Raw genomic sequence first — 72,089 nt, 5'->3', positions numbered from 1 at the left:
ATGGCATATATTCAGCAGGCTGACTCTGTGGAAATGTTAAAAGTAAATGTCAAAGAATAAAACCACACTAAGGATATAAAAACCTGTGTTGTAAAACATACGTTAAGAAGAAACCTACCTTTCATGCCTCTGGAGAATCCACTTTCTTGATATCCCTTATGCTGACTGCACAGGAACTCAGAAATGTAACGTCAGATAGTTTAACATATTTGAAATGTCAGGCTATACTTGCATCAGCCATATAACTTATAGGTAACACAATGGATGGGTTTTCTCTCAGAGATGTACCATTGATTATTAATACCTCACCCTAACCTGCTCAGATTTTGCTTACAGATTTCCTACCCAGATATCAATTTAAATCCTCTCCTGATACTTTGGAAACACTTTGATAACGTCTCTTTTCCACGCAATTTGTCCATCACTCTTAACCACTTGTTTAGTAGTTCCAAAAAGTTGTCTTCTGCCTATACTGCATAGATACATGCCAGCAAATACTGTCTTCCAGACCACTGTAATCTATGTCAGCAATTACTGTCTTCCAGACCATTGTAATCTATACCAGCAATTACTATCTTTCTGGGCACTGTAATCTATGCCAGCAATTACTTTCTCCAAGGCTACTGCAATTTATGCCAGCAATTACTATCTTCCAGGCCACTTTAGTATATCTCAGCAATATACATCTTCCAGTCACTGTAGTCTATGCCAGTGATTACTGTCTTCCAGGCCAGTGTAATCTGTGTGAGCAATTACTGTCTTCTAGGCCACTATAATCTATGCCAGCAACTACCATCTTCTAGGCCACTGTAATCTATGTCAGCAATTACTGTCTTCTAGACCACTGTAGTCTGCCAGCAATTACCATCTTCTAGGCCATTGTAATCTAAGCCAGCAATTACTGTTTCTCAGGTCACTGTAATCTATGCCAGTAGTTACTGTCTTCCAGACAATTGTAATGTATGCCAGCAATTACTATCTTCCAGGCCAGTATTATCTGTGTGAGCAATTATTGTCTTCCAGACCACTATAATCTATGCCAGCAACAACCATCTTCCAGGCCACTGCAATCTATGTCAGCAATTACTATCGTCCAGGCCACTATAGTCTATGTCAGCAATTAGCATCCTCTAGGCCACTGCAATATATGCCAGCAATTACTGTTTCTCAGGCCACTCTAATCTATGCTAGCAATTTCTATCTTCCAGGACACTGTAATCTATGTCAATAATTACTGTCTTTGAGGCCACTGTAATCTATGTTAGCAATTACTGTCTTCCAGGCCACAGTAATCTATGCCAGTAATAACTGTCTTCCAGACCATTGTAATCTATGCCAGCAATTACTATCTTATATGCCCAGTGGCACATAGATACATTACAGAATCTATGCCAGCAATTACTATCTTCTATGCCACTGTAATCTATGCCAGCAATTACAGTCTTGCAGGAAGCTGTAATCTATACTAGCAATTACGATCTTTCAGGCCACTGAGCAATATCACTATTTATCTTAATATACTTAAATGCCAAGATAAATCATTTCAGAGAAGAACTGGCCCTGTGGATGGATCAGGAACACACCATAGCAGTGAATTCCTAACACAATCCATTACTGTGCTGGTTTAAAGTCAAAGTAAAAGTCCAAGTGAACTGAGCACACTGAGCTAATCAAAGGAAGGACACTCCCCCGGATTCATGAAGCTCGGCGCAAGGCCGGTGTAAGGCCTGCACCGGCTGTGCAGCGTATATATGGTGTAGTAGCGCCATATGCATATTAATGAAGGTGCGCTGCCACCACATCCACGTGCATAGGACATGTGTGCGAGTGCATGGGGCGTTACTAAGCTGCGCCCAGAGGCGTGTCAATGTTGGCTGTCGATGAGCAACCTAAACTGCTGAATATTATAGTCTGCCTGCAATAGTAATCACACCTATCAGTGTCCGTGGATAATGAAATGTATGCAAAGCATGCAAGACAGTTCCCGGCCACACAAAATTGAGAACCAAACAGAAATGCACGCAACACAATATGAGTTTCCGTCCATGGAACAAATGATATTTAAAATCGTGTGTCCGTAATGTACTGAACTGTAAGTAGTTATACCCAGTGGAAGTGAAGCGCATCATGTCAGCGCGCCACCAATACATACGTCTAGCCCCATGGGCAGGGTCACCAGCAGTCCCACAGTGGTAATGATAGTACACAGCTGGGCAGTTGTGGCCATATAACAACCGTAAAGAAACCTGACAGTCCATATTGTATACCAAACTCACACAAACATATGAATATTAAAATGTGCTATACTAATGAACAGGAACGTAACCTGCACATACACATAGGATGGTATATGCAGAACCGGGACATCCAAATGCAGAACCCATGCATGCAAATGCAATACACAACATCCGCTGTATAGCACATAACCCGCACCCATGTCCGAATGTCCGCCAAATCCAGCTACCAGCCTTGCGCAGCCGTACACCTACACATAGCGAGTATTACCCATATGTAGTAGGAAGTATCGTCCAAGGCAGTGTCAGGATTGCAAATATGTATCCCACATTTGGAAACATCCCATCATAGTTACGTAAATCCAAATGCCCGTGCGTTCATGTTTTGGCAAAATGTGTGTACATCCCACGTGGGATAAGTAACCTGTTGAAACATCAGAGTTGTTTACACACCACGGTGTCTAGTACTGTATACATCTGGACAAAACATGTATGTGTAGTCACGGTACTGTTCAGTTTCTAGACAGACATACAAAACATACTACGCAGGATGGAACACCTGTCCACCATGCAGGTCTCCCCACTAGGGTTGCCACCTGTTCAGATGCCCAAGGTGGGACATCTTTTGTAGAAATGTGAGAATTTGCAGGATAAAACATACCCCCGGCCAGTGCAAAGGACAGAATCACACTTGTTTGCCAAAATAAAAGCTTATTTCATAGCATTTTAATTGCTTATGCTATTTCAAATAATAGTTATGTGTTTCCGATACAAAATACCTGTATCATGCAACTATTAAAGAAAATAAGAAATATATTTTTGTCTTAAAATCACAGGACATTTGCCATGTCTTAGGTTTCATTGCAGGGCACAACTGTCCAAAGTGGGACTTCCCCTCGCAAAGAGGAACAGGTGGTAACCCTACTCCCCACTGAATTATCGGCAGTATATATTCTACTCAATCACATACCGACACCACCTCTCAACCTATTACAGCAACAAAATCTGTACAATGCCTAAAATGTTGGGTGGAAAAATAGGGACAGATGTAAATACTGCTCTCACAAACTTCGAAAGTTCACAGAATAATAGTATGTACATTAGCATGAAATGTTGTGAAGGATGTGGGGTAGTCCCCGAGTATTACAGAGGAACGTACATTTTTACAGTAACAAACCTTCACATTTGTTTACTCTACTATTGCATACCTGTAGTTAATTCATAGTTAATTCATGTCCAAAATAATAATCCTTGTATGAATGAATACAGGAAATAGTCAAATGTGAATGGGAACACCACTCACTGTGGATTATGTATTGTAACCACCCCCACCCATATTATGTATTGCCAACATTATAAGCTGCTGACAGGTGCCCAAACACCTGTGTCTGTAAACACAGGTAAAATTTTTAAAATGGACAAACTCTGTCCATGTGCTTTGTCTGACATTTGAACACGGTCAGGGCAGTTCCGTTCACCAGGCAGACAAGCCTAAACCCAGATCACCACATGAACACCCTGACAATTAAAGACTTGTATGTGTCAGGACTATAAGCCTTGCGGTTCTGAATATCCCTGCAGTGATTAAATATGCAGCTTGGGTCCAGAGCAGTAGGAAATAGGGAATGTGTAATATGTAGTACCGCATTTTTCCCAGCAGGAGAATGGATGCCTGTGTCGTAAGTGAAGAGCTGAGGCATATGTTAATGTAGCTATGTACTATGTGTATGCATACAAATGAGTCAGGGCACCAAAAGTATAGTGGTTACAGCATCCGGCCAACATGAATGCAGTCCCGGTTCAACTACGACTACAGCACATATAATGTTAAAGTGTAATGAATGCGTCTGTGCTGTACAGACATTTAAATATGTAAAGGTGAACGTGTGTTTCGCATATGTCCATTAACCGGATTACAGATATTTTACTGGTACTGTCACAAGTAATAAAGCCCACGTAAGCACAAAGACTTAGTAAACATATGTAACCCACAATAAGGATATGCATGTGCGCCTGCGCGTAACCCACAATAAGGAAATGCAAGTGCGCCTGAGCGTGTGTAATCCGCTCACGGCATAGCAAATGAATGCTGGTTTCTACACATAATGTCTATATATGGATATATACATTTGTGTATAGATGTATATCCACAGACTTAAACTAAATAAATATATGAAATAAAGACTGTGCAGACATATATATATATATATATATATATATATATATATATATATATATATATATATATATATATACATACACAAACACATACAACATTAATTGATATATACATAACAAACATATAAACAAATGTCCTCGTAGATATAACACATGTACATAATATGTTACATCATAGCTAGTATGGATAGACATACAAACATGCAATTAAGGTAAATACACTGCTGCTCTCAAAACTATTGCCCGGAAAGTATCAGTGTGCCAGATCTGCAAGTCCTACTCTTTAAACATGGATATAGGTGTCCTTTGCATGACCCCAAAAATTGTGAATCTATACACGCACTGTCCTGTAATGATTGCTGCAAAGAAGGGTCATCCACAACTACAATATAGCTGTACATGCAACAGTAGCTTGTGCAAGTGTAATAACACATGGGTTGACAGAATGTATGACATATGTCCCGATATGCAGAGAGTGGATAGTGCTTAGAAGTGTCTTCATACTTTATTATCACTCACATTAAATATGTGTTATGACTACTGTGGAGGGGTGTCAGGTCTGGGAATCATGGGTATGCAATAATGGGCCTAGGTGCCTAGGTGTTGGTTGGCACAGATTTATGAGGTCCGCCCCATGGGAGTGATTAATATTCCTATGTGGGTATAGCAGACGCCTATATCTTCCAGAAATGAAGAACCCATCTACTGGATATTGTGTAAACTATTGGGGGAAGACGTAGGGACTTATATTAGTGTCTTTTAAGTGATTATGATGGATGTACATGCGTACGATTAAGATGGTAACCATACCTCTTAACCCATCAGAATAAGACATCTGTACAAAGGCATTTTAAAATAAGTACAGATAGGGAATATTTCAAATATTCCTCTTACAAAGTCAGAACATTGATAGAATAATGGATCATTCATTAGTATGAATGTTTTGAGGGTTATTAATTATAAACTACTAATGTCTGTCATTATTGTCTAACCCCACAGTCCCTAATGACTTGCCACTAAATTACCAGAAAGGCACAATATTATTAAAAAAGGAACAAAATTATAAGTCTAAGTTCGGGACATTTACCCAAAATGTGTACAGCTGAGAGGTATGAAGGTAACCCTGACCTAAATAAATGTACAGAACTAGTGAGATTAGGTGGACAGGTGTGAAGAAAGACGTGATGACAAATGACAAAACATGTATAAGTCAAAAGCATGTACCTTGATAACTCTGATGAATACTTATGCCCTGTGATAGTCAATGTGGAAGGTTAATAGAAACAACATAAATGTGTCCCTCAGGGTGCTATGCAGTGTCCCCGATACAGTGTTCAGTCTCCCACACTTGCATGTGAGTTCTGCCACTGAAGTAAAGCGCAAATACCGGCGAACACATAAGGTAGATGATAGCAGAATATGTTTTGATTAGCACCTGTTGGCTTTTGTGAGGAACACAACACTCTGGGCGGGTGTGTCCTACAAAAGGAATATAATGGCATCTGGCCTGTGATTTCTTCATATATTGTGTGTAGTGGTGTAATAAAATGACATATCTTGTATCAGAAACAGATACATGTTATAGGAAACAGTATTATCGACTATACTACTACAAGACAAATCTGAAGGTATGAAAAGCGCTGAAGTAGTCAGTTTAGTATTGACCGCAGGTATGTGTTGACTTGTCAAATGTCACAGCTGTACATATAGTTCCTATAGGGCTGTCACCTCTACAAATGATGAAAGTGGGAGCTGCTCTGTAGAAATGACAGATGTAGCAGGTCAAGACATACCTACAGCCATGCTTACTCCACAAATAGACATATTAGCAAACAGCAAAGCTTAGGCCAGGATTCACGAAGCCTTGGTCGGTGTGTACAAGTAGAGTAAGAGTAGAGCAAGGCAAGATGTCTGCTGAGCTGTTCAGCAATATCCTGTAAGGGCGTGTAACACAGCCCCTAAAATGAACGTTGCACGGACAATGTTAGGATATGCAAATTACCCCATTTGTAGGTGAAAGCTATGCAAATGATGTAAAATATGTGATACATGAAACAGTAAGCTGTCCGTGCAAGAGTAGAGTTATGTGCAGAAATGTACACGGATGTTAACCAAGTAACGTTCTGCAAGTAGCTAAATGGAGCAATGTCATCTGCAAATAAAGGATGGATTTAGTTGAAGAAGCATGCCAATGGACAAATATAAGGCCAGTGGCATGTTTTTCCATTGGAAATTAATAAAACTCTGGTTGTCCTCCCCCGATCTCCGGTGTTTAAGCATAGCGCAGCGGCACAAATATGTGCTGTGCATACAAAACAAGACAAATATGTAAAATATACATACAAATTGTAATGTCAGTTAAAAGTTAGTTCGTCATGCAGGTGAATGGCAAGCTGAAGACAACATGGCTACTGAGTAGTGGTTGCTATGTGTGGAAGCGCACTCTCAGAGATGTAACCAAGCATTAGTAGGCAATCCTATGCAACTGAGGCTGAGGATAGTGAAGCACAATTTGTCATGCCATATAGGCCAAGCCTCTACAGTGTAAGAGTAGGTTAAGGGGAGTATCAGCGTAGAAGATAGGTGACATCATGAGTGTGTATGTATAAAACACTGTAATCTTATTGGAGCAGTGTGTCACATGTTTGCTGTCAGTGACTCATCAGTGGAAGAGGCGTGTTATGATTTATTCTAGGTAAAGTCAGGAAACTGATGGTGTACGCCATGGATATCACTGAAGTTTCTTGCAAACCTGCTGAAGTGTGCTTGCGCCCGTGCAAGCCTGTAAGCCCGAGTAAGTATGTGTGCATGTGTGTCTGCCTGTGTGCGCGAGTTGAAGAATGAGTAAGCTACTGTAAGATCGTTGAAGCCTGTGTAATGTTGTGTAAGCCAGTGTAAGTGTTTGTACATATGTATAAGCCTGTGTGCATGCGTGGAAGCGGATGTGCACTTCACTGTGCTCCTATGCGCGGTGCCGCTCACTGTGAACACAAACAGTGAAAAGGAAGGTAAATAAATAGCAGTAAGTAAACCAAGGAGAACTACCACAGCTAGCAGGTGAAAACAATCAGACTGAGTATATTACACAGCCAGTACAGTAGGCCAGCACAGCACAGCACGTACAACTCTACAAACAGCATTCCACCATGTTTTTCTCAGACACACTGCAACACTGTAGTATACTAAGAGAAGTGAAAACTGTAAAAATTTAACTGAGACAACATAATGTTAGGGGCTGCCATTGCTATTATACGTCAACATATGCAACATGTGGAGGGTTGTGCCAAAGTGAATGCTGCTCAGCATCACACAGTGAGTAGACGGAGAAGGGTGTGCAGGCACAGGGTAACCTACCAGGGGCTACATGAGCTGGAGATAGTAGAGCGCTATAGAGTGGACAGAGACCTCCTGCAGAAAATTGTGGAGCTGTGCAGGCCATGTCTCACACACAGAACCAACAGAGGGAAACCTATCCCAGTGGAAACAAAGGTATGTGTTGCCCTAAGGATACCAGCAACAGGTACCTTCCAGAGATCAACTGGTGATATGATGTGGATTTTACAAACATCAGCATCCAGGGTACTGCACCAGTTCATGAATTCCATGTCAGCACATGTCAGTGATGATGTATATATCCCCAATTCCCTTGAGGTATTGGGCAGCAATATGTGTCTTTTCCACATAATAGTGGAATACACTTAAGTACTGTGTGCAATACACTGCACGCACATATGCATCAAAGCACCAGCCAGTGAGTGTGGTAGGGCCTACATCATCCGCAAGGGCTTCCCCTCCATGAAGTGGCAGTTTGTGTGTGATGGCCAGCCCATAATAATGAATGTGTGTGCTGGATGCCCTGGAAGCTGCAATGCTTCCGATATGTGGCATCTGACGCAGCTGTACAAAACATTTGGCAATGGGGACAACCCTCATGGTCACCTAGTGGGGGATGCTGGATGTGCAGTTCAACTGTGGCTGATGACACACATCAGAAATGCACACACACATGAACAGGAATACCATAATGAGGCACATGCACAAACAGAAACTTTACTCTAGCATGTGTTTGTGTCGCTCAAGTCACAGTTCAGGTGCCTGGACACATCTGGTGGAGCATTAAAGCAGTTGTCAACTACATGTACCAGAATTGTCTGTGGCCTAGGTTATCTGAGTCACTCACACACACACACACACACACACACACACACACACACACACACACACACACATGACAGTTTATATACATAGTGTGAGTGACTGTTCATGTATTACTGCAGAACAGTTCAAACACAGCAAAGTATGTGAATAATGGACATTCATCATAGTTGTACAACCACCTTGGAGGATGTGCATGCAGAACTCTCGTTGCTTATGTGATACAGTGATGTACTTCAAAATACCATTGTAAATGCAAATATTAAATGACAAATGACATAGCACTTATCTATATGTACACATTGTTACCCATTATACATATTGGGGTGTAATACCTATGTGTTACTGTTGGTAAAGTATGTGTAGTAAATGTGGATAACTAACTCTTTTTAGCCTTATAGGTTTACAGCATGGGTTGGATAACACGTATCTGTCTGTATGATACCCTTGTGTAGAATAACTGTGTCATGTGCAGAATGCATTCTAGGCCACAGTATGAATTCCCAGATGTAGACAGGAATATCCCTATTGTCTTTGCTTGTAACTAACATGGCTATATGTCAAACAGTAATGGTCCCAGCAATGTGTGGTCAATACCAGTGTGTACTGGTATAGTATAGTACATGTAGGATCCACATGCTACTGTGTGTCCTACATGTGTGGGTCAGTTGTGAAGATATCATATAACAATTGGTTATTCAGACTGTCGAGGTTGTGTCTACTACCATAATGCAAAACAATCACAGATAGTAACAGTATCACCCACAGCACCGTGTAAAACCATAGCAATCACACATGTGTAGACAAGTACAACAATATGTGTAGTATAATGCATACTGGCCACCGATAGAAACTATGAAGTGTTAACAGTGTGTAATACAGGGCATGTCACCATTCCAATGTGTCCACTATACATGTACATGCAGACAGTGCACCTTCACCATGTTCACATATAAATACATGAAGATCTGTTCTACACACATCACACACGTACTGCACACTCTGAAACACATGCTGCCAATACTACACATGTCAGTCAAATGGCACATGGATGGATAATACATCTTCAGAATTAACAGTGCTGTACACTATACTACATTGATGATCATAGCTGTAATGTATCATGCCTGCTTACATACACCTAGAAGGAAATCACACTTTGTGTTAACAACATTGTAATATTATTACAGTGCGATGAAGCCACCCTGTGCATCAGCACCATGTTAGTCTGTACCTGCATCAATGTTACACATTACAAGAGGTGGCACAGGTGTCATCATATGCACAAGGTATGTAGTTTATTTTCCAGAGCCTGTCAGTGAACCATCCAGTCAACATGTATGCATTTGTGTGTGTGTGAGGGACAACAGGTTTTGCATGGCCCAATGTTGATGCAATGTGTGTGTGTATGTATTATCACTAGCTGTTTGTTTTATGTGTGTCTCTGCATGTACACTGTTTCAGCATGTGTCAGCCATATACTGGAGGTTGTGGGACAGTCACAGACTGTACCTGCCAGGCTGTACAGATCGCCATTTCTGGCCATGGACACCCCTCCATGCATTCAACAATATTCCAGACCTGCACCTGGCAATGTATACACATACATTCTTGGGATCTGTATCACAACCTGTGGATAAATGGGTGTCAGTAATGTTAACCTGATTTGCATAGTATTGTCATTTAATACATAGTTATATGCGCCATACTCATCCTCCAAAGTAATAACCGCTGCTGACTGCTGCTGAGATGTGCACATGACCATTTAAAGGTGCTGTACTATCATTGTTTTCAATGTCCCTTGTAATACCCAGCAACAAAATAACTGGTCACTACACAACTATAACCCAGGATCACTACAGCACACAGTATGTGCACTATCACAGAGCCATAGCACATTCAGATACATCCAAGGTGATCACGTACAGATAATGCAGCACATTCAATAGTGCTAATATCCACATACATATTACAAATATACACACACACACACACACACACACACACACACACACACACACACACACACACACACACTTGGCAGGGCTGGGAGTTGAACATACACCTAACTACCTTATCACGCTACAGCATTACGCATTTACAGAATGTGCTACCGAGATTACTGAACACAGCACTCCCAGAGGCATACTTCTAGGTGGGTGAAATCATCCGCAAAGGCAAAGACGCCGATGGGGAATGTATGTGTTGTGAGGCATCTAAAAGCATTACTGTGTCCCCAGGCAGCTGGAAACACACACACACACACACACACACACACACACACACACACTTGGCAGGACTGGGAGTTGAACATACACCTAACTACCTTACCACACTACAGCATTACGCATTTACAGAACACGCTACCGAGATTACTGAACACAGCACTCCCAGAGGCATACTTCTAGGTGGGTGACATCATCTGCAAAGGCAATGACGCTGATAGGGAATGTATGTGTTGTGAGGCATCTAAAAGCATTACTGTGTCCCCAGGCAGCTGGAAACACATACACACACTTGGCAGGACTGGGAGTTGAACATACACCTAACTACCTCAACAAAGAAGGCAGCCACACCAGTCCAGTAGTAGGCAAATACAGCTCACAATCAGGCAATATAATCCAAAAAGATTTTATTTAACGTGTCAAAAAAGACTCCAGCAGTAAACTCCACACACGTTTTCGTCTAATGGAAAGACTTCATCAGATACAATATCCAACTTTCAACCAGTTTAAATACTTTAGCAAAACCACTAATTGATTAATTAATGAATCAGTTTTAAAATATTTAAAGTCAAAGGGACTTAATAAAAAAGCATTTCCCAACAAATGAATATGCCAAAATGAATTGGAATATAACAGGTACATCCTAAACCACTTAAACCACAAGTACAGAATATTAAAATAAAAAACTAACTAAAAAAATTTTTTAAAATATAACTTGTGAAATTCATAAAACACGTAACAATGTTCATTTACTTGTAAAATCAACAAGAGAATAATACAAGTAATAAAAACAAAAACAACTTGGGCACAATTTACCTAAATATATTGTGCCTTAATTTTTAAATACGGAACAATCGAAATAGATTTGTTAAGACCAGGGGATCTGTTAGCCTCCAACAAAATCTGCCAATACGTTTCTTTATAAGCAAGACGTGCCTCCCATGGACCCCCCCTGATGTCCTTTGGAACTACCTCAAGGACAAAGAACAAGAACTTAGCATTATTGCATGTGGTGGTATGTTTATACAAGGCACTGGTGTTTTTGCACTTAGAGATGTCGTAAATGTGTTCATATATACGCCTAGAAAATAACCTTTCGGTTTTGCCAACGTAAAATGCAGGACATTGTTGGCATATGACCAGATAAACCAAACCACCAGTCTTGCAATTATAATGACCCCTAACCTTAATGTCCCTACCTCTGCTTTCCAAAAACACATGACTGGCCTGAAGTATGTATTTACAAGAGGAACAATGACCACACTTGGAAACCCCTAAATTAGGTCTGGAATGCAGGATGGAAACATCTTGTTGCTCTAGGGATTTTTTGATGTTTATACCCCTTCTAAACACGGTTTTAACATCCTTACCCTTAAAGGTATCTAGGTCAGTCAACTCCTTAAACGTGCCCCATTCCTTTTCCACAATCTTTCTTATGTGGGAGGCATTTCCACTAAACTGGGTAATAAAGGTAAAACTACTTGCAAACTGGTCAGTTTTGTTAGATGTAGAAATATCTACGATGTTAGCACCAGACCTACCCAATATAGGAGCGAATCTGGATGACCTAGCCAGAGTAACCTCCTTTTCAACAGCCCTAATCAATGATACAGGGTAACCCCTTTCTAGAAATAAATTTTGTAGTATACCACATTCCTGCTGATAATCTACATCTAGGGAAGTCATCCTGGAAATACGAACGTATTGCCCCTTCAGTATCCCTCTTTTTTGGAAATTGGGATGGGAACTCTGATAATGTAAATAACCATTGGAAAATGTGGGTTTACGATAGATGCTAGATTTGAACCCACCATCTACCATGGTAAGTGTCACATCCAAATAGTTTACACTATGTTCGAAAATGTGATGTGTAAACTTTAAAAAATTGGTGGTAGTATGGATGTACTGAATAAATTTCACTATATCATCCACGGGACCCGTCCAAAAAATACAAACATCATCAAGGAATCGAACATAGAAATTCAGCATTACACATTTACAGAACACGCTACCGAGATTACTGAACACAGCACTCCCAGAGGCATACTTCTAGGTGGGTGACATCATCTGCAAAGGCAAAGACGCCGATAGGGAATGTATGTGTTGTGAGGCATCTAAAAGCATTACGGTGTGCCCAGGCAGCTGGAAACACACACACACACACACACACACACACACACACACACACACACACACACACACACACACACTTGGCAGGACTGGGAGTTGAACATACAATTAACTACCTTATCACACTACAGCATTACGCATTTACAGAATGCGCTACCAAGATTACTGAACACAGCACTCCCAGAGGCATACTTCTAGGTGGGTGACATCATCCGCAAAGGCAAAGATGCCGATAGGGAATGTATGTTTTGTGAGGCATCTAAAAGCATTACTGTGTCCCCAGGCAGCTGGAAACACACACACACACACACACACACACACACACACACACACACACACACACACACACACACACACACACACACACTTGGCAGGGCTGGGAGTTGAACATACACCTAACTACCTTATTACACTACAGCATTACGCGAACACAGCACTCCCAGAGGCATACTTCTAGGTGGGTGACATCATCCGCAAAGGCAAAGATGCCGATAGGGAATGTTTAGAGAGTGAGCAGTCTGAAAGCATATTACTATCCCAAGGTAGACGTAGTCAAACACACGGCAGTGCTGTCATCAGGGCAACTAAATATCTATGGAGCACTACAACACTAAATAGATACGGGATGCGCCACAGACAGTACACCCTTCGAGACAGCAACCAGTGTGTTCAATGTAGGCATCCATCGTGACATTGAAAATGGACATCTGTTGCCTGGATGACCACCATGGCTATACAGGATGTCAATGGCCATGCCCACACACTTAGTAACACACGTCTGTTTGGAATGAACTGTGTGTCCATCTACACAACGGCGTACTGGGCATGCTCACACACTTAGCAGTTGCAAAGGGCCGTCTTGCATGCACACGGATTCTAATCATGGAAGGGCGCAGTTTGGAATGTACTGTGTGTCCATCTACACAACGGCGTACTGGGCATGCTCACACACTTAGCAGTTGCAAAGGGCCATCTTGCATGCACACGGAGTCTAATCACGGAAGGGCACAGTTTGGAATGTACTGTGTGTCCATCTACACAACGGCGTACTGGGCATGCTCACACACTTAGCAGTTGCAAAGGGCCATCTTGTATGCACACGGAGTCTAATCACGGAAGGGCGCAGTTTGGAATGTACTGTGTGTCCATCTACACAACGGCGTACTGGGCATGCTCACACACTTAGCAGTTGCAAAGGGCCATCCTGCATGCACACAGATTCTAAACACAGAAGGGCACAGTATGGTATTACTGTCCCCACGTACATGAAGGCCACTCACATGTATTGACCAGTACACACTCAGGAGCTATCACAGATGTCTCAGGTGCAGATCACAGAGGTACACACCACAATCTACAATGTAGCCGTCACACATCACCATGTCATTGGACCAGCAATACACAGCTATACATTAACACAACACAGTGTGACTCATGACCAGTGGACTGTACATAGGTCTTCAGCAACTGTGCAGACTACCCATGTACCGACAGGGTTCCATCATGTGTTATGCATTGCAATGATACCACTGTACACAACCAGGTCGGCTCTACACATACCAGGGGCCCTGGGTCTTGCACAGCTGTGACAGATGACTGTTGCTGTACACCAACGAACACACATGTTTGGCTATGTCATACATGCAATTGCAGTGGATATGTGCATGGACCACACACACAACACATATGTACATAGCATAGCTTTTGCTGTCCTCTGTGCAGACAAGTGGCTACAGCAATCATATGCATGCAAATGGAAGGTGGGTCCATGGCTGTTGAATGCTAACAGTACATGAGGTAGCAATGTTGACCAAGGACACATTCCCTCTGTACTAGTTACCCATGACACCCATCATATCATACAACAGTCCATGTGTTATGTATGTCAGCACACATGTCCACCAATTGCAATACATTCAAACATGGTGACATGACAGGCATGTAGAACCAACACACATGTACAATCTGTAGTGTGCATGCAGCTACCATGCATGTATAGTAGCTGATGTAAGTAACTCATCTGTGCCTAACTACAACATACAGTTGCAATGCCACCCCAACATTGACACCTGTATATGGTGACATACTGACAGTACGGTAGGATGTACAGCAGGTACGGATGTATGTGTGTACATAAAGTGGTGATGCACCTGTGTAGATGGATGTTTGCCAGGGATGGCTCACAGGTGTGTCACACACCATCCAACCATGACATGTGCAAACAGTATGCTATGTTACCGTTACTTGACGGTGGAGACATAACACCTACACAGTGGTCAGGTGTTACCGACAGTAAGTCACTTGACACCTGTAAAACTTACATCCTCCCGTGTGCATATAGCAGCACAATTGCCGAAGGTAGCGTTGGTACACATAATGTGGCCAATACTGCTGCATGTCTGTCAGACGTATCATCATATAGCAGGCGTATCATTCACAGTACAGCCATGTGTGTTTGCTTGTGTGACCATATATGCCACATATGGTGTGGAATACAACCCACTTGTCACACACCCCTGTACACTGTTGTAGAGATCTGTACATACTGCAGTGTGGAAAGCATGATGTAGGCAGGTGTGGTGTGTGTATCACACACATCAGCTATCCAAATGTGTACAACATTTGTGGTCTCCACAGTGTGTGTGTGTGTGTGTGTGTGTGTGTGTGTGTGTGTGTGTGTGTGTGTGTGTGTGTGTGTGTATGTAGGTATGTATGGCTGTCTGGTGCATGGAGTGAGGGTGTATGTTACCATGCAGAACACACAGGATCCCTAACCCCTCATGGTCATGCCGTCCACTACCCTGTTGATGCCATCGGTCTCAGCCGCACTGGCTACCTGTACATGTTCTTTCTCTGTGTCGCATTGTGTGGGTGCACAGTACTGTGAGGGTGATGACCACATAGGCAAGGGTCCTCACCTCAACACTATGGGGTGTGCATTATAGTGTTGTTGACCCCATTAGGGTGAGCATGTTCCTGTAATATGACAGGGTATTACTGCTACACAGTGAGGCCTCATGCTATCAAGTGGCCTCTAACATTATCAATGGCCAGACCGCTATGTACAACACCTGCACCATGTCAATATACCTGTGATGTGACCTGGTATGGATGTCACGTCTCTAGCCACTGTAGCCTATTAAACTGCCCACATGCTTCTGAATCAGTATATGTGTGGACATCTGTGGTATGTTAGACTTTCCGACAGGCTGAGGCTACGTATAGCATGCTAATATTGCCATATGTCCCTGTGAGTACTCCACAGTCACACATGGGAGACTGCAAACAGTGCTACCTGTAGGCACATGCAAGTAGACCATAAGGAGGAAACCAGGGCATCATTACCAACATGCTGTTACTGTTGTTACCATGACACATACTGTGAACATATAACAATGCAAGCTAAACCTGTACTACATGGTATGTCTGGTGCATGTCAACAGTACACAACTAATGTAATATACACGTCTCTCACTATTCTTACACAACTATTGTAATATACACTTCTCTCACTATTCTTACACAATTAATGTAGAATGCACTTCTCACTATTCTGTTCACCCTGTGCATCAGACCATTTGAGCATGTCCCTGCACCGATGGTGTGGATGACAGGGATGCGGCAAAGGCTTCATCATATGCACAGGGTGATAATGTTTGCCAGGGGCATAGGCTGCACCAATGGATGACATCATGTGTGTGGGTAAGGGCCAGTGATATGATTGGACATGTCTGTTCAGTATGCATGTGGTTTTTGTTGTGCCCTACAGATGTCTTTACTGTGTGCGTGTATGTGTGCTCACAGTTCTGCCTTTTGTGAGGCCTGCATGGGGTATTATTGACAGCTCCAGTTTGTACAGACCAGGTTGTACAGCTCACTGTGTCCAGCCATGGCCACGTGACCTGTGCCAGCCAGGGGTTGCACGGGCACTACCAGGCAGAGGTACAGATTGGCTACTGTCCGATGACACATGTCCTGGTGTGGACAGAGCAGCACCAGCTGCACTGCTACTGCTACTGGCACTATGGGAGTGGGCATGTGAGGTGGCATGCACACGTTGACCTGCACTAGGTGGTGTGGCTAGCCTACATCCACGTGGCCTATGCCTCACTCCTACCAGATGTTCCAGCACAGACAGCTCACACTCGCGGATTGCCATGCCATGGTCAAGGATTCCAACCATGTCACCCAATCGCCTGTCCAGAACATCAGCAATCTGCTGTTGAGCATTTGCCAAAGCCTGGATGTTGTCATTTAGGGTACGGATAGCAGCCCTCTGCAGCCTCTGCCCTTTTCTGGTCTGCCGTTAAGCATGTGCCTGTGCCACCATTACAGTCTGGAACATGCATCTGGTGATACCAGCTGCTGTGCTCTGTCCTGCAGGTGCATGTCTGCCAGAGGTCCTCTTATGAGTAGCACTGGCCACATGCCTGTGTGGCACATCTGCAGTCATTACACTGACACCATGGTGTGTAGACACACCTTCTGTATCCACCACACATTCCTGTTCCACGCTAACAGACACTGACTGTCCTTCCTCTATGGCCACTGGTGATGCGGTATGTGTTGGCAGCAGAACTGTGTGTGGGGAAGAGGGGGACATAGCTGGGATGGCAACTGTTGGCACAGATTCAGCCCCTGACAACCCTGCCTGTACCTCATGCATATGCTCAGCACTGCTAGTATCTGTGGGGACACTAACATCAGATGGACCGCAGGAGGGTAACGCACCTACATCACCTGTGAATGCAAAGAAAGACTCTAAATTACAATAGGCACACACACACACAGACACACACATGCACACACACAGACACACACACAGACACACCATGCATGTGATTTTACAGATGGCATGCAGCATGTCTGTGGTACAGCAGAGGGCATGCAGCTCAGACATTAATAGTGTTAGTAAGCATACCTCCCTGGGGTGCACACTACAGCAAGCAGGTGTCATATCAGTAGCCATGCAGTTCACACAATCATGGTAGTATGCATGCATCCCCATGATGCACCGTGTGGACCAGAACAGGATAACAGTACACATGGCTGATGTGACCTTGCCATGTACTCTGGTGATGTGTGCATTAACATGCATACATGTCTGACTCAATGCTGTCCTGACACATGTACAGCATCGTAATGGGCATCACATTGCAGTGTTGTCTGTATGCCCTACTGATAGAATGCATGTTTAGCAAATGTGCATGAGCATGGAAGGGTAGTGTGAGCCATCTACATTGCTATACAGTGTGAAGTATTTACACTGTGCCATTGCATGGCATCTTGAGGCATCTGTATTGCTGTACAATGCATAATATGTACACATTGCATAGCCATAACTGCATGCATACCCATGACATAACTGTGGATTGCGACCCATGATGCTGAGGTGTATACACACCAAACCATGCTGTGTCAAGTGACAGATCACTGGAGGACCTACAGCTGACACCCCTGCAAAACAACTACAGGGTCTTAGCTGCCTGGCAACCATGTCCACACATAGTGGACATGTCAATTCACCATTTTCCACCTGACAATGATGTACCACACACTCAAGGTGCACAGCTAATGGTGATGTCCTACAGCAGCAAGGGAAATGTACAGTATCTGTGGCCTGATGTGGTGTCAATGTCTGTGGAAGCTGTACAACAGCTGTAGAACACCTCCACTGTTGTATGCACAACTGACCACACATGTAGCAATGACAAATACTGTGGTTTCAAGTTGGTGTATCATTTCATTTGTATATATTGCATATGGGTGGCCTGTGTAAATGATGGGTGCTGCGACCTGTATATCATGACTGAAATGAACATCAAGTGCACTGTGCATGTGTTAACTGGCCATATGGCAAATAGATCTATGCTTTAACATGCCTGATACTGATGACAGTTGTACCTGCAATGGACTCATGTCTGTGCGGCATGCCAGAGGTACCTGTATAGGGGTGACACAGCAGTATGAACATACAGTCATGGATAATGTTCATACTGCTGTGTCACCCCTATACAGGTACCTCTGGCGTTATGGCCACCCACATCGTTCACCCTCCTGTGTAGATCCTGCCACAGGTCATCCCGCTGCTGGGCATGCTGTGGCACATGGCTGAACAACAAGTCATAATTGTCATGGAGCTGTGGGATGAGGACATCATCCTCCTGGCGGCTGTATGCTGGGAAGTGTGTATGGGGCATTATCTGTAAGACATCATGATGGTGACAGGTCACAGTTTCAGAGATGTACAGAGATACTGCTGCACATACATTTCTATGACATCTACTACATCTGTACAGTTATCTTTGCAAAGCATTATGACACTGACACAACTGACGTGTTTGTGTCACACACATGTCACACCCATTATGCATTGGATATCATCACCATATATGTGTGTCACCTCATTACAGTGTTCATACTCCAGGTAAATGCTGTCTTGCTGTGGGCATGTCTATTTGCCTGCACTTGTGTTCTTACCTATCTGCACATGCCTGGATGTGTCCACGGTAATGCTGTTGACCTGGATGCTGCGTATATGTCACATATCAACACAGATACAGCCTTAATGGACTTGTGCAGTGACAATGCACACATACACATGGACACCTGTACAAGCATGTGTTTTGCCATATACATCTACACAGCACTGTACAACTGTTCAACATCCTGCCACGGATCGCCTGTATTGCACATGTGATAGACATGGGACAATGGCTAGTCAGACGACATTCGCAGGGATGGTTATCAACCACAGTATATGCGGGCATGGTTTCCAAGTTGTAACAGACAGCCATTATGCCACCGCAATGTGCATCAGTGCCACATTACTGATCCAGTCAGTTGATAGTACATCTACCATGCGGCCATCACACCATGTATGACTGGGATGACATGTGCAGCTTTGATGGACAGGGTTACATGGTATGGTGGGAGTATGTCACAAATATGGCACAGGGATCTGTCCAGCCTGTGGCGATCCTAGTATTAGGACGGTGGCTGTCCATGAAATATGTCTTATAGATAAGGATATGGACATGTAGCATGTCCATCATCATGGTGTAGCAAATGTCTTTCTGCAAGGTAGACAGCATGCTGCATAGTGGAGGTGAGGATTGTGAAGGCTGGTATCGCACATCCATGCATAGCCATTACCTCTTAAAGGTGGTATGTGATCCAATATTGGTCACCACAATGCTGTATATGCCTGTCCAGTGATCTCTGTGCTCATGGATGGCACCCTGACATGACATGGGTACCTCATATGACTACCTAAGGGGCCTGTAGACATCACCAAGTCGGGGGGTGCACTGCACAGCACCATCCCTTACACAGTGTCCATAATGTTGACCACAGCCTAGGTAGTAGTTTATGGGTACAGGGATGTTCACCTAGCGGTGACAATGCTGGTATCATCCATCAGACTGTGCAAATATGTCACACACCTCACCCACACAGCCCATTCTGTATGTTGTTCACAACACTGACACAGCTATACTGATATGTCATGGCCATTCACAGCCTTACATACACAGATGCCTAACATTTGTCTGTGTGGTATGGGCTACAATGAGGGTGGGGTACAACACATTAACCCTGTTCTACTGTAGCTGGCACTGGTGTGATGTGCACATGTCACTCTTGCACCTTTTGTAGTTGTGAGTCTGTCAACAGGCCACTGGTGGAACACTCCTATGACATACAAAGGTATTTGTAATCAAACATCCGTGCTGTCTTGTACATCTGTACTGCTAACATCTACAGTGATAATGGTTCATGGACATGCACACCATACTCAGCAGGGTTATAGTGTGGTGCCACCCAAAATGACTGTCATCACCACTTGTGGGTTGATATTATCCAACACTCTATCTGTATTGTATGGTCATGCTAGGCACTTGTTCAGAACTTGAGAGCATGTCATGAGCTACTGATTACTATAGCACCCATTCCACACCATTTCCCACAGGTACACTGGCTGTCCTACACTTCCCAGCTTGCTTTTGGTACAACAGCTGTTGTACACACGTAACGCACATATCCTGTGGGACATGGTTGTATATACAGGCATGTCCAACTGTCACGTACCAGTTCTACTGCCTGTCTATATGAGGGATATGTCGTACATGTGGCAATAGAGCAATGGTCTCATGTACACATTCAATGCTCACCTCCCAACATAAAACACTACATCCTGTGGGAGATGCACTTCTGCAGACGTGCTGGGGGCATAGCTCTCAAGTGTACCTCATTACGAGGAACGTACCTCATTTGGTGTCTTAAAAGGTGCATGTTCCTCAAGGTTCCACATTGAAAGGGTCTGTCACACATTCATTGTTGGAAATTGTTTACCTGCTAGCCATGGCTAAATAGATGGGAATCATATTAATTCATTAGAATATCTTTCTTATACGTAAAACCAGCCTATTTTGGCCATCATATGCCCTTCCTAGTTGAAGCTGTTAGTAAGCCAGTTGTAAGTGTTCCACATTTTGCCCATTTGTCACACATTATGAGGGCTAATGTTCCTCATTTTGGGGACAGGAGGTTGACAGCTATGGCTGGGGTTAATGCTGTCACCAACCCTGACTGCACCTGACAGTCATTTGGGGATGTGTAACATTCGCAACACACCCCACCCATCACATAGTCTCACATGATCTACACCACTGGCCACACTTACGAGGACAACTTGTGCAGTACGTCTCCATACTTAGTGTAGGCACCAGAGGTAGCCCCCATCATGGAAGACAATATCACCAACTTAAAGCATACAGACTCATGTGTGCCCATCACATACAGCCAATAGGGAGTTATAACATTCACAACACACCAGTGATAGGTGACTCTGTAGGGAGTCACACTGCAGTTCCACACAGCAGGCTACACAAGGCGATAGTCGCTTACATCGGGTAACTGCTTCTGCAACATAACCTATGCACCCATGCCACACCTCACCAGGTAGGATGTGACTGTCATTCTCTATGTTAGTGTGACTGCCCTGTGATGCCACTTCACAGACTACGTGTGCAGGGACATGCAATAGCTCACCAGTCTTATAGCCCTGAGGGTGTGGGCCAAGCCCTGGGGAGCATTTTGCATTCATCTGGACATGATACCACTGTACAATGACCGACTGTGTCACTTCAACAGTTGCCTATGCTCCTATTGTCATTTCACAGGCATCTGGCATCTGTCCGCTTTGACTGACCTGGTCAAACACAATGCTGTGGCACAGATGACTTGCACCTGTCAGCCCTGGGAGTACAGCTCACATGTAAGGCTCTTGCTGCTTCTATACTGCCTTTCTTGCACAGTATCCAATAACTGTCACCTGCAGAATGGGAACTGGCAAGCACGACATGGGGTCATGTGACACAATGCTTGCATCTTCCTCTGTGACGCACGCAGGCAAGGCACACCTTATAATGCACCACTCAAACATCTTGGCAGTGACTGAGACCTGCTTCTAGGCTCTGCAGAGCACACCTGCAATGACAAGTTATAGACAGGCCATACCTTTCAGGCACATACCTGGACCGGCACACCCACAGCTGAGGGGTTCCCATATCCCACTATGTTGTGCACACATCCTGGCTAGTTACTTAGCACAATGCATCAGAGGTGCTCCACGTGCAACTAACTGTGTCCAGGACCGCTATACACATTGTAACAAGCTACGGAGTCAACATCATACCCCACGGTTACCATACCTTATGTGTTTGTATATTGGACAGTGGGCCTCAGACTGATGTGTGACTGACACTACCCCACACTTAACTGGGATAGCCACTCATGTACCGACACATCCATGAGTCATAACCTGCACTCTGCTGGATCAACCCATACACACCACCTCCAAGACCTACATTAACCTTGACATGGACACTACCACCATGTGACTGGTGTTACACACCTGGGGTTATCCACTCATTGGTGGATTCCAAACATATGCTAATCAACCTTGTTAGCCACATCCCGGCACCACACCCATCACAGCATACACAGTACATGAGTACTACAACACCTACTACAGACGTCTGCTGACAGCGGTTGTTAACGTCATGACACCCGTGCAGATGGACAATGCACATACAAATGCTGTCACTTCATTAGCATGTACACAACTGCATGGATCATGCTATTCCACACAGAGCCATGATGGTACACACCAGATAACAGACGCCACTCTGGTGGTCATGTTCCATGGACATATGATGTACAACAACAGGTGTAGGCTGTTGCACAGTGGTGTACATTCCCATGGGTGGGGTGGCTCACTGGTCAGCCATGGTAGGGCCACAGGGTCCCTCATCACATACTCCAAGACTAGCTATGTAAACGTGACTGCGACACATTCTGGGGTGTACCACCAGGCATTATGGTGGTACGTCAGTAGTTGATGGCAACACCCACATCTGCTGTCACATACAACAGTCACTCAGGAACATTACAGACACAGGTGATGGATTCAATGCTAACATTACACAATCTCACTCACTACAGGGCCACAATCCATACAGGAACATTGTGGTGTCCCTGTGGTCACACCTACACAGTACTGTCCTACACTCTATATGTCCTGGGACACTGGCCCCATGTCACCTTCCAACATCCCAGGCTGTGATGTCCACCAACCTCTGAATGACATGTCTCCCCACTAGGCCACCATATTCAGTAATAGCCTTGTTTCAGACATTGTAGTCCCTGAATGGCACACAGCAGCATTTATCACACTACACACAGGTCGCACCACAATGCACGAGTGGGACTATAGTCCTACACACCTGACTGGACTATTCTGCATGGGTATGGGGCACATCATCAAGGACGTCATTCACAGAGACATTGTTGGGCTCCCGTCCTTTGCTGCCACCCGGGTTGGGCTTGTTAGGGCCAAAGCATGGCCCCTACACATGGTGGACTCCTTTCATACAGTTACCAGGGCAGTTGCTGATGGTACGGGAGTCCACACATCCTACATTGTCCTCTCATTGCCTTTCAGCACCATTCTCCATTTTGGTATTGACAACATCCACATCCACCTGCACATCGTACCCAATGTCTCAGGATGTTATGCAATGTGGCTCATGGACAGGACACACACTGTGAGGGCAGCATACCATAGTACCTACTACATGTCAGGTACATTTGGCATACCACAGTCCTCAGTCATGGGGCCCCTCATGTTCAGTATATGCTTCCCTGCGGTACAGGCTAGCACAGGGGACTTTCCCTGCCTAGCTTTCAAACCCCTGCATACAAAGTGCCATGATTGCTCCACCAGCTGATACTGACTCCATCCATACGGGTGTCGCTGTGACAGATACATGATATGACTATCATGGCATCAAGCTGCATGACACAAGGTGCATGAACATCACCTTAGTATTATACCATTCACCCACTGACTATCACATGGGTGGTAGTCCCCTACATACATATCACATTGTACATGTTTGCAGTACACACATATGTCGCACCCACTCCTGTGGTTACCGCACTGCCACTGTGGCGTGGATATCCTTCTACGTGGCCACACCTATCTGTAATGGGTGTGTAGCTGGTACATAGGCACCCATTGTACCTCTGAACTCAAGACATCTGCACACATTCAAGGGTACACCACCCCATTTAGGGTGTACCTTACACAACAGCTACAGCTTTACATACCACAACATTAACACACCATGACGTTTACTGAGCTCCGACAGTTTAAGTATGCAGCTGCACTACGGACACCACATCTGTACACATTTGCATACTACATACTCAGGGATGACCTCTGCTGATCAGACAGGGCCCATGTCCACAACATTATTAAAGGATATACTCCTCATACGCGACATAAGCAAAAGCCACTGTGAGCAACATGCTCATGGATATGTGCACACATGCCACAATGAGTGGGATGTGCTTGAGGGTTATATTCCCAAACCGGACACTCACCATGCTTTGGAACATAAGTCCTATGTACATCACGAAGGGACACTCAGTAGCACTGTTCATGTGATACCTCCCTTGGTGGTTGGGAGACACATGTAGGCCTGGGATCAGTGCAGTGGCTGTACTGTGCAGAGGTGCAGGTGACACATGGCTCTGCTGTTCACAGGACACTACCCTAGAGAGGTGCCACTAGTGTGAACACTGTAGTTATGCTTACACATGGACTTGCCAGACTGCATAGTACCCCACTATGCACCTGTGAAGCTATTACATGTCCTTTGTGCATGGTTACTTGGTAGCCCTTCGATTTAGATTAGCTATCATGCTATTACAATGTCCCATGCCTACAAGCCATATGTATCCTGTTATTGTACATGCCAATAGACGATAACTGTGGTATGCACGATATGCCTGTTATGCTGTGTAGAATATCTGTCATATCTACCTACAATACTATACATTACACATATTTCACATAGTATCCCATACTGCAAAGCATACTTGCACAGCGGGACCACCTTAGATATGTAATTAACATTATATGCCCATACACATGCATGCTGTGACAGTATATCAACATATACTATCCCCTGCTATGGCACGTCCTTGTTGGACATACCCTACCACTGATGGTGGGTTGTATGGAATTGTTCTGTTTAACGCCCTCATGTAGCGTCCCTTGTGGTGTCTGTGCTGTGTATCTTGTGTCCCACTGCTGGACGCACAGTTTCTACAAGCGTTAGTATGCTCAGCAAGACATCACTACATAAATACCTTTCCCCACTTTATGCATTGCGGACACGTTTAATTAATGCAAACCAGGCTATACATACAGTAAATTAATTAATACAGATCATGCTATACATAACCTTACATATCAGGTGTTCTACATACCTTGTTATCATTACGGCATTGTTTCTATCTCTCTCACAGTGTTTCAACTGGTATTCAGTATGAGCATACGGTTTGAATGTCTGGCAAGTCATCCTTATATACGTCAATACCTGTAACATGTGGATTCATCCCGCCAATTGGTGTTCCTGAGTGACTAATTACTTGCATATCAGCTGTGCAGCTACTCCATTCACAAATTACGCGGCAACAGTGGGGTATAATTGAATTCTCCACTTGGGCATTGCCTATTTGCCCTACCTTCAGGGAGACGGTCTGTATTGTGTTTTGTTATGTTTAATTGCAACTGCTATGCATGGAGACAAGTATACTTTGGATTCATGTCCCCCGTGGATTGTGTGTGACAGGTAGAGTATTTGGTTCAACATGTGGGTGTACCTGTCATCCCAATGTCTGATAATGGAGTATTGCAAACAAGACCTGTAACATGGCTGTTTGTTCCATTATACAACGCCTGCAATTTTGCATGACGCCTTTAATTGTGTCTCTCACACGGTATGTTGAGGGTTCTGCAGATGTAATTGACTGACTGGATGTTTGTGCTGCTATTACAGTCTGTATTGCTTTAGTTTCTAGTGTGGGGGATGTTGGTGGGTGTACGTAGCATATACAGGTTTGTGGGTCTTGCATTTCTACATAATCTATATATATGTGTGTGGGCTCCGTCCCTAATTAGAGAGCTAACAGTTAGTAGACTTATGTTATGGGATTGTACGCTGGGCCATTGTTAATTGGTTTCTATATCATCTGCAGGTGAGCTTGCTACTTGTATACCTCCAGAATTGTAGCGATATATCAAGGGATATGTGTAAGTGACAGCTATCCCTTGTATTTCTGCCCCAGATATTTGCAGTCATTGCGGTTGTGTTGGTAAAAGAGCCTGTTTGCCATGGGTTGCCACCTTTTCATATGGTCATTGTTGGACACGTGCGGGACACACAGCGGTGTTTACAGGCCAATTCGTAGCAATGGTCAGTACACAGGTTAGCACATACTTTTATCCTCAATACATACATATTGTTGTGGGACTTTGGCTACTTATCATATTGCATGTAACATTTACGTTTCTTACATACAGGCATAACTATTAAATACAACTATTACATTATATACGGGACATATTAATGTCCTGCCATCTCGGAAATTTGCCCTTTGTACTGTTTTATGTCAGGACACACCTGCCCAGGGTGGGGCTGTCCCTCCTACTGTGGGACAGGTAGTAATCGTATGCCTATGGCTAGCTATACCCACACCTACCGTACTGATCTGCCTCCGACTTGGCACTAACAAACACATGTTGCAGACACACACACACACATTACAGTCACATGGAGATGCACACGGCACCCTCAACGCACACTTACACAGACTACGGCATTCACAAACACAGTTGAACACAGTACCTATGTGGACCACAACACCGGCAGCAGTGACTAAATGTCCCTTCATATCATCATACTATTACTCGCAGCTGTACTGTTCCGGTACTGTGTTCTATCGGTCTTTCAGCCTCGTGGTTATGCATGTCGGTATGTTACACATTCCATAGTTGGTGGTATCCTATTTTTTTGTACCTCCAAGGTGTTATGAATGTCGTTGAACTATCTATTATATTTGCAGATATCGCCGAATCCATCTATATCAACATATATCACTCTATTACCCTTTCTATCTGTATTATATATATGCATATGTATATATATATATATATATATATATATATATATATATATATATATATATATATATATATATATATATATATATATATATATATATATATATATATATATATATATATATATATATATATATATTTGGCAGGAACGTGACAGGCACACAGCACCACCATATGCTGTAAGGCTCATGTACTGTTCAGGTGTTGGCATTCCGTGTTCCACTAGCTGTTGTGTTTACAATGTTTGAGGGCTGCCTATGTAGGAGTCACACATTGGGCCACCTATACATTACAATTTACAGGTGGTCATGTTTGTGTGCCATCCATTTTACTGTGTGTGCAGGTGGAGAGGTGTCAGTCCGTAGAGGCCTACACTGTCAGAGTATGTGCTATACATTCCCTCTTTGCCAAGGCGTAGGCATATTGGGCATGCCTCCGTCTGCCTACTGGGGCTGGCACATTGTGTTCATGGTCTGAATCCCTCTGTGCCAGTAATGGCCTTGGCAATTGCAGTGGGCTATGAGGGCCTTCACCATTTTGTCCCTGCTGCAGCTGCTTCCACAGGATCATATTATGTAGCATGGCACATACTATGACGATGTGGGCACACATGCCTGGAGAGTACTGCAAGGCTCCACCAGATATATCCAAGCACCGGAACCGTGATTTCAGCATCCCGAACACACGCTCTATGATGATTCTGGTTTGTGCGTGTGCCTCATTATGGCGTTCTTGCATGGGTGTGTGTGCATTTCTGATGGGAGTCATCATCCACGGCTCCAGTGCATAGCCAGCATCCCCCATAAGATGGCCATGTGGGATATCCTCCCTGACAAATACCTGATACAGCTGTGAGGCATGCCAGATGTGGGTGTCATGGTAGCTTCCAGGGCTGTCAGCACACACATCTGTGATGATGCCCTGGGCATTGCACACAACCTGGCAGTTGATGGGTGGTATCCCTTGCGGTTTATGTAGCGCCTACCATGCTCACTGGGTGGTGACTTGATATGTATGTGTGTGCAGTCTATTGCACCCAGTACCTCTGGGTAGTGTGCCACATGATGGAAGAGACGCATATTGCTGGCCACCTCCTTCTGAGTTTGGGGGAAGTATATATGCTCACTGGCATGTGGTAACATGGCATCCAGGAACTGGTGGAGTACCCTGGATGCTGATGCCTGTGAGATCCCCATGATATCTCCAGTTGACCTTTGAAACGTACCTGTGGCTAGTATTCTCAAGCTTACACATACCTTCGTGTCCACTGGGATGGGTTCCCCTCTGTTGTTTCTGGTTCTCAGGCGTGGCCGGCGCAGCTCCACTATTTGTTGTAAGATGTCCCTGTCCACCCTGTAAGGCTCTACTATCTCCAGGTCATGTAGCCCCTGGTAGGTTACCCTTGGTCTGAACACTCTCCTTCTCCTCCGAGGCCTGCGGTGGTTGTCGGCATCATCCTCCACAAAACCGTCAGTCTCTAACACATGTTGATGAATCACAGCTATGGCAGCTCTCAACATGTACATTTTAAAAGTTCCCCATGTGTTTACACCTATGGTGCAGTGTTTGGGAATACACAGATGTGTGTAGGGTGCTTTCACACTTTATACTATTGTGCTGTGAACACCGATGATGTCATTGGGTGTGTATGTACGATCGTAGCTACAGGGTATCTTATGTGTTTTACTGTCAGAACTACTATTGTGGTGCCTTTGGTGTTGAATTACATTTGGCTGCCGTGGATTACCTCTTGACCTTCCCTTTACATTTCTGCACATTGCACCTACCATTTTCTGGCGTGCATCCTGCAGCCTACTTTCATTTGTACTTTCCTGGACCTGGCATATCTTGCGTTATGTGTGCTACTGCCGGTCTGCTGTCGGTTTGCTTTGCTCTGCTGTGTCAGGTCTCCTATCTTTGCAATCCGATACCTCCCCTTCTTTCTTTGCATTCCAATGCCTCCCCTATCCTGTTTTGCAGGTTTCTGCAAGCAGACTTGTCAGCTGCCGTCGATTGGCCATCGTGGGTTGATTGGTGTTGATTGCTCATTAGTACTCCAATTACCCTACTTCAGCATTTCCTTCTTTTCTTCCCCTGACCTTCCTGTTTGTGCTATTGTTCGTGGCACGTGCGTCCAATTACTGGGTTTCGGGCACGTTTTCATCCCCGTACACATGCGCTTTTGGGCACCATGTGTGCTCTCAGCTAAACGATTCTATACCTTCCTCCCCACCCCTGTCCTGCAGCTTTGCTTAGCAATGGACAGGCCAGATTTGCATTGCTTCAATGTGCTTACTGCTACGGTGGCACACCCCTCTGCTGATGTCATTTATCTCCTCTGAGCCACTCCTCGGTGTTATACCGCTGCGCCATATGGTACAACCTTTATCCGGCAGGACATTTGCGATTCAGTATTATCTGCCTCATTTGCATGGCATTGACTACTATTTCATAGTTACCGCGCCAAACACTATCGCAGGCCCTTAGCAACCCTTGCACCTTGGTTGTGGTGTTCCGTGCCTACCATTGTGTATTATGCTGTAAACCTGATTTCTATTACGTTGCGATTTTATGACATTTTTATATTATTTCTTTATGTTACAGCTTCCACACACATGCCCTGCGGTTGTGCTGTGCATTACTGTGGACATGACATTAAATGTTGTTATTTACGTGTTGTGCATCTTTTCTTATGCCATTGGCTGTGTATTTCGCCATTGGCATATGTTACCGTTGTGATACCTGGGTCTGGCCCACTTCCATAGCTCCGATGTTCTGTTTGGGAAAATGTAAACTGTGTTTTTTGGTTTACATTTCCGTGGGCTTACGCTACGCCTGCACCACTTCATGAATCACTATATGCCTTCATTTGCATGGTGCGACACTGCACATGGGGTGATTAGCATACCTAAGCCGGGGGCTGCGCAGTTCTGGCGTACGCCGGTAGTGCACGTGGAATTGGATCGTACCTGAATCGCTCGACGGCCATATTTGGCATTATACCGTCTACGCTATGCCTGCGCCTGGTGCAAGCTTCATGAATCCCTGGGACTGAGTAAACTCGGATCTATAATATATACCATTAAGTATCCTGTTTTTTTTTTTGCTTATTTTTTCGAATTATTTATAGAACTTTGTCTACTGCATACTTTTCTAGCTAGTTTCACTGTGTGTGAGGTATTAACTGGAAAGTGTCCACTTTTATTAAACATCTGTTTGGGTTGTTTGATTCTGATAACTTGTTTGCAGTTAAAAGCTTTCTATAGAGGCTCCTTTATCTGTTTAAAACTTTCATTTAAAGGCTCACTGCTGCATTTCTGCTCTGAGAAACATTTCTGCAGTTGGTTTCCCACCCTACCTCCCTATGTGTATGCTGTTCTTATAGTTGGTGGCTTTGCAGTTGCCCGCCCCTTCTGTAAATTTGATCTGGGACACTCCTCCCAGTCTAGTGTTATTACCTCACTCTACCTAATACAGGGAGAACATTTGAGAAGGCCAATATACTTAGTTTCTGCTCCTCCTTTCTCTCTTTCCACTTAAAAAAAATAATAATAATAATTCTAACCTTGTTTCCTGCCTTTCCTGTGGGTAGTCTAGTCGGGATGCAGATTTGCTATGTCCAGGACTGTTTGTGGGCTTCTGAGACCCCAAGCCTTTCTGTGTTGGAGGGAAGCCTTCTAGCTTAATGTTGTTTCTTAGAACTAGCCAGTTTTTTAGTTTCAGCACTCAAGTCTGTTTCTTTGAGCTCAGCACTTGTTCAAAACTCATTGTAAGCACTAAATAAGCTACAAATTACTAAAGCACTCAACTTTCCTCACTTGTCTAGAGGAAAACAGTTTCTAGTACTTAACAAATAAGCACCTATCCAGACATGTCTAAGGGTCAGCTCCTGGTGTTGTCTTCTGTCTAACTGATGAATCTGGGCATCTTGGGGTAATGCAGCAATTGCCTCATGTACACAGACAACCCTCAACTCCTACCACCCAACAATACAACCTGTGAGAGATGCACTTGTATAGTCAAACTGGAAACAAAGCTCTCTCCACCCAAGACTGGACTAGACAGTCAAGAGGAGAAGGTAAACACTTGCACCACACCACACTCATCACATAGTCCCTCAAAACCTACACCATCAAAACACACACATAGAAACACAACACACACACCTACATTCACGGAGGCTCTCTGTAAAAACCTGCACAAGCAACAGGGACCTCCAAAGCAGAAACACAAGCAACCTCCACCCCCCCAACACAACCCAAATGACACATAGCCCACAAATTCAGTGTGCCACTCAACCACAGCCCATAAGGCATAACAACGTACCCAACACTCTAGTCATAGGTGACTCTATAGTCAGGCACACTGATATTCCACTCACCAGGCTAAACAAGGAGAAAGTTACTGTCAGCTACCTGTCAAGTGCCAGGATTTGCCACATAACCCATGCACTCAGGTCACTCCACAACAAGTACAAATATGACCTTGTCATTGTCCATGTTGGTGTAAATGACCTGAGATGTACCTTCCTGGACTACATGAAAAGGGACATGGAGGAGCTGTCCGATCTTGTAGCCCAGGCAGGTATGACCCTAGCATTCAGTAGCATCCTGCCATCACCCAGAATAATACCACAGTACAAAAACAAAATGATTGACTTCAACAATTGGCTAAGCTTCTGGTGTCATTCTAAGGGGATCCAGTATCTGTCTGCCTGGGATGACATGATCGACAAACCATGATGCTTTGCCAGAGATGGCCAGCACCTGTCGCCCCTGGGATTCCGGATACTGGCTAAGGCTCTAACCACCCCTATAGTGCCTTTTTTAGGAAAGGTTCAAATGACAAATTCACCACCATAACAGGTACAAGCAAGCAGAATCTGAGGGTATAGCTACTCAATGCTAGAAGTGTAAACCTCAAAATGCACTCACTTGAGGCACTCCTTAAAATGGAGAACATCGACATCTGTGCAGTGACAGAGACCTGGTACAAGGCTACAGAGAGTACCTCTGCATTACCAGGCTATAATTCATACCACAACTTTCGGCCATCTAACCTGGACAGAAACACTAAAGGCGTAGGTGTGTCCATATTCATTAAGGATATTCACACCTCCAGGCTAGTTGCTCAGCGTAATGCATCCGAGATTTTCCAAGTGCAACTAACTCTGGGCAAGACCACAATCCAAATTGTAGCTTGCTACAGATCCCCCACCATGCCCCAGGATTCCCACTCCTCATTTCTTGATACACTGGAAAATATTAGGGTACAGATCCCCCACCATTAACTGGGAAAATTACTCATGTACCAACTCTTGCACTCAACGTTTTCTGGAATTCATAAATTCCAATGCCTTGGATCAACTTATCCACACCCCACCAGGGGCAGCAATATCCCAGACCTGGTTATTACCAACATGGGCAACCAATGCTCCACACCAGAGGTCAATTCCTCTCTGGTCAGATATGACCACAAGCTAATCACTCTAGACATCCACATCCATCCCCCACCCCCCATTAGGGAAACCACCGTAAAAAAATTCTCCAAAGCCAATTTCACTCTTCTTAAGACAGAAGTAGCAAACTTCACGACACCCATGTAGACGGACAATAGAGGTACAACTGCTGAATTTTACACAAATGCACTTTATAAGCACTTACACAAGTGCATGAATTGTGTAATCCCTAACAGAACCAAGATGCTATCCTACAAAAAAAGGAAGCCAATCTGGTGGTCCCCTGCCATAAACAAACTCTACAACAGAAGAAATAAAACTGTTGCAAAAAAGAGTAAGATCCCATGATTGGAGGAACTCCCTGGTCAGCCTCAGTAAAAAGCTAAGATCCCTCATAAAATCCTCCAAAGCTAGTTATGACAATAAAATTGCCACTGACTCTAAAGACAACCACAAAACATTCTATAGCTGTGTCAAGAATCTCAATGGCAACACTCAAATTTGCTCTGAATTACAACACAATGGCACTAAATATACAGAACCAACTGATACTGCCAACATCCTGGCAGATAGGTTCAGTGCTAACTTTACCCACCTCTCATCCCCTAAAGGACCCATCACTATACCGGAAGAATGCAAAGTTCCTGTAATCATAACTGCACAGGTAAAAAACACACTCTCCAAAGCCAAGAACACAGCATCCATGGAACCTAACAACATCCCAGGCTGTGTTCTGCATGAACTACAGAACGAACTGGCACCCCACCTAAGTACCATGTTCAATCATAGCCTCACCTCAGGCTATGTGCCCACTGAATGGAGCACAGTGACAGTTATCCCACTCCACAAATGGGGAGCCACCACGGACCCCGGAAACTACCACACCATTAGCCTGATGATCCTGGTCTGCATGGCTATGGAACGTATCATCATGGAACTTATAAACAATGACATTGGTAATCTCCAAGCTCAGGACCCCACCCAGTTTGGGTTTGTAAAAGGCAGATCATGACCCCTAAACCTGATAGACTTCTTTGAAGTAGTCACCAAACCAGTAGATGAGGGTAAGGTGGTTCACACAGCCTATCTAGATCTCGCCAAGGCTTTTGACACCACCCCCCACTCTGGAATTATAGATAAATTCACTAAACTAGGTATAAATCCCTATGTCACAAGATGGGTTGCCATCTGGCTCAATGACAGAACCCACACTGTGAAAGTAGCAGACTCCAAATCCAATTTCAGACCAGTGACAAGTGGAGTGCCACAGGGTTCAGTCCTGGGTCCTCTCCTGTTTGGTATCTACTTCTCTGAAGTACAGGCTAACACAGAAGGTCTTTGGCTAATGAAGTTCACAGATGACTGCATACTAGGAGCCATAATCAAAACACCAAAAGATGTGGACATCCTACAAAAGGGCCTCTCTGAGATACATGCCTGGTGTCAAAGCCATGGCCTCAAGCTCAATGCCAAAAAGTGTATTGTCATCCTTTTTGGTAAAAACTCTGTACCCATGAACTACCACATAGGGGGTAGTCTGCTTAACACCAAAAGTGTGATAAGAGACCTTGGGACACAGGTGGACAGTGATCTCTCCTTTGATAATCACATCGCCACAGTAGTCAGGAAATCCTTCTACATGGCACACCTCATCACAAAAGGTTTCTCATCCAGGAAAAAAGAGGTCATTGTTCCCTTCTACTTGTCACTCATTAGACCCATTATAGAGTACAGCACCCCTTTTGGTATGTACCTCACAAGACATCTAAAACAACTGGAAAGGCCGCAGAAATACCTCACAAAGAGGATTACCAGCCTCAAACAGATGCCCTACGCAGACCATCTCAAAAAAGTGCAGCTTTACTCCATCTCTGCCTAACACACAAAGCTATGTCAAACCCAAAGCTTTTGGACATACTCCACTTAAAGAAATCCCAATCCCTCCAAGCTACATGCTCTAGGGACCTAAACCTTGTCACCACAATAAACAGAACATGCTGGAGGGATAGATTCCTGTCCCAGAGATTTCCCATACTCTGGAACAAACTACCTATCTATATCAAACAAAGCTCCTCATTAGCACTCTTCAGAAAAAATCTCGATGATTGGATGGGAGATAGGAAATTCACCCCAGGGATCACTTCTGTGGCTCTACTCCACAGTGGCACAGGAAAATAATTTTCTTGGGTGGCGAAAGCCAGGGTACCTTTTGGCTAGGCTTATATAGGACCTAGGGCCAATAGCCTAGTACCTACCTATGAACCTATGAACTTCATTGTCATTCAGACCACACAGCAGTGCAAGTGAATGAAATTGCATTACTTCAAACTCAATGTGCATACAATATATCATAGGATCGTAGGATCACAGGAAGTTACTAGGCTGTTGGTCCTGAGGCCCTTACAAGCTCAGCCGAGAAATTATCCCATGTTCCAAAAAGTCAGAACCATATGCCACTGGTCCAGCTAGGACATAGGTGGAATCCCTGGGGTGTATTTTCTGTTCCCCATCCAGTTATCCAGGTTGTGCTTAAAAATGTTTAATGAGGTACTCTGCTTTACATGGAGAGGGAGTATATTCCACAAAAGGGGAGTCTCTGGGACACAAATCTGTCCCAACAATGAATCCTATTGATGTCGCAGACCAGGTTGAGGTCATGCGTGTAGGTTATTCGAGTGGAGCTTTACTTGCGGATATGCAGTAGTCCCATCAGAGTGGGGTCTGAGATTGCTTTGTATTCCAGAAAAAAGGTCACCTCTGAGGAGTGTGTAGGAGACTGAGCAGAGGGACAGGGCTTTTAGCCTATCTGTGTAGGGTAGATGTTTGTGGCCCTGGATTCTCTGGGTGAGGAACCTCTGTGATCTCTCCAGCTGCTGCATGTGCTTTGTGAGGTACATGCCAAAAGGTGCATTGTACTCAATAAAGGGTCTTATAAGGAAAGAATACAGGGATGTTATGACCACCTTGTCCCTTACTAATGAGGTGGGCCATGTACAAAGCTTTCCGTACAACAGAGGCAATATGGTGGTCAAAAGTCAGTTTGCTATCAACCTGGGTGCCCAAATCCCTCACGACTGATTGTGTGCTTAGTACCTTATTATCAATGTGATAATTTGTGGGGAAGTCATTCTCCCCAAAAGGGATAATGATGCATTTTTTGACATTCAGTTTGAAGCCATGTTTCTGGCAGCAGTCATTTGTTTTGGTGAGACCCTCTTGGATGATGTCCACATCACTAGGGGAATTGATGACAGCACCCAGCTTGCAGACATCTGCAAACCTGGTCAATCTTAGCCCAATAGATTTTGCCTGCAGCTTCAAAAAGTATATCCTAAACAGCAGAGGCCTCAAGACTGATCCTGGGGGCACACCGCTTGTTTCAGTTCTACTGCTTGAGGTGGCTTCCCCTATTTTGATTAGGTGGGTTCTATCAGTGAGCCAGTTTGCTACCCATCTGGTATCATATGGATTGATGCCTAGTTGAGAGAGTTTATCTATTATACATGAGTGGGGAATAGTAGCAAAGGCTTTGGCCAGGTCAAGGTAGATGATGTGCACTGTCTTTCCCTTGTCTATGACCTTGGTGACTGTCTCAAAGAAGTCAAGCAAATTTAACAGGCATGACCTCCCCTTGAAAAAAACAAACTGTGTGGGATCAAGTGTCTGGAGGTTGCCAATGTCCATGTTAATGAGGTTCATGATAATCCGCTCTGCTGCCTTGCAGATCAGGCTAGTTAGGCTTATGGCTCTATAATTTCCTGGATCAGTGGATGCTCTTCCTTTGTGCAAAAGGATGACAGTAGCTGTCCTTCACTCAGCTGGAATGAAGCCAGTACTCAGGCTTTGGTTGAATAGGGTGTCTAATGGTGCTGCAAGTTCCTGCCTGTGTTCATGTAGGATGCAGCCTGGGATGTTATCGGGTCCCATGTAGGCTGTATTTTTTGCCTTTGTGATGGCAGTGATGGCTTGCTCCCTAGAGATAAGGAGAGGGGGCCAGGTACTGAGATATCTTGTTTTACTGGTGGGGGGACAGAGAAGTGAAGTTTTCACTAAACCTGTCTGCCAGCAGTTTGGCTATATCTACAGTGTTTGTGTATGTGATGTCCTTGACCACCAGTTCTGAGGAGATCTGGGTGCTTCCATTGAGATTGTCAACACATGTGAAGAAAGCCTTATGACTGTCTTTAGTAGATGTGGCCGGTTTGGACTCGAAGTTTGCTTTGAAGGATTTCACTAGTACTCTTATTTGCTTGTTCAGGCTGAGGAGAGATTTCTTCCAATTAGGCATCTGCTCATTCTTGGTCCTGGACAGCAATTTTTACTTTTTATTATAGAGTTTATTTATTGTAGATGTCCAGCAAATAGGTTTACTCTTCCTTGAGGAGAATGATTTCATCCTGTCTGGTATTCTGATTCCATGCAGCTATATAAAGGCTCATATAGTACTTTGGTGTAGGTTTGGACATATGTGCCAGTACCTATGGAGGGGGAGGTGGCTGTGAAGCTGTTTATACCTTCCTTCAGGAGGTTGTAATCAGCTTTGGAGAAGTGTTTTTGTTTGACCCTAGCTGGGAAGGGAAGGGGGGTCGGGGGAGATGGTGACTTTGAAAGTGACTGCTTTGTGGACGGACCTTACCAGGGATAATGACACTGTAGGGATGATGCAGTGATTACTCATGTTGGTTAATACCAAGTCCAAGATATTTTCACCTGTTGTGGGGGTGTCACCCAACTGGTCCAAGGCATTTGCATTGACGGAATCAAGGAATCTCTGGGCATTTGTGTTTTGGTATTTTCTTCCAATCTATGGCTGGATATTTAAAGTCGCACAGGATCAGGGTAAAAGGTTGAATCATGATAGATTTGAAGAGGTCCAGATAAGTGGAGTGGACAGAGTTGGAGGCCTATAGCTAGCCATGATTTGAATAGGGGTCATGTCAATTGTTAGCTGCACCTGGAGTGTTTCCTGTGCATCATACTGAATGACCAGCCTAGAGTGGTATATGTCTTTTATAAATATTGCAACTTCACCTACTTTTGTTTTGCTGCCCACGGTTTGGGGTTTGAATGAATGATAGGATGAGTAATCTGGTATGGCTGGGGAGCTCTTCTCAGCTTTGAACCAAGTTTTTGTGACTGAACAAATGTCAGCTTCTTCCAGGGTTAAGAATGCTTGCAATGAGTGCAGTTTCATGTTTAGACTCTTAGTGTTTATCAGCATGACCTTTAATTTATGTTTTGATGAAATTTTCATGTTGCTAGTTTTCACCCCATGACATTGCCTATAAAAGGTACTATGTGGAGGCTACAGCCTTTGCCAGGAGCCTGAAGCCCAAGGGAGACAGATGCAGGCCATCTCTGGCAAAGCATCGTGGTTTGTCAATCATGTAATCCCAGGCCGTCAGGTACTGGATCCCCTTGGAATGACACCAGAAACTAAGCCAAAAGTCAAATCATTTTCTGTTTGTATTTAGGCATCATTCTGGGTGATGGTAGAATGCTGCTTAAGGCTAAGAACATACTTGCCTGTGACACATACTCAGTTAGCTCGATCATGTTTCTCTTCATATAGTCCAGAGAGGTACGTCTCAAGTCATTCACTCCAACATGGACTATGACAGAGACATAACAGTACCTGTTGAGAGACTTGAGTGCATTGGTGATATGGTTGATTCTGGCACCCAACAAACAACTAACCATGACTTTCTCCTTATTCAGCATGGTGAGGAGCACATCTGTGTGTCTCACAATGGAGTCTCCTATGACTAATACGTTGAGTTTATGTTTAGGCCTTAGTGGCTGTGAGACACTGTGTGTATACTGATATTAATACAACAATAACACATATACTAATGTTAATCCAACAATAACAACAGTAAGACATTTATGCAGTGCAGTAACAAGTACAATGACATGCACCAAGACTATTCGACATACGTGTCTTCATCAGTACCCAAAATATTGCAGATAATATATTGCACAAATCAAAATCAGACAAATTTCAAATTGCACAAAATGCTAACTTTGCATATTGCACAGAATGTTAACTTGGCATAGTTAATATTGTGCATAAGATTGCACTTTTATAGAGTTATTGCATATGTCTGTAAATTACTTCAGCATTGTAACTCCAGACCTCGATGACCAGCATGGTGTATGTTATTACAGGAGTTCAGAAGTCTGCTGGGTTGTGGAAAAAAGCTTCTATTAAATCTGGTGGTTTTGCAATGTAAGCTGCGGTATCTCCTGCCTGAAGACAAACATGAGAACAAGTCATGGGCAGGGTGAGTGCAGTCTTTGACTATTTCCATGGCTCTGCTGAGTCACCAAGCAGAGTGCAAGTCTTGGATAGATGGGAGTGTGGGCCTGATAATTCTCTCCACCACTTTCACCACCCTCTGGAGAGATTTGCGATCTGAAACCATGCAGTTTCTATACCACACTGAGAGATTACTAGTCAAGATGCTTTTGATGGTACCCCTGTAGAAGGTTGTGAGAACTGAAGATGGTAGTTTTGTAATCCTCATCCTTGTTAGAAAGTGTAGAGACTGTTGCGCCTTCTTGACAATGTGATTAGTGTTTATTGATCAAGACAAGTCTTCAGCGATATGCACTCCCAGGAACTTGATGTTCTTTACCCTTTCCACTGTTTCTCCTTTGACTGTGAGTGGAAAATGAGCTTTGCATCTCTTCCTGAAGTCTACTAGTATCTCCTTTGTTTTATTCACATTGAGAACCAGGTTGTTGTTGTCACACCAGACAATCAGGGGTCTGCATTAGAACACTGAACATTTGAAATGTTGGGTGTTCTAATATCGACCCATTTTCAGCGAATGCTGAAAATATCAAAGTAACAGGAAACTGAATTCTTTCCTAGGGAAAGAATTCGGTTGTCCGTTTCTGTTGCTTCCGTATTTTCAGCGCCCTGGTGGAAAGTTACGGGTCAGGTTCAGGTAAGTGTGCGATGGTGTGGATGTGTGGGTTAGGGCGGGTTAGGTGAGTTAGGGTTAGGGAGCGGGTCAGGTAAGTGTGCGATTGTGTGGACATGTGGGTTAGGGTGGGTTAGATGAGTTAGGGTTAGGGTGCAGGTGAGGTAACTGTGCGATAATGATGGACCTTAGGGTTAGGGTTTGGTTAAGGTAAGGGGATAGTTAGTGGTGTTTGTATAGTTAAGTGTAGGGTTAGGTGTTAGAGTTTAGGTGTATGTGTGTGGATTGCTGTTTGTTTTTGTGCTTGTGTTGTGTGTATGTGTTTTGGAACAGCAATTTTTTTCCCTAGGAAAAAATTTGCTGTTCTGAATGTTCAATGTTTTTTTTTTCGATTGCTAGGGTTCGATATTAGAACACTATTTTGAATGTTCGGTGTTCTAATATAGACCCACAATCAGTTGGTTCATCTCCTCTCTTTAGGCTTTTTCATCACCATAACAAACCTCTAGTAGCATACAGTTAAAAATGTTTGTCTCCTATGATAAGCTCATTTTTTGTCACTTTTTATTAATTATTTAACAACAAAAAAAAAAAAAATCAGTATGCATTCTATTGAGCCATGGCCAAATAAGATTCTTGGGTCAATCTACCATTCTAATAACTTAATGAGTAAATAAAAAAAACAAACACAGAATCCTAATACTTCTAAAACAATGAACTGATACAGAGACATGATGCATACATCATCTGTTTTGACACATGCTGCTGTAGGCCACTTAAACTATGTTAAAAAGCAACCACAGGAACCGCAAAACTACAAGGAATTCAATAATACAGTGGTAAAAGATGCAAATTTGTCGTAGTCATCAACATCAGCAGAAAGTGGTCAGTATTTAAGTATTTACAAGGAACAATAAATGGGAACATCCATTTTTATCAACAGCAATATTTTCTTTATAATGTAACACTCTCCATGTAGTATAGAACAGGCTAGACAGGAAACACAGCACTGATGTGAAAATATTTTAGTTTTCACTGTCACATTTCAATACATTTCTGGTTTTTTTTTTAAATAATCATTTCCAAACATTGAATATGCGTTTTTTTTTTTTTTTTTTTGTTACTGATGGAATAAAAGAGGAATTTCATGTGCTTCACTGTCCTTAACTATATATAATAGTATAAAAAACAGTATGGGTAGCTGATAAGTACACTTATATTTGGAACATACTGATGACAAGTAGTTGGTTATGATATATAAAAGAACAGATGGGCCTTTTGAACAGGCCAGCTGCAGCCTATGGACAAAATATATTTCTCAGCTGCATATGAGTGTTCCCTGACAATCTAAACATGAATGAATTATTTCCAAGTAAAGTGAAAAAAATATTGACACCATACATACACAGATGTGTATATATATATATATATATATATATATATATATATATATATATATATATATATAAGAAAGCATGCATAAACAACTTTAAACATAAATCAAATAAACAATGTAGGCATTTATTTAAATCTTAGCACTGATAAATCTAGTGTTTGGGTAGCTTTAGGACTCACACTGAGAGAAGAATATTATTTTAAAATAAATTAAAATAATGAAATTTGCCAGAAATTTTGACAATAGTGCTATATTCTGCCATAGTCTGGCATGGGAATCAGTTTCTTCCCACAATACATTGCATTGTATTATATTCCAGCAATTCATGCCTTGCCTGCTGTTGCTGAATGCTGACTTGCAGAGAGCAATCGAAATGTCATACTTGAAACTGCAAAAATTAACCCACCCCATTCAGAGATTATATCTACATTCAATTTGATAATGACAAAGTAACTAAACATGGTTAACTAAAATCACATTGACTGTTCAACATGAAAAGCCATTATAAGATATATTCCTGGAAAAAGCTGAAAAAATGAAGTACTGTACAGGGGTAGAAAGTAAAAATATAAATAAAAGTCTTTGTTTTAGAAGAAAGAATCAATCTCTGTCAATCAGACTCCACACTTGTGTGTGTGTGTGGTAAGAGTTCATATAATTTCATTGAAAGCAAGAAACAATCTGAATACCCAAGAAAGACAGATAAACATCCATACAGTAAAAGATCTGTTGAAAAAAATGAGAAAGAAGAATTAGGTATAAACACTGACAAGACTGATATAAAATGATTTTCTTTTTGCAGCTTAAATAGTTCTAAAAATATTCCCCGGGATTCATGAAGCTTGCGCCAGGTGCAGGCGTAGCGGCGGCGATCTAACACCAAATATGGCCACCGACCAATTCAGGTACAAGCTGTTTCGACATGCACTACCTGTGTACACTATGCCTGCAGCTCCCGGCGCCTGTATGCTAATCACCCCATGCGCAGCAGTGTAGCATGCAACTGAAGATATGTAGCAATTCAGGAAGTGGTGCAGGTGTAGTGTAAGCATGCAGAAATGTAAACCTAAAAAAAAATGGTTTACATTTTTCAAACATAAAATTGTAGCCATGACAGCAGACCAAACTCATGTATTATGCTTTTAATATATGCCAATGGCTAAATATATAGCCATTGGCATAAAACAACATGCACAAAATATGAAAAAAAACATTTAATATTATGCCCCCACTAATGTGAAGTTAAAGTGCAGGGCATCGGTGCGCAAAGGGGATCGCAAGGAATATATAAAAATATAGAATAAAACTGCAATGAAACACATATCACGATTTCCCCATAATAGTCAATGGCAGACATGCTAAACCATACTCATGGCGCAAGGGTTGCTAAGGGGCAGTGACAGTGTTAAGCGCAGTAGCTAGGAATTAGTAGGCAATGCCATGCAAATGAGAGGAGTAATAGTGAATTGCAAATTTCCCACTGGTGTAAGGATGCACAAAACAGCATAGCGTTATAACACCGAGGTGAGCCCTTGAGATAAAAATGACATCAAGAGAGGGGTGTGTCACCATTGCTGTAAGCACATTGGGGCATTGCTAAGCTGGTTTGCCTGTTGCTAAGCAAAGCTGCAGGATAGGGGTGTGTTGAAGTAGCCATAGCTTTGCTTAGCTGAGAGCACACAAGGTAACCGAATGTGTATGTGAACGTGGATGAAAACGCGTTGTAAACCTGGTAAATAGCTGTGCACGGCGTGCACCAAAGCAGAAACAGGAAGGATACGGGGAAAAGATAAGGAAATGCTGCAGCATGGAAATAGGAGTAGAAATGAGTAATTAACACCTAGGAACCCACAGTGGGCCATTGACAACCACTAACAAGGCTGCTAGCAGCTACCTGCAGAACAGGAAAGGGGAGGTGCCGTACTGCAAAGAAAACAGAACTGTCACAGCAGAGCAAAGCAAAATTGCAGTAGATCAGCTACATAACACATTTTGCAACACATTCCTGGGTAGGGAAAGTACAAAACAAGAAAGCCGGCAGCTGGATGCATGCCTGTCAATGGGAGGGGATTTGGGTTGAAAAGTGAAATAAAGGGCAACAGATAAATCATGGCAGGCAATCATAATTCAACACCAAAGGCCCCACAATTGCAGTGCTCACTGTAAAATCCATAATTAAGATACCCTGCAGCTGGAATTGCACATACACACCCAATGACATCAGCAGCATCCATAGCACAATAGTATAAAGTGTGAAAGCACCTCACACACACTTGTGTATTCCCATACACTTTGCACCATCGGTGTAAACAGATGGGGAACTTTTAAAGGTACATGTTAGGGGCTGCCATAGCTTTGATTCACCAGAATGTGTTGGAGACTGAAGGTGGTGTGGAGGATGATGCTGACAACCACCTCAGGCACCGGAGGAGGAAAAGAGTGTTCAGACCAAGGGTAACCTACCAGGAGCTAAATGATCTGGAGATAGTAGAGCTTTACAGGGTGGACAGGGACACCATACAGCAACTTGTTGAGCTGTGCTGGCCATGCCTCAGAGCGAGAAATAACAGAGGGGAACCCATCCCAGTGGACACAAAGGTATGTGTAAGCTTGAGAATACTAGCCAAAGGTACCTTTCAAAGGCCAACTGGGGATATCCTGGGGGTCTCACAGGCATCAGCATCCAGGGTACTCCACCAGTTCCTGGACACCATATTACTACATGCCAATGAGCACATATACTTCCCTCGAATGCAGGAGGAGTTGGTCAGCAATATGCGTCTCTTCCACCATGTGGCAGAATACCCGGAGGTACTGGGTGCAATAGACTGCATGCACATACACATCAAGTCACCACCTGGTGAGCAGGGTAGGCACTACATAAATCACAAGGGATACCTCTCCATTAACTGCCAGGTCATGTGCAATGCCCAGAGCATTATCATGGATGTGTGTGCTGGCAGCCCTGGAAGCTATCACGACTCCCACATCTGGCATGCCTCACAGCTGTATCAGGTGTTTGCCAGGGGGGACATCCTATATGGCCACCTGCTGGGGGATGCTGGCTATGCACTGGAACTGTGGATGATTTCTCCCATCAGAAATGCACACACACCCATGCAAGAATGCCATAATGAGGCACATGCACAAACTAGAATCATCATAGAGCATGTGTTTGGGATGCTGAAATCACGGTTTCATTGCTTGGACATATCTGGTGGAGCCTTGCAGTACTCTCCAGGCATGTGTACCCACATCTTCATAGTATGTGCCATGCTACACAATATGATCCTGCGGAAACAGCTGCAACAGGGACAGAATGGTGAAGGCCCTCACAGCCCACCACCATTGCCAAGGGCCCCACAGGCACAGAGGTACTCAGACCACGAACACCCTTTGCCAGCCCCAGTAGGCAGATGGAGGTGTGTCCAGTATGCCCATGCCTTGGCAAAGAGGGAACATATAGCAAACACACTGACAGTGTAGGCACCTATGGACTGACACCCTTTTCCACCTGCACACATAGTAAACATGGATGACACACACACACACAAGACCATCTGTAAATTGTCATGTATAGGTGGTCTACTGTGTGCATGCTACATAGGCAACCCTCAGCTATTGCACACACAACCGCTATTGGCACAAGGTAAGTCAACACCTGAACAGTAAATTAAGCTATCAGCATGTGCCAAACCCGCCTAACACCACACCCCACACATTATCTGGGATGCAGCTACAGAGGTGAGCTTGGAGGCAGTCCATACTACACCCATGACTGGACTAGACAGTCAAGAGGTATAGGTTAACACATGCATCTCATCATCACAAACAACACATACCCTTACCAGAACACAGTAAGGACACACACACACATTCCACCAGATATCACACACATCCACAGAGGCCTCTAAGTATCTGGCCAAGCAAGAGGCCTCCCAAGTTGGAATAGACAGACAACAGAATACAATGACTGTATGACATAGTTTGCATAATTGTGTCACACCTCAGAACACATGGCCAAAAACATGGCCAAATGTACTCATTTGTGAATGCAAACCCTAGCACTATGTTACACACCAAGCTATATAAGGGCAAACATACTGTCAACTGCCTGTCTGCCATGATTAGCCACATACCCATACACTCCAACCACCTTTAGAACTATACACATGTCTCTGGCATATGCTATGTTGTTGTGCAGGACCTGTGATGCAGTTGCCTGGACTGCATGGAAACACATGTAGGAACTGTCAGGTCATGTAGCCCATGCGGGTATGTCCCAAGGCCCAGGTAGCATTCTGACAGTGGCCAGAATGATGAAGCAGTACAGGGACAAGGATTGTATTTCACAGTCGTGAAATGTACTGGTGTAATTCAAAGAGTATCCAGCATCTCTCTACCTGGGATAACATGGTTGACAGGCCATGATGCTTTGACAGACAGGGCCTGCACCTGTTAGCCCTGAGAATCTGGATACTGGCAACGGCCCATGCTTCCCCTATAGTGCTCTTATCATGCCAGGTTCAAGTGAAAGTCCACTGGTGCAACAGGGACAGCCAAGAAATAAACTGTGAGTCTTGCTACTCAATGATACAAATCAGGTACTAAATATGGACTCACTTACGGCAATCTGAAACATGGAGAACATATCTGTGCAGTGATTGAGATATGGTTCAATGCTTTGGAGAGCACCCCTGCATGACCATGTTATAACACATACCTCACCTCTTGGCCAACATCCTTTATTGGAAGACATGGGCCACAGGTGTGTCCAACATCCTGAAGGACATGTAAACCCCCACGCAAGTTGCACTTGCACAAAGTAAGATGCATTATGCTGAGCAACTACCTTTGTTCCAAAGTTTAATCCAAATTGCACCTTGTGACAGATCATCCACCATGCCTCAGAAATCCCAACTGTCATTGCGCTGCAATGGGGAATAACAGTTGTGAGACTGGACACCATAATCATGGCCACTCAGCTATCCCATTATGAACTGGGAAGACTCATCATGTACCAACATGTGCTCAATGCATGTTGGATGTCATCAACAGCAATGGCCTGGATCACCATAGTCACACCAACAGGGCTGACAGTATGCCACACATGGTCAGTCTTCAAAACCAATGTTATGCTCTGTAAGAGTGAAGTGGTGACTGTCATGGCACCCATGCAGATGTACAATGCATGTGCAAATGCTGGGTCCTATACAAATGCACTTTAGGCACTCACATATGTGCAGTGATCGTGCCATTGAAACAGAAACATGATTCAAACAAACACAACCATGAAGGCAAACTAGTGGTACCCTGCCTTAAACTGTACCACAGAAGGTAGTAACTGTTGCAAGGGTCAACATATATGAGTGGAAGTTGATCCCTGGTCAGCCTAAGTAAGATGCAGATACACCATATAATGCCATGTAAAGCTACTGTGAAACTACTCATCCACATATTATGAGGCCAAACACAGATGATTCCATAGCTGTGCCACGAAACATAATGGCAATGGCAAGACCTGCTGTACTTCACAGCACTATGGCATGAGAAGTACCGCACCTACGGAAATAACACCTGTTCAGCCAGATAGGATCTTGGATAACATAAACACACTGACCCCCCCAACAGGTACACATTCATATATCCATGTACACTACAGAGCCCCTGTAATAACAATTATGCAGGTACAAGCTGCACTCTCTAATGCCATACATACAGGCTGCATGGGACCTGTCCACATTCCAGGTTATATCCTACACAAATGTCAAAACAAATGTGTGTGTGTGTGTCTGCCGGTGACAGAATAATGCTTTTTAGAGTACTCACACTCCATATAATTCCTATACTCAACTTTGGCAAGGCTGATGATGTCATACACCTAGGAATACACCTCTGGGATTGCTGTGACTCAGTAATCTTGATAGCGCATTCTGTAACTTGTGTAATGCTGTAGTGTGATAAAGTAGTTAGGTCAGTGTTCTAATCCCAGACATGCCAAGTGTGTGCATATGTGAGTGTCCGAGTCCATCTGCCGGTGGACAGAACAATGCTTTTTAGAATACTCACACTCTGTACAATTCCTATACTCAACTTTGACAAGGCTGATGATGTCACCCACCTATGAATACACCTCTGGGAGTGCTGTGACCCAGTAATCTCGGTAGCGCGTTCTGTAACTGTGCAATGCTGTAGTGTGTTAAAGTAGTCAGGTAGGTGTTCTATTTCAAGGCATAGCAGGTGTGTGTGTTTGTCAATCATATCCTATATGTTGGCGGCTGTGAGTGGCTAGCCACTGGATGTGTTGAGAAGCGTGTTTTATTTCCCTATATAGTAGCCATAAATGTCACAATCAGCCAAGAGACTGGGTTGGCAAGACATACCCATACATTTAGCAATAGGCCTGATGAGTAAAGTCAGCAATCCTAATATTACCCTGAGTACAGTCTGAACTTGTGTGTCGCACAGAAACACACTTGCCTTGGGATTAACACCAGTACATAATACAGGAGTCACTGGTGGTTTCCTTTTCATTCTTTTCTAATGCTTTGGTGTCACGAGGTTTGTTCTTGAGATATATATTCTATATCTATGTATGTGTGTGTGTGTGTATATCTATATATATATATATATATATATATATATATATATATATATATATATATATATATATATATATATATATATATATATATATATATATATATATACACATATATATATAGACATTAACACACATACATCTATGTGATGGAATACATGTCCTACACTGCTGAATGCCTATGCTGGATGATATGTACGTGATAACATCTGATGTCTGTATATCTGCCATGGCTTAGTGGTAAAGCACATTGGCTGTGGTGTGCAGGGCCCTGGTTTTGAGCCTTGCAGAGGCTGGTTATTTTGTTGCTGGGCAGAACAAGGACCATTGGATACAGTGTGAGTAAGGCACTTTTAAGCAGCTGTGTGTGGGTTTGCATGACGGTAAGCAGTGGTTAGTTTTGCGGAGGGTGTATGGGTCATGTAACTATGTATTAGCAGGCAATCCTATGCAAATGAGGTAAAGGATAGTGAATCCCGGTTATCCCCAGGGTGTGAGGCAGGTCACAAGAGTGTAAGTGTATAGATAAAAACCACAAAAGAAATTATAATTTGAAAGTTCTTTTAGAAAAAAAGATGAAACCACAATTTATCCCATCAAATGGCATGTACAAATGCGGTGCTTGCCCACAATGCACATCAATTTTAGTAACAAAAGAAGTAGTCATTAATGACAAGGTATACAAAATAAATAAAAGATATAATTGTGAGTGTAAAGGAGTTGTTTACGCAGCACTATGCGAACAATACAAGGCCTTTTATATAGGCAAAACTGAGAGAAAAATCAAGCAAAGAATTTACGAGCATAGGTATGCTACTGGTAAAAAGGATATCAATAACTCTTTAGCAAAGCACATACTTGAGCACCCTAACCACAATTTTAAATTTGTCATTTTACACCAAAGAACAAATGACCCAAGAGGTGGCCCATGGCAGTTAACCTTGGAGATAGATGAGTTAATGTGGCAAATTAGGACCACCGCAAGCGCAGACCCTGGTCTTAATGAACATATATCTATCAAATGTATTCTTAAATTGCTAGCCCTTAAAAGACAATAAGAGATATACACACTTCATTTAACATAATAAGAACATGATAGCATTCAAAATTTCATTATTTATAGGTTTAGAAATACAAATTTATTTATTTAATAATTTAAAAGTACTAACTATTTATTAATATTCATTAATATTTATCAATTTTTTATTATTTCACCAATAAATACATACATTTTGTACAAGCATGTCACGTATTTAAAATATTAAAATATTCAATACACGTGACACACTTGAATTTAAACTTTAAATATTATTTAACATATTTATTATTTAACACATTATATTGAATTTTTAGATATAGATGGAAAATAGATGGTAAGCGTCCTTAATTGACTAAATTAAATTTTTTGATGATGGTAATACATCAAACTCCCTGCACACAAGTAAAATAAAAGACTCTTCTAAGAGAAACACTGTTAATAACTTACTTAAAGGCTTTTCCTAGTTTTCCGACAATGAGGTTTATTTAAACTGTTATTGAATGTCTTTGCTGCTGGATTTAGTAAGTTGTCAATATGTAGGGCTATTTAATAGCCTTGTGCTGTTGAAGATTTGTCTATTTTATTCATTTTACACATTTGAAAAGGAGCTATTAACTTTTAAACATATTTTTGCAAATGTTCCTTTATTATATAAAATATTTATACTTTTGTTTTGTGAACGCCAGGTACTTAACACGCCTTCTTCGGAAGTGACGTCTCTAATTGCTTTCTGGCGATACTTTTAAAAGATGTGTGACTTTTTATTTTGTATTTTGCATTCTGATGAAGGTGAAGCACAGTCTTTACCAAAAGCATGTTATTCATTTGTTTTATCGCTAAATTAAACCTGGTTTCTACCGCTCTCATTGGTTTTTCAGTTCGCACTTTGTTTTAACTAAGTGTATAGATAGCCGGGTGGAGGACTCGGATATAGGTGACATCATGGGAGGTGTGTCAGGCATACTGTATGTGGATTGGAGCCCTGTGGCTCGGGATTGCTCCTAGCTTAGCACAGCTAAGCTAGGGGTATGTCTATACCTGCCTAGTGCATTTGGGAGGGACAACAGCAGTAGGAGAGTAATCAAGGTGAACTAGCTGAGCTGACAGGTGATACGTATCAGAATCAGCCGATTACAGGGGCAGCAGACCAGCCCCTGCCCAGAACACTACTATAAACTAAGCAAACACCTTCTCCTCTGTTTTTTCCACACTCTACACCACCGGTGTATACATGTGGGGAAATTTTAACAAACAAACCTACGAAATGAAAAAGGCTGCAGAAGGTAACATAGACCAACATGTGCAAAAGGCTGAGGGTGGTGAAAATGTGAATGCTGCCGAATAACCCTCAGTGAGGAGACAAAGAAGAGTGTACAGACTCAGCATAACCTACCAGGGACTACGTGAGCTGGAGATAGTTGAGTGCTATAGGGTGGACAGAGACCTCCTACAGCAGATTGTTGAACTGTGCCGGCCACACCTGACACATCAAACAGGCCAAGGGGAACCCATCCTAGTGGATATCAAGGTATGTGTAAGCCTAGGTATACTAGCCACAGGTACCTCCCAAACCACAACTGGGGATATCATGGTCATCTCACAGGCATCAACATCCGGAGTATTCCACCAGTTCCTGGATGTCATGCCAGTGAGCACGTATATTTCCTCAACACACGTGAGGTGTTGACCAGCAATATGCGTCTCTTCCACCAAATAGCAGACTACCCTGGGGTAATGGGTGCTATAGCCTTCATGCACTTACACATCAAAGTACCACCTGGTGAGCAGGGTAAGGCCTACATCAACCGCAGGGGCAGCTATGACGATTCAGAAATATGGCATCTGATGCAGCTGTACCACAGCTTTGCCAATATGGACATCCCCTACGGTCACCAAGTGGGGGATGCTGGGTACCCACTGGAGCATTGGCTGATGACACCCATCAGAAATGCACTCACACCTGAACAACAACGCCATAATGAGGCACACGCACAGGCCAGACATATAATAGAGTGTGTGTTTGGGATGCTCAGGTCATGGTTACGGTATCTGGACACATCTGGTGGAGCCTTGCAGTATTCACCAGCTACATGCACCCAAATTGTTATGGTATATGCTATGCTAAACAATATGATCCTGTGGAAACAGCTGCAGCAGGAACAGCATGGGGCAGGGCCACACAGCCCCTCCCCCCCACCAATGCCAAGGCCTGTACAGGCACAGAGTGACTTGGTGGAGGAACAAACTGAGCCTGACCCAGTAGGCAGAAGGAGGCGTGCCCAGTATGACCTGGCCTTGGCAAAGAGGCAATGCATAGCATATGCACTGACACAGTAGGGACCCAGGGAATGTCACCGTCTCTGACTCACACAGACAGTAAAAGGGATGCCAAACATGATACTATCTGTGCTCAGCCATGTAAAGGGAGTGTACTATGTGCATCCAACATAGGCAGCCCTCCAGCACCATCCTCAAGTCTGGCACACCCTCAAGGTAAGTCAATCAACCTTCCAATTGCCAAATGTAGTAGAATGTGTTGGTATCTGTAGCTATGGTATGGATGTGAGCATGCAAGGAAATTGGGTGGCCGAATGTTAAGGCAGCGGACAATAGTCACCCATAGTGGCTCCATGACATCTGTAACACATACTGGAGTCACCATAGTAGCCAGTACTACACAGGGTGACAAAACCCACTGCAGGTAATGGGCTGAGCATCATGTGTGTCCATAAGACCCACACAAGTCTCATCCAGCTGGACAGGTGTAGACTGACACAATCAAATGCTGTACTATGGCCTCTGAATGTGCCATATGGGTAACCCCTCCCACAGGCCACACAGACAGACTACAGCAGGCCAGGCAGTTGGATGTAGGTTGTGAAGGATAGGAAGTCAGAAACTAATATGTTGGTAATTAAAGCTAAGATCTGTAGTACACTGGTATGCCTCTAGCCAGCACAATAGGTAAGACTACACACTGAAATGGAGTGCTTGATATACCAGTACATTACTAGCAAATGTGTATAAGTGTCAGGTGTGCCCTCCCATCCAATGTACACTTATAGCAACAGTCAGGTGTGCCCCCCCCGCTCCTGTGTAGGAATGTAGATATAGTCAGGTGTCCCCCTCCACTATGCAGAAATGTAACAACAGTCAATGCGACATGACCAATGGATACCCTGCAGACACAGCATGCTACCTGTTGGTGTACAACACAAAGGTCAGCACCACAGTACAAACTACCTGGACATATAACACATGTGATACAGATTGCCATACTGGGCAGGCTCACACACTTGAAGGTATGAAGGCAATGTCAGTTGACAATATACTGAATGGTCATACTGGGAATGCTCACACACTTAAACACATGAAGGCCATGTCTGCAAACACCAGTGGTCCGGACATATCTGGCTGTCACAGTTCTTAGTGCAGACACATGTCAGTATGCACCACTCCTGTCTTGCACACACAGTGGATAGGAATACAGGCATATATGTAAGGACAACACACTATAATACGTCAAATGTAGATGGACATAGATGTGTGGAAGAGGGTGACTGTGACAAAGAGCCATTCAGGCCTGTCCCATCCAGCACACAGCCAAAGGGCCCCAAACACATGAGGTGCAGATGTCATTCACTGCAGATACTAGCCACCTGTATCTGTCAGCATGTCATACTATGTGGTGCATGTGACAGCTGTGCAACATGACTGTACAGGGTAGTAGTCATCTAGTAGCTGTATACATGTACCTGTGACATATGGCCCTGTATGCACCCACATGTGGCATGTCAACCCCTACATGACTGGGTTATGGCCCATGGACACACTGCCCTCCCCATAGCAGTATTATGACAAGCCTGCTGAGGTCATCCATTGTGAAATACACCTTTGGGAGAGCTTTAGCTCAGTAATCTCCATGGGGCGTCCCATAACTGCATACTGCTGTAGTGATATACTAGTTAGGTAGTAGTTCTAACCCCAGACTTGCCAATTGTGTATGTGAATGTGTGCGCATCTGTCTGTCTCAGACTGTGTAGAGAGAAATGGTTTATAGGCTACCCACAGTCCGTACAAATCATATACTCACCTTTGGCAATGCTGCTGATGTCACTTACCTAGAAATACACCTCTGGGAACATCTTAGACCAGTAGTCTCTGTGGTGCGTTCTGTAACTGCGTATTGCTGTAGTGTGATAGAGTAGTTACACCAGTGTTGTAATCCCAGACTTGCCAACTGTGTGTGTGTGTGTGTGTGTGTGTGTGTGTGTGTGTGTGTGTGTGTGTGTGTGTGTGTGTGTGTGTGTGTGTGTGTGTGTGTGTGTGTGTGTGTGTGTGTGTGTGTGTGTGTGTGTGTGTGTGTGTGTGTGTCTGCCTGAGGACAGACCAATGCTTTTAGAGTACTCACACTCTGTACAATTCATATACTCACCTTTGGCAATCCTGCTGATGTCACACACCTAGAAATAAACCTATATGACTGCTATAACCTGGTATTCTCCATAGCGCGTGCTGTAACTACGTATTGCTCTAGTGTGATAAACTAGTTAGGTAGGGGTTCTATCCCAAGAGAGACCAACTGTGTGTGTATGTGTGTGTGTGTTTCTGTTTGCGTGAAACAAGTACAATGCTTTGTAGAGTATGCACTCTCTGCACAAATCACATGACTACCTTTGTCAATCCTGCTGATGTCACCCACCTAGGAATACACTTCTAGGAGTGCTGTAACCCAGTATTTGCTGTAGCGTGTGCCGTAAATGCGTATTGCTGCAGTGTGATTCACTAGGAAGGTAGGGGTTCGAATCCAGGACATGGCAGGTGTGTGTGTTTGACTGTCAGGGCCTGTGTGGAGGTGGCTGTGAGTGTCTAACCACTGGACATGTTGGGGAGTGGATTTTGTAGTTTTCCTATATGGTGTCCATCTTGTGACACAATGCCCACCTCACGAGGAGTACAGATGTCAGTCAGCCATGGGACTGTGTTGGCAAGCCATACCCCTACATCTGGCAAAAGGCCTGGTGAAGAAAGTATGCAACCCTACTAGTACCCGGTATATGTCCTGAACCCATGTGTCATATACAGACACACTTGCCTAGAATATCCTGCTATGTTACTAGTACCATGCACATTGATGACAGATAGTAGGCATGGTGTGATTGCAGTGGGCTGCAGAGGACATGGAACTCTGTACAGTGGTACAATAGGCACATAATTGTGGACAATGTGCCTTCACAATGTTCCCAATTGGATGCCTGTAAAATATGTGGTGTCATCAAATGTGATCCACAGAGGCCATACAATGCTGTACACATGTGCCCTGTATGGACGATGCCACTGACACCACGGAATACCTGTATCATGCTATTGATGCAGATGCAGGGTCGACCTGCTGACTATAAGCAGGTTTCACCACACCAGGCCAGTATTGGCATACCAGAGGATAACAGTCTGTGTACACAACATGTGCCTGCCAAACCAGATACACCTGTACATGTCACTGTACAGTATTGTGGGACATGCACATCCCAGGCAATGTCCATGTGAAGGACTCTCAAACACAGACATGGCATGCGTTGCAAAGCTATGGACATATACAATGGTAACCAGGATGTCAGGGCAGTTCATGCAGTACCCATCTGTGTGGGACATTGCAGACACTACACCCCTGTACCACACTGCACACCACTGTTGGGTGGCACGATGCCAAGGAATACCCCTCACCCAGCCTTGTACAGCCATCTTGCACAGCCAACCACTACACACCCATGAAGCAATGCATAAATGCATGTCAGTACTGGCACCTTGTGTCTGCATGTGGGTTATGATGCTCCCAACCACAGTCACTCCCAGTATAACTCCCATTGGCATAGGTTCATAGGTTCATAGGTAGGCACTAGGCTATCTGCCCGAAGGCATTTGTAATCCTAGCCAGAATGTGTTGGCTTTCGCCACCCCCTATATTAGTTCCCTATGCCTCTGTCCAGCAGAGCCATTGAAGTGATCCCTGGGGTAAATTTTCTCTTTCCCATCCACTCATCAAGGTTTCTCTTGAAGAGGGTTAGTGACAAGCTCTGCCTAATGTAGATTGGAATCTTGTTCCAGAGCATGGGAAGTCTCTGGGACAGGAATCTATCACTCCAGCAAGTCCTATTTATTGTTGTGGTGAGGTTTAGATCCCTGGAGCATGTGGCTCGAGGGGATATGGTTTTCTTTAGGTGGAGCATGTCCATCAATTCTGGGTTGAACATGACCTTGTATGTCAGGCAGAGATCACCTCTGAGTAGGCGGTATACAACCAAGTACAGCTGGAGTTTCTTCAGTCGAGCTTCATAGGGCATCTGCTTGAGGCCAGTGATCCTCTTGGTGAAGAACTTCTGTGGTCTTTACAGTTGTTGCAGGTGTCTTGTAAGGTACATCCCAAATGGGGCATTGTACTCTATGATGGGTCTGATGAGTGAAGCGTAGAGGGGCCCAATGACCTCTTTTGATCTGGATGCAAACCCTTTTATGATTAGGTGGGCCACATAGAAGGATTTTCTAACCATTTTAGCAATGTGATTATCAAAGGAGAGGTTACTATCTACTTGGGTCCCCAGATCCCTTATTACGTCTTCCGTATTTAAGGGGCTACCACCTATGTGATAGTTTGTGGGTACTTTGTTTTTTCCAAAGGGGATGACTATGCACTTTTTGGCATTTAGCTTGAGACCATGGTTTTGACACCAGGTATCTGTCTCAGTGAGACCCTTTTGGAGGATGTCTGTGTCAGCCGGATAGTCAATTATAGCTCCTAGTTTGCAGTCGTCTGCAAACGTGGTGAGCCATAGTCCTCCTGTGCTTGCCTGTACCTCTGCGAAGTATATGCCGAACAGGATGGGCCCTAGGACTGAGCCCTGGGGAATGCCACTTGTAACAGGTTTAGAGTCAGACCTAGCTCCTGCAACTCTTACCATGTGGGTTCTGTCCGTGAGCCAGTTAGCAACCCATCTTGTGATGTAAGGGTTTATGTTCAGGCTGGTGAGGTTGTCTATAATACCTGAGTGGGGAATAGTGTCAAAGGCCTTTGCAAGGTCTAGGTAGCCTGTGTGGACCACCTTTCCCTCATCTATAGCCTTGGTAACTGTCTCAAAGAAGTCCACCAGGTTTAGGAGGCATGATCTGCCCTTAACAAAGCCGAACTGGCTTGGGTACAGTGTTTGGAAGTTTCTAATGTCTTTGTTAATGAGATCCATGATGATGCACTCCTTAGCTTTGCAGACCAAGCTAGTCAGGATTATAGGGCAATAGTTCCCGGGGTCCGTTGTGGCTCCACCTTTGTGGAGTGGAATAACCGTTGCTGTACGCCACTCTGTGAGCACATAGCCTGTGGAGAGGCTGAGTTTAAACAGTGTGTCTAGTTGAGGGGTTAGTTCATCTTTGAGCTCATATAGGACGCAGCCTGGGACACCGTCTGGTCCCATTGATTCTGTGTTTTTGGCTTTGGAAAGTGCTGTTTTAAGCTGTCTTTGATTTTAGGGGTGCTACATTCTTCTGGTATAGTTATGGGCCCTTTTGGGGGTGAGATGGGGGTGAAGTTTGCACTTAACCTGGCTGCAAGGATGTTGGCTATATCGGTTGGTTCAGTGTATTTTCTGCCATTCTGCACTAACTCTGAGCAGATCTGAGAATTGCCACTTAGATTCTTGACATAGCTAAAGAATGCCTTGTGGTTATGTTTGGAGTCCATGGCAATTTTTCTTTTGAAGCTATCCTTGGATGATTTTATGAGGGAACATAGTTTCTTGCTGATACTGATCAGGGATTTCTTCTCTTCCTGGGATTTTACTCTTTTCTGTACTAGTTTCCTCCATCTATTGTATAGCTTGTTTATGGCAGGGGTCCACCAGACTGGTTTCCTTTTCTTGAAGGAGTGAGTCTTGGTTTTGTTTGGGATAGCATGATCCATGCATTCTTGTAGGTGCCCATAGAGTGCATTAGTAAAGAATTTTGCAGCTTGGACAGCGTTATCTTTTAGCATGGGGGCTTTGAAACTTCCCACCTTGGTCTTAAGTAACGTGAAGTCTGCTTTTGAAAAGTTTTTCACAGTGGTTTCTTTGACCGGGGGTGGTGGCGGAATGTGGATATCCAGAGTGATTCATTTATGGTCAGATCTAACCAGCGAGGGGTTGATCTCCGGTGTGGAACACCAGTCGCCCATGTTGGTGATGACCAGGTACAATATGTTGTCACCTCTGGTGGAGGTGTTAACCAGTTGATCCAGGGTGTTTGAGTTTATAAATTCTAGGAAATGTTGGGCCAGGGAGTTCGTACTTGAGTAGTTCTCCCAGTTAATGTTTGGATAATTGAAATTACCCAATATCAGGGTGTCTGGTAGGACCTTTATGTTTCTCAGTGTTTCCATGAATGCGGAGTGGGTGTCCTGGGACATGGTGGGTGATCTGTAGCAAGCTATAATTTGAATAGCAGTTTTGCCCATTGTTAGTTGCACGTGGATGGTCTCTGAAGCATCGTGCTGTGCCACTAACCTGGAGGTGTGGGTATCCTTGATGAATATGGATACTCCCCCGCCTTTTGTATTTTGGTCTGGGTTTTGTGGCCAAAATGTATGGTATGAGTTGTAGCCTGGTAGTGCTGGGGTGCTCTCTGGAGCCTTAAGCCAGGTTTCTGTTACGGCACATACCAACAGATGTCAAACACATTCACATGCCCTAGCCCATAGAACCTCCAGATATCCCCTGTGGTGCATGTAGTACCTGTGCATTACTGCAGTGTGGCAAACTATGTAGTTAGAGAGTGTATTTGTGGCCCTGGCAAAGAGTGTCAATGCAAGTCCATTACATCATGTGGTTGTGGTGACAATGGCATCCGTTCATGTAGACAGCCATGTGTGCTACACCTAATGTATGTCTACTATATCTCTGTTGCAGATGTCTCTCACCAACACACATATATGTTATTACAGCACAGCAACATGTCGGCTTTGTGGCACATGTAGTAACTGCATGCACTTGTAATAGTAATAACTAGTCAGTAAGGGGTCAGACCTCTGTACTGGTAGGTGTGTGACAGACGATGCTTAGGTTTTAGTCTCCAAGTCCTTCTCTGATGTACTTTGCCCCTCCTACACACTTTCTGGTGGATGTGGAGGTGCACACCTGCTCAACAGCAGCATGTGTATTGTAAGTGATGGACATGATCAGGTGATGGCCTCTGCACCTATTGCAGTCCTCCTCTAACTGATTGCATGTGGAACAGCTGTGGTGATGTTCCCATAGCCATTTACATGATAAACACAGTGCAATATCTAGGAACATCATGTTGGTGTTTGGCCATGACAGTCGCTGTGAGTGGTACCTGGATGTGGTGTTTGGAAACGGCATCACAGATGATATCTGGATGTTCCTCAAACATCATACACAGTGGGAAATATCTTAAAGACAGGAGGGTGATGTGCCAGACATGACTACAGCATGTAAGAATAGCTATGCTTCATTGAGACTACTGCCTGTTTAACATGGTGTGTGTGGTAATGGCTATTGTGTATGTTTTAAAACAGACATGACAGTGCTTTGTTCATGAGGGACCCCCATCTGTAGGGCCATCTGTGGACTGGTCAGTGCGTGGAACTATTTGTTTCCTGCAGGGGCATAGTGTGAGGATTGCAGCCAGGACATGGTAATAGGGATGTGTTACTTCCATTGCATCCCTGACTGGACATATGTCACATGAAACAGTGGTATGATAGACACTGTCTGGGGTTCTCAGTGGCAAGCCAATAATGGGCCACTGTTCATAGCTGCAGTCACACATCTTCTACACTTTGTACAGATGCCATGCAGTATATATGCATGTGTTGTGCTCCCTCTGCAAATGTATACCATCTATTGTGATGGGTTGATGGTCATATCTATGCATACTGTTGTAAGTAATCCTGAATGCTGTTGTCTATTACTACGCCATATCGGTGTTTAAACTGCAACACCATAGGCTCTATGGGTTTGGAGGTCCCAGCAGAACCTCCTGTCCCACTTCAGCAGGCCATGGCACTGGGCATCAGCACATCTGGGGCCCAGCCTTGGACCTCAAACTCTGTTGGCTCTGCACCACCTTCTGGTGGTACCACCACTGAGGATGGGGCTTGCCCACTCTGGGAGAATGGCCAGACAGGAACATGTCCGCTGTGGTGCGGTCCCAGACATGGTGTGTTGGGGGCTCAATAAGGGGTTCTGAGGCCAGATATGCAAGCTCAAGGGTGGAGTGTCACATTTAGAGGATGAGGCTGCCCCTCCTGGACAGCCCCCAGCACTGCCTCCTTTGCAGATGTTTTGGTGCAGTGGTGGCTGCCCATGGCTGGGGACCTCGTCCCACTGTTCCCATGGGCTTGTGAATGCTGAACACCCCTTCCTGTCAAAAGTGTATCCCCCCACATGTGTCATATACCTACCCTGTATGCTGTCTTCTCTGTGATCCTACCCTACCTATCCTCCACGGGCATACCTACTCTCCATCCCCCACATCTCAGTCTCACCCTACGGAAGCATAAGGCCAATCGGTTCCTAGGACAGCATTTGCCCCATACATAGCTGTCCATTTCACAAACATGTCCACTGGACACATGTAACCCTTTTAATATGCATCACAACATACTCCTGTTATCCTCACCCCTGTCCCTCAGGCACACGATCTTGGTATGCACAACACTCCTAAATGTTCCAGGTACACGTAATGTGGATGACCCCATTGTACACACAACACTACCGGTCCCTCTATGGTTACCCCATTTACCTTTATCAAAATGATGATGTAGCACACAGCACCTTGCAAGAGTACTGTTCTCACATAATGATTGGACATGAACTGTTGTGTTAATTTACATTACATGCACAGAGTGATGTATACGGCCAATGTACAACTGTTTGTGTGTATGAATGACACGTGTCTGAGGGAGTCTTGATATTACATAGTACAACACCACTACATAATACTGGCATCACTGGTGTTTCCCTTTTCATTCATTTATAATGCTTTGTTGTCACATGGTATGTTCCTGATATAGCTCTATATATGTATGTACCTATATGCTGGACATAAACACTCACACATACATCTACATGATGGAATACATTCCTATACTATTGAATGACTGCACTGTATGATATGTTTGTGTTAAGGTCCAATGTCTGTATATCTGCCATGGCGTATTGGTAAATCACATTAGCTGTATGTGCAGGGTCCTGGTTCTGAGCCTTGCAGAGGCCGTTTATTTTGTTGCAGGGCAAAACAAGGCCATTGGATATGGAGGGATTAAGGCACATTAAAGCAGTTGTGAGCGGATGTGCATGGGCTTGCACGGTGTTAAGCAATGCTAACCTCTGGTTGCAGCTTCTTACACTCAGTTAGCCTCTACATTGCTTTACCAGTGTAATACTTGCATACTGAAGGCCAAATAGGCTTATACCCGCTTGCTCCCACACTTGCAAATGCACTGACATTGGTGCTTGCATCTGACACTCACACCCCTGGGTGGGAGCGAGGACCACAATATTACCTTGTGATGCCTATTACATTGGATTACATACCTACAGTATCGGGAATGGCTGCCCATTAGGCAACGGCATACCGTTCGACTGTACAGAATCTGCAGCCTGTCCAGTGTTTTATTCATATTATTTGTGTGTTCCTCTTACAATCTGCACCCATCTGGCTGATGCATAGGAACTGAGACTCTTCAATACAGACAAGTAATTGGGTTTTGGGCCCTACATCCTTCAGCTGAGTCATGCTACTGCATACCTATTATTCTATCATCTTTCTAAGGTAGTCAGTGGAATATGTGCTTTCTGCCCCTATCAGACCTCTCATACGATTAGGGAAAAATGAAGACTGAATCAGGGACACAGCATAACAACATCAGGGACACATTTAAATTATTGGTGCTATTAAACTGACACTTTGACAGACTCAGAGCATATGTATTCATACACATTGTCTGAGGTACATGACGTTTATGACTTAATTGTTGTCGTTATTCATTACATGTAATCAGCCACCTTTCCTCCTAATATCGATAGTTCTAGGAGGGTTTAGGTGGGACAGAGTTAGAATCTGAGTCGAAATCAGGGACGTCCCAAGTAATCGGGGACAGTTCAATGGTATGGTCCCTATGTGTTCCCCCACTGGTTTATGGCCTATCCAGTTGATGTGCTCTTAGGGGTTGGGAGGTATGGGCATCAGCTATGCCCATATTGGGATATTACTTACATCCCCGGGGTGGTCCTAATACGGCTCTGCCAGCCTACACCTGCACGCCTAGGCCCATAATCGCATACCCATAGTTCCCCCACCTGCCACTCCTCTACAGCACTCATCCTTACTGTGGATGCAGGTGGGGTATAAACACACCACTACACACTGCCCACTCTTCCCGTGTCGAGACACATGTCATACATTGTGTCAACCCATGGGTTATCAGGCTTGCACAATCTACTGGTCCGTGTACATCTACAGCCTGGTTTGATAAGTCATTACCGGGACTGGCTCCGATCATTAATTTTTGGTGTCCCATAAGGGACATCGACATCTATGTTTCAAGAATAGACCTTGCAGGTCTCTCCCACTGGTAGTATCCTGCCAGTGGTCTGGGAAGCAGTGGTGTGTATTCCTTTATTGTGTGTCTGTATGTCTCAGCAGCCTAGCTGGGGGGGTGGGGGGTGATGCTACGTGTTACACGTTTGTTTATTGGACCTCCCACCACCATATGCACAGCCTGTGAACATATGTTACTCGTAACTGCTGTATCATATCCTAGCTATATACATGTGTATATTTACTCTCTATGTCACTATTGGTGGATATACACAAACACATACCTCTACATATATACATCTACATCTGCTTATTCCATTCCTTGCCATGTAGATTACACTTTGCTTTAGTGGGTCTTGCAGTGGGTGTTGCTGCTCGTTAGCCAACACCTCTGCCCAATGAACACATTCGCTTGCATCCCTAGGGCTGCTCATATAGGCCCACATCAGCCAACACCTGCACACCTAGACCCATAAGTAGCTACCCATAGTTCCCCTACCCTCGCCTCCTCAACAGCACCCATCCTTACTCTGGGTCCTGGTCTGTTCTGGACACACCACTATACGCTGCCCACTCTCCACTTCACAGGACCCATTTCATACAATTGTCTTGGCCCATGAGTCATCAGGGTTACCCACGCTTGTATTCCGAGTCTGTATACACAGTGGACAAAATGGCCAGTCTATCGCCTTTTTTTGGTTTGGGCAAAATTTGGGGTGTTCCACAAGGGAAGCTCCAGTCTGTGTTCCAAGATTAGAATCCATGGGTGCACTGTGTACCACCCCCTGGGTTGTATCCTGCCTGTGGTCTGGGGAGCAGTGGACTCTTTGCATTGTTTGCGTGTATCTTTCCCATGTCCAGTTGGGGGGGGGGTGGAAGGGCATGCTACATGTTTCATGTTTCTTGCCTGGGCTCCTCACTTCCATTGTCATAGCCTGTGAACATATGTCATTCCTGTGTGCTGTTTCCTATCATAGCTGTATATCTCTGTATATCTACGCACACACACACACACACACACACACACACACACACACACACACACACACACACACACACACACACACACACACACACACACACACACACACATATATATATATCTATATATATATATATATATATATATATATATATATATATATATATATATATATATATATATATATATATATATATATATATATATATATATATATATATATATATATATATATACATATATGTATATATATTTTTATATATGTATATATATATATATATATATATATATATATATATATATATATATATATATATATATATGTGTGCGTGTGTGTGTGTGTGTGTGTGTGTGTGTGTGTGTGTGTGTGTGTGTGTGTGTGTGTGTGTGTGTCTGTAAACCAATACATACCCCGCACAAAATCACTTACACATGCGTAATGGTGTTTATATATGCTTCACCTGCATACTAGTGCCTTATTCATTATGACACTGACACTTCACTCCAGTCATCTTGTAATTGATATTTAACAGGTTATACAGTGCACAGATGTTGCATTATGTTCATGTACGGATTACCAATGGTAATTGGAATGTGATACAGTGGGATTCGGTACAAGAATGTCTGTTGTTAGGGGGTTGCTGTAACGAATGATGTATTGCTAAGCTGCTCCATATGCATATATACCCATATGCCCATGGCTCCTCGTTCCGCAAACACACACCCCAATGCCTCCCTAACACTGCTGTCATCCATTCTCCTGTCTGATTCGTGGTGTATTGACACCACTACACACTGGCCACTCCCTACTCCTATAAAGCCATCCCATCGGTTTACTCACTCCACGTATCCACAGAACTCCCATACGTTTAGTCCACAAACATTGGTGATGTGATCGACCAAAGGAATACTATTCGCAATTATTGGGTTGCCCCACATGGAATACCATGTGTTTATGGCAAGATTAGACTCTATACTTCATTAAATCCTTACTCCCGTTAACATGACACTACAATTAATTAATATGTATGACTATGTGGTAACGCACACATTACACATGGGAACCTAATTATGTATGTGTTCAGTGTATTTCTTTTACAAATAGACCTGTTTAGTACTTGTCATTGCCTGAGTGGACAGATCACAGGAATGATTTCATTTGTGGGGAAGCCCTCACATTTGATTATCATCAGCACAACACTGACTTTGGACACTGTACACACCTCTGTGTTTTAGCAGTTTCATCCCGTCCCTCTTCTGCACAGCCTATTATTCCATCTACTGTCAATGTTTGTATGTGCACATTCCTGTTATTTATGTCTACAAATGGAATGCATGTGTTACACAGAATGTATTTCTATATATTGATGTCGGCATGTGTGTATGCTTATATATCTATTACGAACTCGCTGACCTCCACAGGGCGGTCCAATTAGAACCAGGCCATACATCCCTGGCATGCCTGGATCCATAATTTCATACCCATAGTTCCTCCACCCCACCCGTGTTCAACTTACATGCATACCGTCCATTATCCACTTGTTATCGCAGCCATGACACACCTCCAAACATTGCCCTCTCCAGAGCACTAGGGGCCCTACACATATGTTGTCCCACCTCATGTATTCTCAGGCTCTCCCACTATTCAGTCTTTGAACATACCTGCCCTTGCTTGTGTAATGGTTGGAAGCTCAAATGCTCTATTAAATTTTTGGGTAGTCCCAGCAGGCGCTACCCTGTGTCTATGTGTAAAGTAGACTTAGCAATTCAACAATGTTAATCCCACTGGTACTATCCTGCCTGAGGTGTGAGTAGCAGTGCTTTGCTCACTCCTGGCCAGCATGATATGACATACGCTAACAGCACTCTATAAATATTATAGTTACTGTTGATTCCCTTCTCATCCCTTGTCTATGCTTTATTGTTACGATGTTCATTCTTCATATATATATATATATATATATATATATATATGTATGTATGTATATGTATGTATGTGTGTGTGTGTGTGTGTGTGTGTGTGTGTGTATGTATATATATATATATATATATATATATATATATATATATAGATATATATTATATATATGTATATGTATATATATATATATATATATATATATATATATATATATATATATATATATATATATATATAGGCGCTACTTACACCTGCGCAAGCTCACTCGCATATGCTTACTGTTTGTTATATATGTTTACTGCCGCTTCTTTGTGCTTACTTGTGCCTTATTCATTATGACAGTACCACTTTGATTGAAAGGATCTGGTTAAAAATCTCATGCGATACTCAAGTTCACTTTTACATGTTATTATGTCGGTTTTACAGCAGAACGATATTCATTCCACATGGAAAATTATATGTGCTATAGTCGAAATTGAACCGTGAATGCCTGTTCGTTAGGCGGATGCTCTAACCACTACACTATTGGTGTGCTGCCTCATTTAGATGTATACCCATGGTTAATAGTTACCCGAACACGTGCCTCAACACTTCACTAACACAGCAGGCATCCATTCTCCAGTTGGATTCATGGTGTATCCACACCGTTACACATTGGCTGCTCCGTACCCCTGTAGACCCTTCCCATCGGTTGACTCACTACACGTATCCTCAGGAAACCCTAATGTTTAGTCCACAAACATTGGCGGCATGAGTGACCAATAGGACACTACTCGCAGTATATGTGTTATCCCACATGGGGCACACTTGTCTTTATGTCAAGATTAGACTCTTACTTCCTTACATATTTATTCCCGTTAACATGACACTACAATGAATTACTTTGTCTGACTATATAGTAACATACATGTTACACATGAGAATTAATTTTGTACGTGTTTGGCATGATTCATTTACAAATAGACCGGTTTAGTAATTGGCATTGCCGTTGCAGGCAGATCACAGGGATTATTCCCTGCGTGAGACAGTCCTCACATTTGATTTATTCAGTACAGCAATGACTTTGGACATTGTACACACTTCTGCGTTTTAGCAATTTCATCCCTTTCCTCTTATGCACTACCTATTATTCTATCTACTGTCATGGTTTGTAAGGGCACATTCATGTGTTTATGTCTGCAAATGGAATGGAAATGTTACAGGGAAAGTAATTCTACATATAGCTGTATGCATGTGTGTATGCATACATACATATAACTAACTCGCTGGCTTCCATGAGGTGGTCCAATTAGAAGCAGACCATCCAACCATGAGACGCCTGGATCCATAATCACATACCCATGGTTCCTCGACCCCACGCGGGATCGACATACATGCAGTCCATCCATTATCCAGTTGCTTTCAAAGCCATGACACACCACCACACATTGCTCTCCCCCCAGCGTAAGGGGCCCTACACCTATGTTGTCCCAACACATGTATTATCATGCTCTCCCACTATTTAGTCCTTGAACACACCTGTCCTTGCTTGTGTAATGCACGGAAATCCAAATATCCTGTCACTTTTTCGTAGTCCAACTGGGGACTACCCTCTAATTGTTTGTAAAGTAGACTTAGCAGATCAACAATTTTACTACCACTGGTAAAACCCTGCCTGTGGTGTGAGTAGCAGTGCTTTGCTCACTCCTGGCCAGCTTGTTATGACATACGCTGACAGCACTCTATAATACTATAGTTGCTGTTGATTCCCTTCTCATCCCTTGTCTATGCTTTATTGTTACAACGTTCATTCTTCATATATATATATATATATATATATATATATATATATATATATATATATATATATATATATATATATATATATATATATATATATATATATATATATATATATATATATATATATATATATATATATATATATATATATATATATATATATATATATATATATATATATATATATATATATATATATATATATATATATATATATATATATATATATACATATATATATGTATTACATCTGTACATACTTATATACATTTCCTATGCTTGGCGCTGCTTACACCCATGCATGTGCACTCACATATGCTTACTGTTTGTTATATATGTTCACTGCCACTTATTTGTGCTTACATGTGCCTTATTCATTATGACAGTACCACTTTGATTGAAAGGATCTGTTTAAAATTCCCACGCGATACTCAAGTTCACTTTTACATGTTATTATGTCAGTTTTACAGCAGAACGACATTCATTCCACATGGAAAATTATATGTGCTATAGTCGAACTTGAGCGGTGAATGCCTGTTCATTAGGTGGATGCTCTAACCACTACACTATTGGTGTGCTGCTTCATTTATATGTATACCCATGGTTCATAGTTACCCGAACACACGCCTCAACACTTCACTAACACAGCAAGCATCCATTCTCCAGTTGGGAAAACCGCACCACTACACATCACATTTCCTACTGCTCTGGACCCATCCCGCATGTTGACTCGCTCCAAGTATATTCAGACTTCCAAAGCCTATAGTCCTGGCACATACATTCATATGATGGTCAGGGTGTTTATATGGTTATCTGGTTTTAGGCTCAACTGACTGGGACTGCCCTGTACCTATTTGAAAGTGGACAAAGTTAGTCCCACTGTTAGCATCCTATCTGTGGTTATAGATGCAGGGGATTTGCTCACCTCTGGCCAGCTTGATACGTCAGCATTAGATAATATGGGTGTTCCCCTGCTGTTTTCCTTTGCATTCATTATGAATGCTTTCTTGTGCCCATGTTCATTCTGTGTATATATATATATATATATATATATATATATATATATATATATATATATATATATATATATATGGGTACCTATGAGTTGATCGACAACTCAAAACATCGACAATGACTTCACCAACAGTTCAAATAACCGACATCGCAAAACACGGACGTTTACCAGGTAACGGATGAAAATTAACTACTCATGCCTACCATGGTTGCATGACACTGCCACACTTACTAAACCATGGTAGGCATGAGTAGCGAATTTTCATCCGTTACCTGGTAAACGTCCGTGTTTTGCGATGTCGGTTATTTGAACTGTCGGTGAAGTCATTGTCGATGTTTTGAGTTGTCAATCAACTCATAGGTACCCATATATATATATATATATATATATATATATATATATATATATATATATATCAATATATAAAATCTGTATTTATGTATGCGTATACATCTACATGATTAATTACTTTGATCATACTATTGAATGACTGTGTTGTCTGCTATATTTGTGATAACATGGCTTAGTGGTAAATCACATTGGTTGTGATGTGTAGGGTCTTGGTGTTGAGCCTGGCCAAGGCGCTTTATTGCGTTGCTGGGCAGAACAAATATATCCGACGCCATTATTCTAGGCGTCATATAAAATTAGCAGCCCTTGCATGGCTTGGACCCAGGAACAGAAACACTTTAGTCACCGGTTTGACTGCTACACCATCCGTGGTACATTCTGCATTGATGGTAGTTAGGATATATGACTTTACTACAAGCATTCCATACTACTGGCAAAAAATGTGGCAGTCGGTTGGTGTACATATGTATAGTACATGTTAATGTTCATATGTTTCTGAGAGACATATGTATACATTTGCAAGTATACATATTTATAAATAGGACACATACTTGACAACTACTTATATGCATGTATGTGTGATGTGTAGCTGTAGCTATGCATATATAAGTATATACAGTTATAGATGTATGACTACATATCTGGGGTTATACATGGCCATGTATATGAACACCCGCATCCGGGAGGGATGTGTACTGTTTGTATACAGGGGTTGTGTGCATCAATACGATGTGAAACCTGGACAGGGTATACAATTTGTGGACGTGTACTATTTGGACGATGGTTATGGGGACACTTCTAGAGAAAATGTGAAAGGTAAATATCCCCGATAATCCACATGGGGAGATGTGCATCACAGTCAGATGTTTAATCCCGGGTCGTAGGTTATGCAGGACTGGCTGCAGGCTGAGCAGGGTTATGGACAACTACTGCTAATCCAATTTGTGTATGGATGTCTATGGGGCTGGACATTGTGTTGTTCCACCAAGTCTACTCTTTAGAACAGACACTTATTCCATGAGGGATGTCCAAAAATTGTGGATGCCAATGACTCCCATTCTTTTGGCTTTATGAAAATGAGGGAAGGTTATACATGCATGGGATACCTAGTTTGCAAGCCTGAAACTGCCTAGGGTAAGACTGCCTACTAGATGTGGGTAGGGGGCACTATGTGCAGATATGGCTGGCCCAAGCTAGCAGCCCGAGTATGGGTGGTTTTGGTGGACATTCAGCAAGGGTGTGTGTGCTGTGGAGGGAATGATGGTTATTCAATTATGTATCCAGGTGTGTAGGGGTTGGATGGCTCAGTTCAAGCCAGACCATTATGTGGGTGTGAGCAGGTATCGTTTCTGTACATGTGTATCGCAAATTTTAATTTGTGGGATTGTGTTCTGCAGTATGGCCTGTCAGGGTGTATTGGGGATGTGAATGTATGTTCTTTGGTTTCCTTTTTGATTTACCCACTGCTCCCTCGTACTCCTGCAGTTCACCAATTGTACATCTGACCCAGTCTCCCCTTGGCAAATTAATACATTACCAGTCACCCCCTCCAAATTCCACATACACACCGTCAATCCCTTCTTTGGTTGCTGGCCCATGGCACAGACAGCAGTACACATTGCGTACACTACATATCTCTGGTACCAATATGGTTGTGATGACAACCCTAGCATATTTGGTCTTCTACATGCTGTACTTCACGCATATAGGTACATTCAAATACTTATCTTTCATGACATGGTAGGTTGACCCGGATAATACCCATTCATTTTTTGGCCGTCCAGACAAGGACGACTTGGACCGCAAATGGGCAGATATTAGGCAAATGCTCTAACCATTGGGCTAGGCAGAGCAAAGGGCAGTGGCTCGTAAACATGCTGCGTTTCATTTCCACTTGGTTTAAAAATCAACACTACAATGAAATACAGACATGGGGTTTTAAATGTAATAGTTCTAGGGACGGGGGCTCAACATTCAGCTATGTGCTTGCGTGTTTACTTCTGTGATTTTATTATGTTGTTCACAGAACTCTCTTATATGCTTTGCATACATTTCAGCATCCACGGACACTGACAGGATTGATTGGTATTAGAGGCAGGCTGTACTAGTCAGCATTTTAAGTTGCACAACTGTAGCGGACATGTTCACGCCTCCATGCAGCAGTTAAACATGCCCCCTGCACTCACGCACGTTTCCTGTGCACGTGGATGGTGCGGCAGCGCGCCTTCATTAATATGCATATGGTGCTGCTGCGTCATCTCTATGCCGCACACTTGGCGCAAGGCTAACGCAGGCATTGTGCCGAGCTTCATGAATCCCGGGGAGTATTTAAGGCAAAACTTAGAAGCCAAATATATGATGTTATGTTGTCCTATCCCGCCTTCATTCTTACAATGATGAGATCTCGGCCAAATACTTAGCTGAAGATCTCAAACTTGGCTCGTGGCAAGAAGGTATCTCACAATGCAGTGGTGCAATTCCCAGATCTCGTTTGCTGCTTTACGAGGTTGGATGCGCTCATCTTGGCCGTGGCTAAGTTGTGAAACTTTTTTCTATATTTCTTGTCAAAACTGAATAATTTTGCTTATATATAGTTCTATCATTAATAGATTGTATTCACTGGCTTCTCTTTGCTGTTTTTACCTTAATAGAGATATTTTTTTTTCCTCAGGCATGGCTTTTGCCATTGCTTTATAGGCCTTTGGTATCCCTGTAGTGGTTGTTGTTTGTTGTAGTTTTTGTGTCTTCATAGCTCGTTTAAATTAGAGAGCTATACGCCCATTTTAGTTATAGGGCTTGTCCTGTTTGATAGTTTGTGTTTGAAAATCAGAACTGTTTAAGTTAGAGGTTCTAATTTTCTTTCCCTAGTCATTCTTCCTTGTATTGTCTTTGGTAGCATTAGTCCTTAAATATCATTGTTGTGTTTGATATAACCTCTAGGCTTTCCTTTGTTTGTGTCAAAATGTCTAAAGAACAGAAAGAAAGAGAACAAAAGCCTTTGGGTTTCATAAAATTTCAGAAATGCTCTCAAGAGATGTCCATCACTGATGGACATGTTGTTTGTGTCTATTGTCTTGGTGCTATCCATCTCCAAGAGGACTGCACCTTCTGTCATTTGTTTAGTGACAGAGTTCTTCAGGTAAGAAGAAACAAGTTGATTCTTAAAGGGCTTTTAAAGCCTTCCTTTGAAGAGGCCATTCATAGCTCTTCCTCTTCTTCTTCATCTCCTTCTAAAAAGGAAAAAAATCCCACAAGAGACAATCACCAGCTGTATTGTCTCATTCGGAGCCACCAGTCAAACTCCCTAAAATTTCTATGGCCTCTACTTCCTCAGCTCTACAGTCCTTGGAGCTATCGGAAGTTCTTATGGTTGACAGGCCTGGTTCTTCAGCTCCAAAGCCTTCAGAGCCACAAGATACCTCCACTCGGAGCCGGTCCATTGAAATTTTACCGATTTCTCTGACCTTGAGTTCACGAATCCTCCATAGGTCTTGATCTTCTTCTTTATCTTTCAGGTCTACAAGAAGCTTATCTGACGAGGACATGGGATGTGTGGTGCATAGACTCCTTAAGTCACCAGCACTGACTAAATTGTTCTCGGCTCCCACCCATTTGGTTTCGGAGCCTACTGTGCCCACTTTATGCTGATCCTTTGGAGCTGGAGTGCTTGGTGCCACTTTCTGTGGCATTGTCGGTTCCAGAACTCCCTTTTTGTCTCCATGGAGCTGACATCTGCTCCGACTCTCTCAGCACCATCTGGTGAGTCTGGAAGCTGGGAATCCCTGGTCAGCCCCAAGGGAGATTCTCGGCCTCGATCTTCTTCGGTGCCAGGCTTACCCCTTGGAGCATCAGCTCAGGTTAGCTCAGCTCTTACATCGGCCTTGGGTCTGATATCATTGGCTCCATTGCCTTCCTCTGTCTCCTTGGAGCAGGGGGAGTCTTTGGAGCCAGTGGGATCTGCCTTTGAGCTGATGAGGAGTGTGTTGTCTTCCCATTCAGCACCACAGAGGGTTACCAGTACTCGTCCCCCCAAGACATCGGCTACTGTCTCAGCACCACCCATTCCACAAGACAGCAGAGACCCAGAGTCTCAGGATTCCTTTTTGGATGAACCCCTCTCATCCAAGGCCTTCCCAGAATATCCTTCTGAGGAGCCACCAAGAGAATCTGCAAGAGGAAGCATGTTGACTCCCCAAATGAGTCCATTATTTCAGACACTGACCTCGATGAGTCAGAAGGGTCCCCAAAGTCATCCTCAGATGATATCTCATTCGCAGATATTCTATAGATCCTTAAGCAAAGAGCAGCTGGCAAACCACTACCCCTTCTGATAAGGAGTCAGTGTACCTGAAGGCTTTCAGGTCTCAACCTTCAGCCTGCTGGGTGTCTCTGCCTTTCAATGAACTAATGGACCTGGTTAGTTGGAAGGTGTGGGAGTCACCTGATGCCTTGGAACCAGTCCCTCAGAGGCCTAACAAATTTTTTTTCAGCTCCTCTGGGTAAAGAATTCTTAACTAAGGGAGTACCTGTAGATGCTATGGTGGTGGCAACAGCCACCAAAAAGGAACT

The sequence above is a fragment of the Protopterus annectens genome, chromosome 9.part0 (genome assembly GCF_019279795.1).
Source record: "Protopterus annectens isolate FY-2018-M chromosome 9.part0, PAN1.0, whole genome shotgun sequence".
Classification (NCBI taxonomy): domain Eukaryota; kingdom Metazoa; phylum Chordata; order Ceratodontiformes; family Protopteridae; genus Protopterus; species Protopterus annectens.
Note: the sequence above shows the minus strand (reverse complement) of the source record.